Here is a 60,948-nt window from a genome sequence, read left to right on the forward strand (position 1 = left end):
CCATACAACCCCAAGTAAAGGAGTCTCAAGAATTTCTTCTGTACCTTCTCAACCATAAGGCCATACTTCAACTGATGCGGTGCCCAAACAATAGACCCACTCTCAAGTCTGCTTCGAACTAAAGAATTAAATAAAAGATTTAATACTGTAACATCTGAAAAAACCCGGGAAGTACGCATGACGAAGCCCAACATTTTAAGCGCTTTGTTACAAATGGTAACTATATGGCTAATAAATGTCAGTTTACTCTCAAACGTAATGCCAAGATCCCTTACAGATGATATTCGTGACAGAACTCTGCCATGCATCGAGTATTGGAAAAACAACACTTTTGAGGCTCTGGTAAACGATAAAAGATTGCATTTATCAATATTGAATTCTAGTTTGTTACGCATACTCCAAATTAATATATTATCAAGCTGGAGCTGACGACAATTTTCCAAGGTGACAACTTCCAAAAAGAGTTTAAAGTCATCAGCGAACAAGAAAAACATAGCATTTTTTATTACCAATGCCATGTCATTTATAAAAATCGTGAACAGCAACGGCCCTAAGTTTGAGCCCTGGGGGACACCAGAAAATGTGTAAAAGGTCTGTGACTGATAAAGGCCGTACGATACGTATTGTTGACGGTTCCTAAAATAACTCCCGAATAGCTTCAAAAATCGATCCGATAATCCAAGGATGTCATGATCGACTTTGTCAAATGCTTTCGAGAAGTCATTGTAAGAACAGTCAACCTGGTGGCCTCTATCCAGTGCCGATGACACATAATCGGTAAATACCATCAGGTTAGTTTCCGTTGATCGGCCTGCTCTAAATCCATGCTGTTCATTTATTATAAATGACTCATTTTTTTGTGAAATCATGTTGTGCATGATCATCTCAAGAACTTTTTCTGGTGCAGAGAGAACAGCTACCGGCCTGTAATTCTCCACTGATGACTCTGTACCACTCTTATGGATTGGAGTAACCTTCGACATCTTCCACGTTTCCGGAAAGATACCTGTCTCCATTGCGAGATTAAATATATATGATAGCGGGCCTTTGACAAAGTCAATACAACCCTTTAAAAAAAATGTAGGAACATAATCAGGTCCCAAAGAGCGAGTATTCTTTAGTTTTTAATAAACTTAAGTACATCGCCTTCATCAATTGAAAAAATATCGACGGATTGGGCACCACATGACGGTTTTTCTGAAGTTGAGGCAACATCCAGATTTGGAATACTACTTGGGTAGACAGACTTGAAATCACCAGCAAATGCTTCCGCCACTCCATGCCCGGTCACCTCTTCGCCCTTCCAAGTCATCCTATCGGTAAACCCACCATCTCTTCTTAATGATTTTACGTAATTCCAAAACAATTTAGAATTTTCGGTATATATTATAGGTATGCCTACAAAAACTTATGGCGTCACAATGAAAATGACATTGACGTTACTATTTAGGCACACATAATTATATTACTTATTTTTTCAAGATTCAGTTTGATTTTTTAAAAATATTGTGTAGATGTTGTATAGACACGAAACACCTGTTTGCTAAAATTTTCAAGGATAATGAATTAATATTGACAGACCTTGGAATTTCGATTATTGAATGTTTTTTTCCGCTGCGTTAACTTATATATTTTTTGTCACCGTTTATTTTCATAATTTTTTCTATTTTTTAAGTGGTCGAATTTTCTGCTTTTCGATATTAAGACGGTAGTTCAGTGAAACGGCAAATAATTTTCAACTATAGGTGCGACGAAATTAAAAAAAAAAAAAAACTCGCTGGCAATCGGAGAGCGAACGTCGAGCTGTGAACACGTCAATTTGTTTCGTGATGGCGACGGGGGTATTAATTCTTAAATCGTGTAAAGATGACTAAAAACGTTTAACCATTTACTTGAAAAAGAAAACATGTCAATGAATATATTATTATTGTTACTAATAGAACATTAAACAGAACATTAAATGGACGCATGTTGGATTTATATGACAAATTATATTTCGTTCGGCACTCGTCATTTGCATAATCCGCGCATCGCCTTGCCACGATCGTTTTAGACCATGCCTCATCTGAGGTATTTATAGCCTTAAGGTGAATTATACTTCACTTACCAGAAGCAACTAGCGGAAAATACGAAACATACAATTTTCGGCTTACCTTTATTTTTGTTGATAATATTATTTACATTTTAAAGTGTTTTAATAAATTAACGAATACCTACGTATTCACATACAAAAATATTGGGGGGGGGTTATCGATTTCGACAAAAATATCCATAAGAGGTATTTATTTTTAATACCTACTTTTCATGTCAGCTTTAGTATGGGATTTAGTATGACTTTCACATTTATCCCACCTACTACTTTTTTTTTTTTTTTTTTGTGATTTTACCGAGGCTTTGACTGCGACTCGCTGTCATATCGCCTCTTCTCTTCTAGAAGGGGATCCGTCGATCAGGTCCTCACTCCTATTCTGTTAAATAACTTTATAATTTTGCCTAACTCTTCCGTCTTACCCACCGCCAGGACACCCTTCAATTCGTCGACATTCTCATAGATATCTGCAATTCGCAGCTGTACTCTGTGAACTTCATATTTGGGGCATTGCAGTGCTATATGTACAATGTCCTCTAAAACATGACATTCATCGCAGAGCTGCGATTCGCTTCTTCCCATGAGGACATCAAATCTTTTGCCCATGGTGTGCCCTGTTCTTAGCCTCAGTATTAACTTAAGCTCATTCCTCGTCAAAGAAGACTCTACAAACCAGGGCACCTCTCGTGGTGTTGGTAGAATCGACTTACTCCATTTCCCCTTTTCTAATGATGCCCTATGGTGAAAATCTATCCACATACTATGGCACATTTTCTTTATAGCCTCATTCCAGTCCAGGTTTTCTGGTATCCACTGATATGGTACCCCTGAATGGCCGGCTACCTTTGCCAGCTCATCTGCCCTTTCATTTCCCTCAATGCCCATGTGCGATGGGATCCATTGAAGGCATAGATCTCCTCCTCTATTTTTCTTGGCGTCGATCTGGTCAAGGATGTGGTATGCTATGGTTTTACTGTTATGTGAGCGAGTTGCTGCGGCAAGATGTTGTAAAGCGCTTTTAGAGTCTGTTAAAATGACAGCGGATTGCGCCGAGAAATCATCGCTTAAAGTGTATTTAATTGCTTCGTTTATCGCGATGAGTTCCGCCGTCATTATTGGTATTGCTGGTTTAGCTTCCAGCTCTTGTTTATACCTACTTCTGGTATCACAAGAGCTGCTCCTGCTCTATTCTGATCTTTGGATCCATCTGTATAAAGGTGGCTCCATCCTGCGTACCTCTCTGTCAGCATTTTTTCGACACGCTCTCTTCCTTTATCGGATACTATGCTCCGTTTTGGTTTGTCTATTCCTTTGACCTCTAGTTGGATAACAGAGCTGAGGTCGTAGGTACCAACTGGCCTCCTCAGCGAATACATACCTAGGCATTTTGTATTTAATACCTCCCAACTTTCTGTGGCTTTTAGGATTCCTACCAGTAGAGGGAGCTTTCTTTTCTCATAGTATGTATTGCTTTCAACAAGCTCGTATAGGAGTTTCACCTTTGCCAATATGGGGTTATCTATTATAGATTTCCACTTCATCCATGTCTTGGTAGCCAGTGCCCATCTCCTGACATTCAGTGGAGGTACGCTGAGTTCCGCTTGAAGCACGTGAATGGGTGTTGTCCTGATAAATCCTCCACATATTCTTAATGCTTTGGACTGGATGCGGTCTAGCCTCACCGAATTAGTTTCGGCGGCGGAGTGGTAAAACATGCTCCCGTAATCTAATCGGCTTCTAATGAGTGCCGTGTATAACCTTCTCATATGAATGGGGTGTACGCCCCACCCACCTCCCGCGAGTACTTTGAGTATGTTCAGAGGTTGTGTCAGGCTATTCGCGCAATGACTAATATGATGCTTCCACGTTAGTCTATAGTCCAGGTTCATACCTAAAAATTTATAAGTGTCTACTCTTTCTATTATAGTGCCGTCGATTTTTAAGTTAAGCTGGTTTTGTCTCTTGCCTCTGGCAAAAAGAACCACCTTAGTTTTGCTGCGAGCTACTTTGAGGCCTCGCGTTTCCAATAATAATTTCATTTCGTCAAGACTCTTCTGCATTAACCTTTGACATTCATCTACTCTTTTTCCCGAACAAAAAAGTGCGAAATAATCTGCATATTGTACAATGTTGACCCTCGTCATTAACTTTAATATGTCAGTTGTAAGAATGTTGAATAGTAATGGGGACAGGGGGTCTCCTTGCGGAAGGCCTCTTGAGCATACCGTACTCTTCTTTTCATTATTAATGCACATGGTGATTTTTCTTTCATTTAAATACTGCTTAAGATATTTAGTGATCTTCCCACCGATTCCCCATTCATTCAACACCCTTGACACTTCTTTCACATGCACATTATTATACGCATCCTGGATGTCCAGGAATGTTGTCAGGGTTACTTCGTTCACCTACTACTTATAAATTCTAGTCGCTTTAACCGTGGGCCATAGCACTTTTTCGGACACATTCTCCATAGCCACATACTACGCACTTTGGGTGTAGAGATGAAGACTTGGCCTGAAGCTATAACTAAGAGTGCTCACCTACGAGTTATTAGGAAGTGAATTATGTAAATATATCTTATGAAATTATGATTTTTAATTGAGATTTCGACGAATCCGAATACCGTTAAAAAATCGCTTAGGCACATGTTAAAACACGCGCGTTAACATCATTTTACTCCCTAATTCAATTATAAGTTGTCAATTTATGGCTACGGCCGTATGTTATAGCTTAACCACTAGAGAATGCCAAAAGAAATGGCGTATTTCAAAAAAACACTACCTTATTCTTAGGTCAATAATTATTATAAAGCAATCATTATTCGTAGGATGTTAATCACACTTGAATGGTCAAAGACATAGCTTATAATGAGTATCTTTAGAATTATCCTCAAATGTGTCAATCTTGCCCATTTTTTGAATAATAAAATGCCTAATTATTGTCTAATTTGGGATCACAGAGATTATCAATATAATTTTTTATCATAAATATTTCACTATAATAATGTCAACATAAATTATACTAATGGTTTTATAAATGCGTTTAAAAATTAATAACTATAAAAAATCTTAACACCACTGCCCATGGATGTACTGAAATATGACTTTATTCTAAAACATCAGAGCGAGAGGTTTAAAAGAATATTATTTTATGTAATAAAAATACTTTATGCAGTCATCGACTGTTTAAAATAAATATAAAGGATAATAAGGCTTCAAAATTATATAAATAGATTATCTACAACATTTAAGGAATGTCCAGGATCATGCTTTGAAAATGCAATAATAGCTCCATTTTGACCTACGCTGAGCATGTCCCCCCTTACACTGCGGATAAAGTATCGCAAACAAAATTTGATATATTATCAAAATGGTAACACGCTTTCCGTGTTTATTCACAATTTCTCGATCGATTGTTCCGCAAAATCAACAAGATCGCCAATGTACAAAACATTTTTTTTATTCGTGTTTGCTTAGATAATCAATTAAACATTCTAATATAGACACTAGTCGGTACTAATACTTAAATGATAATGTTAAATTCTAGGTAATCTTTATACATACCTCCTGTCGGCTCTATCGCTGATCCGGCAGGGATAGTTATCATCATCACCGCTATTCCACAAAGGATAATATGGAATAATTGTTTACCCATTGTTGACGACCTCCGATATAAAGTAATACAATTTAGTAGGTAATTCACAGATTTGCTAGAGTGGCCTTCTTTGTTCGTCACTTGTATCTAGAAAATAATGTTGTTCACAGTGTATTTGATTCAGAATTATAATTTAATAGATTACGCATATTTTTATAAAATAATAATATATAACCTCTACTCTTCCAGGGGAGGTTTTCCATGGTATAAAAAGTTAGTCATTTCCTCAGAAAGTACCAAAATCTTAAAATTATGCATCTGTTGATAATCTGCAGGTCTATTCTTAACGGTTATCACTTTAGCACTTTTCCGTTAATTTCATTGGTTCATTTCATTAATACGGAAGGCGTTCCATACACTAAACAATTATCTGTGGCTATCTAGAATTCGTAATACGGCAAAAAATTAGGTTGGTAGACATGTTGATCAAATTCGGATATATTCGTGTTGCCAGTTACAGCCGAACCCAAGCGGATAAAGTTGAACCAGCGCCATCTAGTCAGTAATGAGCCGAATACAAGAACTTTGTATTGACACGTCAGACATATCAACATAACCTAAAATTTTATTAGTCATGTCATTGCGTTTGCAGTAAAACAAATATTATTTTACTACATACTAGCTGCTACTAGAAATAGATACTCGATATTTGGTAGGTCGCGGGGAACTGTAAATTAATAAGATAATCATATTTAAAAACAGTCGGATCTTGCATCTCAATTCTCATTATGTAAAATTGACATACTCTGTCTCGTTCTCAAAGTTAACACGGCCAAAATAGGGGCTGTTAAAAGATATCACCTTTTGACAGTTCAGACGGTTAACTTTTTTACATAATCAACCGCCAGAATACGTAAAGAATACGTTAAGTAATACGGTTATTGTGGATAAAAGACTTGTTTTAATTTTGAACAAATGGCTTTAATGATTTATTGCAGAAATATTGTATAAAATAAAATATTAAATCTCATTAAAATTAAAAGGTATTTAAATAATTAGGAAACTTTTAATAATGACTATTTTGTAAGACTTACCGAATTAAAGGTGTGACACCATGTAGGAAAACATAAAAACTATACCTATTAATTCATTTGTAAATCTCAGACATAACCATACATTTACATTTTTGTAAAAAAGTTACTTTTTTAAAAGTATTAGTTATGGCCCAGTGGTAATCAAAGTGTGCGCTAACTCACAGGGGTGGTGCAAGCTTTTATGAATAATATCAATTTATACTGAACATACATAACTTGGAAACACCTCAGATATTATACCCACTAGAAAAAATCATATTAATTGAAAAAAATACGATGCTCTTCGGCATTTGAACCCGTATGTTGTGCCATAACCAGTTATGCTACTGCGGACCAGTTAATTAATATTTAATTACCACATTTAAATAAAATGCTAATTATATCTAATGACAATCTAATGCCGGCATGCCAGCCGTGTCGTCAGCACTGTATGAGTTAAACTGGTAGGTCATTCGCGAATAATAAATATATTGAATAATAAATTAATAATAAATTGCGTTATTAGTATTAGTAGAGTAGTAAAGTCCTTCTTGTAATATGGTAAGTACCTATTATTTTAAAAATAGTGTATGTATTGTCATCAAATATATCCTCCCCCTCAAAGAAGTATGCCCCAAATCACGCATCAGAACTCCATATCAAGTTAGAACTCTAACCAAAAACATCACTAGGATACCCCTGACGAAAGTTAACTAGGCCTGCCTTCCAAAATAATATTATTGCAACACGCATTTCGGAAGCCGGATGACGCGCAGCCGAAAACAGGGCAGTATTATACCTGGCCCGGCGGATACCGAAGCCGCGAATCCCAAGTGAAAGTACCGTTAGTCAGCCACCAAACCTTCCCTTTGCCCTCCCGCCTGGATCTTACGAAGGGTAGACGGAAATAATTGAGCAGTGATAATTTCGCCCCAATAGCAGCAAGTCAAGTCGATTACATAGAAGTTGCGGCAACATTTTCAATACGCAAGGCGCGTTGTCTTGGCCAACCGTCTGTATAAAATGTCTGCGTTCCCGCGCCTAATTCATTGCATTGCAGTCCAAATAAAACTTCTCGATTAATAAATAACAAGTGCCCGTGAAACTTAATAAATAATGTGTAAACGCGGCTACGTGGCAATAATTTAAAGTGTAGTGCAAACCAGTTTAATGTCACGTGCCCTCAAGAAACCGACATGCCCCGCCAATTCGGTGTATTTTATCTCAGTTATGCTGAACCTATGTATACCAAGCTTGTATAATTTAGTGTAAATAAAATTGTAACTCCGCGCGGAGCCTTCAAATTGAATTATCCTGTTTTAAACTAATTGTATCCCATGACGTCCACACTTCCCACACCTGAAGTAATGCTCGATGAAGAATCTTACCAGCCTACATGTGAGTCTTCTTCATCTTAGGTATTAGTATGCATGAAAATGTGTCACCTAAATAAAACGCGCGTCCTATATTAGGATACAATATATAAGGACACTTGTCGCACTTTGTATCTCATTTGGTTACATGGCTTGACTGTTATAAAGTAATATTCTGGCTTCAAAGCTTTGGGCCATGGCGACTGGCATTCACATTTCTTTCTGCTATTAGGACATCCAAAAATCTATTGAATCCAAAAAATATATAATCTGATCTTGAATAAACAAAATTTCTATTTGCTGCAAAGATTTCTTTGGGACGTGCTGAAATGAAAAAGTTTGGAAATCACTGGGTCATATTGACATAAATATGTGATATTAAATTAGTATTCGGCAAATGTTCCATATGCTTATTACAGGTGTCTGGCATACGAATGTAAATATTAATATTATACTAATTAGTAATTTGCAAAAAAAAGACAGGAAGTGTTTTTAAACCTTGAGTAACCTTGTAATGGTGATACGGTAGATTGTACTACTCTGAAACCGAGTTCCAGAAACCGGGTTCGATTTGCATATTATCTGATATCGACACGACAACAACTGGTATGCGCCTAAATCTCTTTTTGCACGGAAGCATCGCTTGGTCTCAGGATCGCTGACTCGTGGAACTTCGAAATTTTTGTTAAAATATCATCCTCCGGCAGGATACAGACACTCCTCCCGAAGAAAACGACAGTGATTCCGATAACCCGAAACGGAGAACGATGATCCGGTCAACTTGGATGACTGAACGGAACCCATATTTATCCGTTATTTATTTATTTAAGAATACAAAACATTGTGGACATAACATATCTAAATTCAAGACGTTCGCAACATGAGATTTATTATAAAAATAACTTTTTATATACAACGTTTTTAAATTTTCTGTTGAATTATAATGGTCAATATGCTCAAACTTGTACTTGATACGAAGTAAATAAAAAACAAACAAATATAGAATACTGAAATGTCATTTGACATTTCATTTTGTTTTCCATAGTAACTCACGTATATATTAATAATTTAGTTGCTAGGACCACCCCCTTAGTAACCAACAATAGTCTTTTACTTTTTATGATTTTTTCTGAAATAACTTTCCATACAAAACAGAATTAACTGAAAATGAAATCAATTCTGATAAAAGATGGCTAAAAGTATTAAAAGAATGCATTGGGATCGTGTTCCTCTAAAAGTTTCAAATGTCTAGCTAGTCGGAAAGTTAGTTAAAAATCGATTGCAAGATTTGTACTGGACAAACAACCAGCGGACAAACAAGAATACGAGCTAATAAAAACTTGTAAAATATTATCCTCACAAGAGAGAAGAGAATAATATATATTATATGTGGGGTTCGATGTGGGTTACCACTGTGGGAATCATCGGGGTGTCGTAGGTCATGGTGTTGAGGATGATGACGAAGAAGTCAAAGATGGATGCAGGAGGGAGTTTTATTTGCGGCGCAAACAGTCGGTAGAATAGTATGTTACAGTAGTTATGTTACAATACTTAGAATACTTATTATAAAGTTCCGAGGTCCGAATCTCAGTACAATGAGATGTTGTGCAAAGCGATATAGAGACTGAGATTCTTACAGGCCGGGAACTTATATTCGAGTGGCATTTCGATGAATTATTATTCGCTATTTATACATCAAAATAATATCTACCCCTTATAATTTAGGACATAACTAAGTATATTCATTAATCGAGTCAGTATTATGCAATTATTATGTATAAGTGCAGTATTATGCGCGTCGGCTTTAGGCTCTGCGATAGAAGCCTACCATATTTCATACAATTCAATAGACTGACTGAGAAATAATTCGACATTTATTGACTTCAAGACAGATGACGCGCTGTAATATATTTTTTCAAGCCTTTGTAGATTGTTTTGTAATTTGTATAATACATTACTACATATACGACTAGGGAATCCAATCGCGAGTCAAAATTTTGATCCCGGGATTTCGGGATTACAATTCGACGATCCCGGGATTGGCATTTTTTCTATAGTTATTATTATTTTTTTATATTATACGATTAACATTGGTAAAATCGGTCAAAAATAAATCTAGTATAATTTACTCTAGTTAAGCGTCAATTACATTGAGTTACTTTACGAGCTGTTTGTTGGAAAATTTACAATCTGCCTGTAAAGTCGCCCAGTGTAATCATCGAACAAGCTAACAAGCAGATTGTAAACACTCTACCGAGAAAAGTTGAAAGCCGGTCAACTTTACACGCTACACGCCGGCGTGTGGGTCTACTGCGTCTGCGCAGTAGCAACCTCCTGGTAAAAAAACGAACTACGTTCTGTCAAAATAGTCGCTGGATTGTGGCTTCTCAGCGAATGAAAAGTTTTGTGTGTCATCATCATCATCGCAGTAGCTGAATCGCCCGCTTTTAAATTCGCCAACAAATAGCTCTTAAAGAAGCTCAATGTAATTGACGCTTTAGCTCTACTTTTTACTCTTTACTCTCCTACTAACTTAATTTGTTCTATTTAATATTTTTCGTCCTCTGAATTTATTTAAATAAACGGATTTATTATTTTTCTGTTACGATTGCGTAAGGCAGCAAAAAACGGTTATTTATTATCCGGTGATTCCACCTGGACCAGTGGGTCTCCAGAATAGCATTTTCTGGTAGTGCGCAATGGCTTACATTTTATAAAAAGAAGACAGCTTAGGTGTAGGTATATGGCTGAAACGTCTTAACTAAATATTTCTTGATTTATTTATTCTATTTTTCAAATTCACTTCGTGGATGTTACCTTCATCGTACATAATATGTAGATTTTGTTAAACTGTTTACAAATTCTAAACGATTTTCATTTATTTTCGTAGAATTAGTATTCTGTTTAGCGTTTACATATTATATTATATGAAATTGCTGCTACTGATAGTAAAGACTTAATGAATGGGTTAGCGAGATTTAAAATAGTAAAGTAAATCATGGTGTATGGCCTTTTCGCTTCATAAATTTAAGTCAACCAAATTTGAAACTATCGTAAGACGTATGAGATCATGGTGGAAATGCGAAGCATTTTTTTTTTCCAATCTTTCTCATTTTTATTAATTTAATTAAAAAAATAAAATGAATTGGCAACACATGGGTAATAAATCAAACTTCATTCAAACTCAGTTTATTTCTAATGTAGTTATATGTAATTAAAAGTATTTTTTCTGTTATATTTATTTTATTTTCCATAAAAAATTGATAAAAAATCAATCCCGAAAGTTTCGGGATTATGTTTACCAATCCCGGGATTCATAGGTATCGAAAATAGTTCAAGATCCCGGGATTGGATGTAATATGTAGGTGATCAAGTTTTTTCCTACTTTATTGTGTAGTGGTCAGCATTATTTAGACAGTTTAAGAATAATTAGGAAATCATTTAAACTATCGCACAATAGTCGCATCTACAGTCAGCATATTCTACACGCGTGACATCAAAGTCCAATAATCCAAAGGCCAGCAGATTTCTCAATAGCAAACTTCATCAACAATGACTCGCAATTTACCGAATATTCATGCATATAATTAGCAGGTCATAGTTGATGAGTGGCTCAGTCTAAACACCTATTAGTATCAATTATAATCTCCGAACGATCAGTAAGCTTCGTGTAAGTCGCTCCTGTCCCACGAGTTCGGGCCTCGGGACAATTATAACATAAGTATTGTAACATAACGCTCTTGTAACATACTCTTGTACCAACTGTTTACGCTGCAAATAAAACTCGCTTCTGCATCCATCGGAGCAACCTCCGCCAAATCTCGACTTCTCATCTCTCCTCCTGACGACTCTCCATATACACCTCCTGGTCATACCCAATCACATGGGTCGTGTCCCCCAACAACTAGCCCCGCGAAAATTGTATTTATTTATTATATAAGTTAGAATTAACTGTCACATTGTCAGTGTGTATTTACCTTTTGGTGAGTGCACATAGTGCCTGAAGATGCCGAAAGGCGAAACCTGGTTCCCAAAAAAGACTCAAATGAACTAGTACTAAACTTAAGTCTATCAGAATTTAAATTCAAATTTCATCAAGTACCCTTGGTCGATAGTAATCCTTTCCACGCGGACGGCACACCTGTTGTACACTAATTAATTGGCCATTCGGTACAATTAGCATGTTATTTAAATACGGTAATGAAATAATAATTAAATGTTCCGCGGCCAACAAGTTTTCAGTATGACTGACAAAGTTTAGTGTACACTATTTATGTCGAATCTCAACAGCCTACCTCTACCCCTCACCACTGATACCTACATCATATTGAAAAAAAAATCCGACCATTTCCGATCCTAATAGGATCATATAGGCCTCCACAGAGCGGAGGTTTGTATTGACAGATTTTGTTTTTACGAGAAATGGATGTCAGCCACTTGCTCAACCTATAGGTCCATACTCTGACTCATACACAAATTGAAAAACAATGTAGGTACTTGCCAGACCCAGGGTTCGAACCTGGGACCCACGACGCAATAGGCCAACGCTTAAGGCTATACATCAGCTGAGGCATAGTCTAAAAAGATCGTGACTAGGCGATGCGCGGATTGTGCAAATGACGCGAGCCGAACGAAATATAATTTGTCATAAAAACAACATACGTCCTTTTAATGTTATGTTTATTGTTATATTCGTAACAATAATAGTATATATGTTGATATGTTTTCTTTTTTAAATACATGCGGAACGTTTTTTAGTTATCTTTCCACGATTTAAGAATATATTCCTCCGACGCCATCACAAAAAAATTGACGTGCTCACACCTCGACCTTCAGTCTCCGATTGGCGACGACTGCGAAATTTCGTTCCACCTACTGTTGAAAATTATTTGCCCTTTCACTTATGTATGCTCTTAAGCTTAAGGTTAGCACACAATATTGAAATTTAATTTTAAATAATTTATATTTTTTTATGCTTATCTTTATTCGTATGTTTTTTTTTTAAATTGTGGATCTAAAATATAATATTATGTAAAAATTAAAATTGTCTCATTTCTAAATTGTTTTGGCGGCAATGTCTGGGCGGTCATGTCCGGCTGGTTTTGGTTCGGGTGGTTTTGTCGGGACCCCGGTAAATTCTCATATTGTTTTTTTCAGTTGTTCAAAGATTGAGCAAGTAGCTAACATGCATTTATCTTTTAAAAAATCTATCTGTGATGCGGCCCAGGTCCCAGGTTGGATTGTAGAGTGAATGAAAACAAATATTTTTTTTTTATTGCTTTTATTACTTATAACAACATGCATTAAAATATATAAAAAAGTGAAAATATGCGGCTTCGTTTGTTGGACCTCTTGTCCGGTAGGCCACCCGGAGTTTTCCTACTGTACGAAAAATAGCATCGAAAATTCACAAAGGTCTACCTGCGTTATCGTGAAAGCATTGCCCGTTCTTTTCAAGGAAGAAGACCGGATTCAGATCTCAAGGACAGATACCATCATAGTTTACACATATATGTGAAAGTTATGTTCAACTGCTTTGCGGGCCAAAAAGAGATTCTCATCAATGCCACTTAGCTCGTACAGGTGAAAAACTACACCTATCAGGGACAACAGCTGTCTATAGATGGATGTATATTTGATGAAATTGTTCGCAGAGTAAAGCTTGGCTGGAGTGCTTTTGGTCGCCTGAATAATGTCTTCAAAAGTGACCTTCCACTGTGCCCAAAGCGCAAAGTGTTCAACCAGTGTGTGCTCCCCGTAATCACATATGCGTGTGAGACATTGACCCTAAGTAAAAGAGATCCAGAAACTTAGAGTAGTACAACATGGTATGGAGAGTGCTGGGCATAACGCGAAAGGACAAAAAGAGAAATGAGTGGATAAGGAAGCAGACAAGGGTTTGCGATAAGTTAGTTTATTAAAAGCCTTAAATGGATATGGGCTGCACATATAGATCGAAGAAGAGACAATCGTTGGACAAATCTAGTCATCCAGTGGTATCCAAGAAGTACAAAACGACCGCAAGGTAGACCTAGAGGCCGCTGGATCGATGAAATGATAAAGTTCTGCGGAAGTACGTGGAAACGCAATTCACAGGACCGAGAGAAGTGGAAGCAGCTTTGTCCAGCAGTTAATAGATGCAGGCTGACGACGATGATGATAATGATGATTACTTATATTTTTTTGTACATTTTTTTCATGTTTTTTACATTCCCTTTCGGTTTACCCACTGAAGTCAAAGATTGGCCTACATTTCAAAACTAAATATTAGATTTTCTATAAAACAGTTGGAAAGCGTTTATCGAGTTATTTCCGAATCCATAAGGTGGGGTACTAGCTGTTGCCAAGTAAAAGATACCCCGTGTCGAATGAGATAAGTCATGTCCCATGTATACCCTAGGATGAAAGTTGCAGTTGATAAATAAAAAAAATATTGTCCACCAGGGGCAAGTTGTCGGGAAGCTGAAACGGTCTTCAATGCTCTCGACGTAGTATTTCCAGGATCGGCTGTGGCCTTCTGGTATAATCCATGCGCCGGGCTGAAACATTCCCAAGTTGGGGTAGAAGTCTGCGTGTCCTGAAAAACAGATTTGTTTATGAGCTTTGATATTAATATAGAAGTCGTTTGGAAGGAAGTTTTTTTGAGTTGCTCTGCTCTAGCTCTGATCCGGAACCTAATACTTGCTCCAGCTCCGCTCTAGGGTTTCCTCCGCTCCGGTAAGAAAATTGTAATAAGTTTAGTATCGTATGTATACAAATGTTAAAAAATAAAAAAAATTAGTAGTTAAAAATTCATTAAAAAAAAAGTCATTTTCATTATTAAACAAAGTCCGACACAAAATCGTCTCTCATTATTCACCTCTTCTGTAAAAAAGTAAGGTTATTTATTAATCGTTTGCCGTATTTCAAATAATTCCAGTGTTGCAAAGTGTCAAAATATACTATTTTCGTTGGATTTTGAGGACGAAAATTTAACAATAAAAAAAACATTCGGAGCAGTGGAGCACTACAAATTTTCGGTGCTCCGGGTAGAACCCCATTGCTCCACTGATGCGTGCTTCTACTCCAAGCTCCGCTTCAACGCTCTGACTTTAACTACACATCTCCTCCAATTCTAAGCTCGTCACGTCTGTAACATGTCAAATACGGCGATGTGAAGTAATCGTTATTTACAAAACACACGTTATCATATGGATCTCCGCACACTGATTTAAATTCAAATTCCATCAAGTACCTTTAGTCGATAGTATTAATATTATAAATCATAAACAGACACCACGATGGCCGCGCGGCTTAAGCGTCGGTCTAAGGCGTCGTGGGTCCCAGGTTCGAATTCTGAGTCTGGCAAGTATACATATTGTTTATCAATTTGTGTATGAGTCAGAGTATGGATCGAAAGGTTGAACAAGTGGGTGACATCCATTTCTCGTAAAACAAAATCTGTTAATACAAACCTCCACTCGGTGGAGGCCCATATGATCTTATTGGGATCGGACATGGTCGGAAAAATCATAAAATAATATGTATTAATGAGATGGAATCAATTAACGAATTAACAATTTTCAAGTTTTTTTTACAACTTTAACGAATATTATTATACAATTTTACAACAAGTTCATGTTTTATTAAAAAAAGTGATAATTTCTTCTTTTACGTGTTCATTAATTAAACCACTTATCATAGTATCAATAAAAATTATCTCAAATTGAAAACTTCATATTTTTCGTATAGATCACAGGTTCTCAAACTTATTTCGACCACCGCCCACTTTGACATTAAAAAAAAATCGGTACTGTTCGGTTAAAGCGGATACAGCGGAAAACGCATTTTGAAAATAGCCGATAAACTGGATTATTTGTTAGTTTGGGTTAGTTTAGGTTAGGTTAGGTTAGGTTAGGTTGGGTTAGGTTAGATTAGGTTAGGTTTGGTTAGGTTAACCTAACAAATAATCCAGTTTATCGGCTATTTTCAAAATGCGTTTTCCGCTGTATCCGCTTTAACCGAACAGTACCAATTAATCTGTTGCCCCCATATTTTTAACCTACCTTTTTACATTACCATCAATGTTCCCTCTAAGGCAGGGGCGGGCAAACTTTTTGGATGGAGGGCCAAATTCAAGAATTTAAAATGAGCGGCGGGCCGCAAGTAAAATACCATTTTTAGATATACACTATTTATTATCATGACAAATAAACATTACCAAAAAACTAATGAGAAGAATAAAAGTGTTGTACATTTTTTCAAATGTAGGTGTTAATTTTGTAGTTGATATTTTCAAAACTGCTTGTAAATGGGCATCGGAGATATTTGATTGCAAATAATTCTTATTGAGGTTCATGATCGAAAATGTTTGTTCACATATATAGGTTGATCTAAAAAACATTTTTCTTGCATAATCTTTAAGTTGGTCGAATTTGTCTGAATTAAAGGCATTGTAAAATTTGGAGATTTCTTCATGACGATATAATTCTCTTAAATCAGTGTCACACTGCAGATCAATAATCTCAAGTTGTAGCTCTGTTAGTACACTATCAATATCTATTGAAAATGGATCGCGTACTATTGCTAAACTTGTCTCAATTTTTCTGAAGTCACCAAATCTTTGTGAAATATCGTCATTCAGAGCTTTAATTATTTTACCATATTCTTCAAATTTATATTCTGGTATATTCAGCAACTTCAAAGTTGGAAAGTGGTCCACGTTGTTATTTTATATTTGTCGAAGGAATAACTTGAGTTTTAATTGAAATCCATTCAAACTTTTTACCATATCATGGGCATATATTTTTTTCCTTGCAACGCAGAGTTAAAAGTATTTAAATGTGTCACGATGTTCAACATAGAAAATATTGGTTGCATAGTACGAGACGAGACGCAAGGAAGACGTACTGAGATAATATATTTAAACAACAAATTCTTCAAATTTTAATCTATTGTCAATATTTTTTAAAAAATATATAAAAAAGTTATTCGTAATCAGAAGTACAATTAATGATGGTGGGCCGCAAAAAAATACTCGGCGGGCCACATGCGGCCCGCGGGCCGCAGTTTGCCCTCCCCTGCTCTAAGGTGTGCGCGTGTGCGCGCGCATACCTACCAAAATATGTCCGCACACATGTTTTCATCCCCCGCACAGTCCTCACACAAAAATATTGTAAAAGAAAGTTTCAAGAAGGGATCACCATATCCGTTCCGTTATATTGCATGCCAAAGTATACGAAAAAAAGATACGTATTTTAGTGTTTAGCAATGACCACCTATGTGCCGAGTCCTCTTCATTTTCTTTGACATGTTTCAACTTGCAAGAAACATTGTCAGTACAGTCTTATAGTAGTCCTTATTGTGAAAACATCACAGTTCTTACAATATTTTTTAAACGGTAAAAGTGTTCGTGTCAAAAAGCAGTGTTTTTTACTTAACATATTTATAATATAAAACTAACAATCAATTTTTGTAATAAATAACTACAGTTGTGTTCAGTGTACGTCACAAACAATTCAAATGAACAATACAATTGCTTGAACAGTTACATAATATATAGTACAATTATTATACTTATTAATTATTATAGAAAACTTATCCGCTAAAAATATGAGAAAAAATATCGGAAATCACAGACAATTTTATTTAGTTAATTTAACCATGGACTACGTACATGACATATAAAGCTGCGTCCACATTATTACATTTGTAAGAGACTCTAATTTAACCGTCTATACGGGACTCCAAGCATACGAGTAGTAAATCGCATCTCAGGTGGTGTCGTGTCTAAATTCCGTCAGATTTTTATAGATGGAATTTATTTGTCTGCCGTCGCCCTTCTAGATTTCTTGAACGCCCCCTTTTTTTTGAGCCTTCTACTGCCCCCCTGAAAGCCTCCAGGGCCCACAAGGAGGCGTTATCGCCCACTTTGAGAAAGACTGGTCTAGATGCTTTTGTTAGGTGGAGCATTCACCTCGATTTTACCAATAGGTATACATACAAAAAGTTAAAACTACGTAGTTCTTTTTGAATTTTGCAAAAAAACGGACTCTCGACCTTTACTTCTGACGTCTGTATGGATAATTTTTTTTTTTGCTAAAAACTATATCCAAAGTAAACCATTTCTTTTATTCAACGAATAATTCACAAGATTTTGAGAATGTAATATTCCATATAATGTGCATACATAACTTAAAAATACCTCAGAAAACACAAAGAATTGGTTCAAGTACCTATAGGTTATAACTAAAATATTTGGCGAGAGCTGGCCGTCGGTTAGTAGTAATTAAGGTAATTAATATTCCTTGACTTAATACACAGAAACCGATAGTCAATAATAACGCGATTTGATAAGCATTTCATTTAGGTCATACTAGTTTAAATTGTCGCAATTAGATATGAGGCTCGTAGCATAATTGATTAATGCACAGTTGCGCGATACCATTGATTATACGGGATCAAATCCCGTCGAGTATCGTATTTTTTTTCAAATATGATTTTTTTCTCTCGTGGGTATATATTATTTGAGATGTTTTCAAGTTATGTATATTATACAAAGTAATTTTGAAATCCCAATATTTCCAATAACCGATTTTCGGGACCAAGAAATTGAGTGGAAACCCGGTAACTCCTGTTAGGTAGAAAATTGAAAGCATAACCCAAATAGCTAAACCAAACAAAAGCTAGGAAACCGTTGACTACAATCATAGGAGGTTAGCTGGAACCCGATTTTTGAACGAAGCACTACAAAATCCGCTGCGCGGGTACTTCGATTAAATTTTTAGTTTTATAGGACATATTGTGCGTATACAGCTTCAAATGGTATCGAAGCATGAATGAAAATGAAACATAAGTGCAAGTGCACGCTTATACCTCCTCCGCTCTATGAGTTAGAGTCTTCTTCTTATTGTGCTATCTCCTAGCGGAGGTCGGCCACCATCAAGGCGACCTTATCTTTGTCGTCTGCTGCCCGGAACAGTTTGGTGGAGCTGCACTCGTACCAATCACGGAGGTTCTTAAGCCACGAAATGCGGTGCCGTCCTCTACTACGCTTTCCATTGATCTTTCCTTGAATGACAAGTTGGAGAATGCTGTATTTTTGTCCTCTCATAATGTGGCCGAGGTATTGTAGTTTCCTGGTTTTGATACTACGTAGAACTTCTCGGTCCTTCCCCATTCGATTGAGAACTTCAACATTTGTCACCCGGTCAGTCCAAGGAATTTTGAGGATGCGTCTGTACAGCCACATCTCGAAAGCTTCAAGTCTCCGTGACATCTCTTGGTTTAGCGTCCATACTTCCATACCACAGAAAAGAATTGAGAGCACATAACATCGTACCATACGCAGTCTCAGACCTAGGTTAAGATCTCGATTGCTAAGGAGGCGTCTCATTTTGAGAAAGGCGCTCCTTGCGATCTCAATTCTAGTTTTTATTTCCTGAGACTGGTCCCATTTCTCATTGACCCATGTAGTTAGAGTAAGATAGAATTTTTACGGAAGAATTAAAAAAAACATGTCAACACGGAATTTAAATAACATTTTTATCCATTTTGGTAATGACTTCATATTTAATCAGTACTTGCCCGTTAACGTTGCATTATTAAACGATTGGTTGTTAAATTACGTAGCTAATTGATCGTTAGAAGCTAACTACGTCTAAAATGTTACAACATTCAATACAAGAATCTGAACGGAATTTCCGATGAATTGATCCGAATCCGAATGATTCTGTATTTAAAAATGACAATAAATACTTAAATGAGAATTTAAACACAAAATAATACATTTAACGGCAATAGTTATGTGAAAGACATGTAATAGATAAACAGCCTTTTACAATATTGCGTAGGTACATTAAAAATCTGACGTTTACCATATGTCAAACCGACAATTGCGAGCGCCTCTACCGTCAAAACATATGTACTTAAATTCCATCTGCACTCGTCAGTACCGGTTGAGAAAATATAAAATTTCGGGTACTTTAACTGAAGTAGGTTTGCGCAATGGATCTGTAGTAATTCCATTATGACTAGAGTAAATAGTAAAATATACCTATGGTCTGAATGATTCCAAGGACTAAACCATCAGTATGAATAACGTCCACAAATTTAGCATCCTCCTTCGACAGTTTGAATATTGGTATTAATTCATATAAAACACCAGCTGGATCTAAGGCAGTTATACGATCGAGATAATGTCCAGGTAGACGTGCCGTGAAGGTGGCACCTGCAGATCCGGCTGTATGGGACCCAAGACTATGACCGATCAAATGAATAGTCTTGTTCACACCATCTGTAAGAATTCACGAAGAAATATAGAAAATCTATTATGCAATACCCAGTGTTTCCCAAAATTCCGACGTCTGTGTACCCCAGTGTTTCCCAAGCTTATTTGTGCCATGTCCCACTTCAACGCTTCAAAAATCTCCATGCTCCCCGATCAAAATTTCATAGATAACTAACAAATTCTGGAAAAAAATGAATTGTTTCAAATAAAAAATGCGCATAGGCCATACTATTTTACCACGTTTTTATTAGCTCGTATTCTTGTTTGTCCAGTACAAATTTTTTCTTGGTTCCCGACTAGCTAGACATTGAAAATTTTAGAATATATCATAACACGATGACAATGCATTCTTTTAATACTTTTAGCCATCTTTAAGTAGAATTAAATTCATTTTCGGTTAATTCTGTTTTGTATGGAAAGTTATTTCGGAAAAAAAATCGTTAAAAGTAAAACACTATTATTGGTTGCTGAGGGAGTCCTAGCTACTAAATTATTAATATATACGTGCGTTACTATGGAAATCAATATGACATGTTAAAGTGACATTTCAGTATTTCTATCAAGCACAAAAAAAGTATTTATTAATACATAGGATTGTCAAGTTTATATGATTCAACAGAAAATTTATAAACGTGGTATACAAAAAGATATTTTTATCTTGTAATTATTTAATTTAACTTTCATCAGTAAGTTTAGTAACTATATGTATTATATTAGATGTACAACTCAGAAGAAAATTAGTGCGATCCTTGTGCTTGATGTGAGCTGCAGAGAGTTTTTATGTGAGGTACTAATTTTACTTACTTAATCAATTTTAATCTTAAATCTCCACAGTATGTGATCTCAAAACGATTTCTTTTTTTCAGTAACAAATTATTTAACATTCAAGCATTCATGATGCGAATGGCAACAGCATTTTTTTTGAAAAATCATGTTTGCAATATCAAAAAAAATATTTTCGAAAATGCGTTTTTTAACAAAAAAAATGTACCAAATATAAATGATTTGCACATTGCCCCCCAAAACATTAAAATTGCCCACCGGTGGGGCGCACGCCTCACATTGGGAAACACTGTTGTACCATTTCTATATTTTTTTCAAATTCAAATTCAAATTTATTTATTTTACATAATATAGTGAAGATAACAAATTATAAATTCAAAGCGTTCATGTCATGACATAAGACAAGTGAGAAATGTGATTTAATAATACAATAAGTAATAAAATAAGAAATAGAATAAGAAAAGAAATAACATAAAATATCAAAAATAACACGCGACACATAGCGACGGGTAAAACATCGAGAGCGTTAACAGCTTTAAATATATGGGGGTACAATCACGGAAGATGCCATTTTACAAAGAAAACTTCTATCCGAATGGAAATGGCTGGAGCAACATTCAATTTGATGCGGGATGTCTGGAACTCACAATTGTTGTACTCGGTCAAAACTAAATACCGTCTATTCGACGCTTGCATTCTGACGGTGCTGCTTTACGGTAGTGAATAATGGTTACGAAGGCTCAGAGTAGAACAGGGACTAAACCAAATGCCGTAAACTAAGGAGTGGATATTCAAATTTATTTATTTTACATATAATGAACATAACAAATTATAAATTCAAAGTGTTCACAACATGACATAATGTAAGTGTTAACAATTTTTCAAATAAAAATACAGGGTAATGTGAGTAAATAATACAATAAGAAATACAATAAGAAAAATAAAAGTACATGGAAGCACACAGAGTGAACTAGGTTGATAGACCGTATCTTAAAAACTTATAAACAACGTCCACCTAAATTCACCCTCACGTAAGTGAAATATATCAATATTCGAATCGATTTCATTAAACATGGTTATTGATCTCCCAATTGGTATCACTAATGGCTGGCTAGTTCTGCACCTTGGGAGAACAAACAACGGATGCCTTCGATTCCTAAGACACAGATCCTAAGATCAGAGACACTGAGGCCAATACCACTAAGAATGGCAGAGTTCACATTGGGATCGGAAACTATACCACGTGAGAGCAGGGAAAAATGCTTTAAGAGCAGAAGTGACCTACGAGCTTCAAGAGAATGAAAGGCGAGCATGCCTTGAAGAGAGTTAGTCGGAAAATACTCGTTTGAGAAGCTGTCAACAGGAAAATAATTATAAACATTAAAATAAAGATGTCGAAGAATTTTTTTCTGAACACGCTTATAGGATTTTGGATCATGAAAAATAATGGAAATGTTTTACCGTGTTAGCGATTTAGAATTAATAGCACTCTGCTGGTCGCTAAAATATTGTATATTACCTGCTTGATAATAGTCAGCGAGCCATTCTCCTTCCAGTTCTCCAAGTATTACAGAATTTTTAATTGCACTTCCATAATGACCATTTAGATATTCTGCCGAATCAAAGACAAACACGTTTGCTTCTCCGCGTTTCATCAGGGCAGTTGTAATTGCAACCGTTGCTTCGTCACATGGAGTGGTTCGGAATCCACTATTGAATATTATTATTGGAAGCCGGGGATTAAACTTACTGGATTTCAACAATAAGTCAATTGATTCTGATAATCTGAAGGCTTTCTGAAAGAATAATAGTAATACAACTTTTTAATAGATATTATCTGATCAAATTTATTATTATAACAGTGGCACCTATGAATAAATCCTATAGCTTATTTTAAGCACACTTCATCTAATACAGAGAACTGTAACCTTTTAAATAAAAACTTATTCACACAAAATATATTATAATGAATAATTTGTTGCAAAAATTCAATACTATGAATTTAATAATATTGCTTATATACATCATCACTTGTATGCTATTGATTTTCAGGAATAATTATTAATCCCTTAGAGCAGTGGTCGGCAAACTCATTAGTCAATAGAGCCAAATATCAACATCACAACGATTGAGATTTCTTTTGCGAGCCAAATTTCTTAAACTTAAAATATGTGTGTAGGTACACTGTTTATTAACTTTGTAAACTTTAATTAAAGTTTTGAGTCTTAATTAAACTATAGGTACCTTTACTGAATAAAACTTGATATCATACTTAATAATGATCTTATTTATTGATAAAAATTAAATTGTAAGTAAGATATCCATAAAATTAAATCACGACAATGACTGACAAACACATCTCCTTGAAAAGTTTGGGTTAGTCATGTTTGTGTTGTTTTTAATTTTAGACACGATTCCAGGTTCTTATCACTAAGACGACTTCTCAATTTACTCTTGAAAAATTCATGCTTGAAAAAGATTTTTCGCATTCACAATTGTATAGAGCGGAATATGATGTTTTTCCATGCACTTAATTACACCATTTGCAATATCCTCTCCTCATGTTTGACCTTTGAGTGGCAATAATCCAAAAAGTTCTTCTTTAGGACATGTAGATGAAATAAATCGTACAAAAAGTGAAACATGTGCTGTATCGTTTATGTCACAAGACTCGTCAACTGCTATTGATAAAGCTGAAATTAATTTAAGATCTTCGACTTGCTGGTTGGTTATATTTGAAGACATTCTATTTTTTACTGTTTTAGAACGTACACGGTCATTTGTGGCAGAGCCGCACTCAAGACGTTAAAGAGCCGCATGTGGCTCACGAGCCGCGGTTTGCCGACCACTGCCCTAGGGCCTAGAGCGTAAGTTCTCAAAGTGAAGGGTGTTATGTTCTGGGGATATTGTAACTTCAAACAGGTCGCCATGAGATATTTCAGTATTTAAAAAAATATTTATAAGATAATATTAAAAAGTCTTACTTAATTATACCGCAAAATTAAATAAAAAAACTTTCTCTGCTTTTTCATAAATACATAATGCTACTCCGATGAAGAATCTCTAGCGTATGAATTCTCTTCAGGTCATTCATTTTTGTGTGTGACGAGAGACATTGCGGGGATTTATGTTATTGATATTATCGTATCCGGAAATTTGTACGTAAACAGTTCACCGCAGGACACTTATTCGTGCGCCGCAGTACGTGAAACATGAGTTCGTGTAACATTTAATCAAATGACGAGTTCTTCGTTATAGATTTCACCGTGGACTATATTTGTACGTATGCTACAACATGTGGTGAATTTTATGAGTCTTTACTAGGTTAGGGTTAATCCGAACAGTACTATTTTCAAACTATCGCCGCATTTTGTAAGATACGTACAAATGTATTCCACGGTGAAATGTTCAACGAAGAACTCGTCATTTGATAAAATGTTATACGATCGCATGTTTCACGTACTGCGGCGCACGAATAAGTGTCACACGATGAACTGCATGCGTACAACTTACATGTAACCTGATATTATGATATTGGCAAAAGTATAAAATGAATAACACAGAAATTAAGTTGGAAAATGGTCTACGCAGGCTCGTTTATTCATTGAAAAACACAGTTCCACAAGGGAGATAAACATAGATTCAATATAGCTGAGGTAAACTATAATTATTATAGGACACATTTTTGTGCTAAAAAGCATTTGATTGTCGTGAGTTATGGAGGTTGATTAACTATGGGCCGCGCGGCTTAAGAATTGGCTTATTATAGTGTCGTGGATCCCAGGTTTGAATCCTGGGTCTGACAAATACACGTCATATTGTTTTTCAATTTGTGTTTGAGTCAGAGTATGGACCTAATTGGTTGTACATAAGTAAACACACGCCGTTTTTTTTACAACTGCGACAATATTTATCTTTTTTAATCCAATCTAGTATTGTTTTACTATTAATTTTTGTACTGTCATAACAATTGTTAATTAATGGGTGAATAAAAGGATATTTCTCGACCACAAGCAATCCTCATTGAGTCTTGTCCTACCCGCTTCCTCCTCTCCTACACACTACCTTATTCAATTCCCATATATATATACAAAATATATACATATACAAAACAAGGAATCCATGGGCGTTATATAAACATTTTAAATAATATATACAGTAGCGCAACAGCATCTGTCAATCTCCATAAACCATTGAAAAGATTTCCTATCAGCAAAGGAGTCCAACAAGGTGTTACAATCTCACCTAAACTATTTACAGCTACCCTTGAATACTTATTCAGGCAACTTGACTGGAATGACGAAGCGATCCCCATAAATGGAGAATACCGTCATCTGCGCTTTGCTGATGACATAGTAATTTTCTCACAAGACTCAAGAAGATGAGCATGAGCTAGCTGAAGTAAGCAACAAAGTAGGTTTGAAAATAAATGTAACAAAGACGAAAGTCATGTTCAACTGCTTTGCGGACAAAAAGAGATCCTCATCAATGGCACTCAGCTCGAACAGGTGAAGAGCTACATCTATCTGGGACAACAAGTGTCTATAGATGGATGTATATTTGATGAAATTGTTCGCAGAGTAAAACTAGGCTGGAGTGCTTTTGGCCACCTGAATAATGTCTTCAAAAGTGACCTTCCACTGTGCCTAACGCGCAAAGTGTTCAACCAGTGTGTGCTTCCCCATATCACATATGCACGTGAAACATGGACCCTAAGTAAAAGAGAGATCTAGAAACTTAGTAGCACAACATGGTATGGAGAGGTGCATGCTGGGCACAACGCAAAAGGACAAAAAGAGAAATGAGAGGATAAGGAAGCAGACAAGGATTTGCGATGTAATAGAGTTTATTAAAAGCCTTAAATATTGATGGGCTGGACACATAGCTCGAAGAAGAGACAATCGTTGGACAAATCTAGTCATATAGTGGTATCCAAGAAGTACAAAATGTCCGCAAGGTAGACCTAGAGGTCGCTGGATCGATGAAATGATAAAGTTCTGCGGAAGTAAGTGGCATCGCAATGCACAGGATCGAGATAATTGGAAGCAGTTTAAAGAGGCCTTCATCCAGCAGTGGATAGATTCAGGCTGATGATGATATATATATATACAAATATGTTCAAATAAAAATTTTTGAATACCTTTTCGTGTGGGTTTTTAGTGTATAGAGTCATAAATACATCGTTGGCGGTTGGTTCCGTAGAAAAAAACGTCGGAGAGGATGGTCCATCAACAGTTAGAGGATGACACACAGCTGAAATATAAACACAATTATATAAATTACAGTACTTTTTCAGTAATCCGCCACCTTAAAAACCAGACAAATGTCCAATTAGTGAAAGCGGCGGATTATAGTGCATACATACAAAATATGGTGAAAATTAAAACAAGCATTTCGTAAAAGTAGTTTTTTTTGAGAAATTTGTTCTAGCAAATTACAGTTTTATCTATAATCAAAATCAAGTATTTATTAAATTATACATATTTATATACTAAGTTTATAAATATGTACTAAACTAAATTTAAACAGTAAATCACTTGACACAACCAGTTTTTCAGTGAGGCAGATATTCTTAAATGGCTTAGGATTCCTGGCACAGAATAAATAATAAATAGAATACCGATAGGCTATATTCAATACGTCGCATGTTGATGAAGGGTTTTTGAATGTGTGAGTGTCCTACGAAAATGAAGCATGCATTATGCACGCGCAATAGTGTGTGTAATACACCAACATTAAATGAGCGTAAATGCACACCCACGGTGGCTGCGTGGCTTAAGCGTTGGACTATCACGCCGTGGGTCTCAGGCATAGGCTGAGCAAGTGGCTGACATCCATTTCTCGTAAAAACAAAATCTGTTAATACAAACCTCTACTCTGTGGAGGCCCATATGATCCTATTAGGATCGGACATGGTCGGAAAAAAAAAAAAAAAAAAATGCATAAGCCGAGAGCAGTTTTCAGTATTCGACGTACAACGTATTCTTGACACGTGTGTAAGTTTAACCCGGATTCTTCCTTACTCGAGTTGGTAACCTGCTATCGCCTTACCCGTTGTGTATTTCAGTTCCCATTATTTATGAGTTCCCTGTGTATGACATTCACGGGGGTCGCTAACGAAAATGAAGCATGCATTATGCACGCGCAATAGTGTGTGTAATACACCAACATTAAATGAGCGTAAATGCATAAACCGAGAGCAGTTGTCAGTATTCGATGTACAACGTATTCTTGACACGTGTGTAAGTTTAACCTGGATTCTTCCTTACTCGAGTCGGTTACCTGCTAACGCCTTACCTGTTAGGTATTTCAGTTCCAATTATTTTTGAGTTCCTTGATTCCTGGCTTTCCCTTTGACCAAAAGCTTCAGTTTGTGTATCCCGGTTGCATTGGAGCACGGCATAATAATTGTGATGCGGTCCTTCGGCACTTTCTTCCCTGGCACATTACTTTCTTCGCGATGAACGTGCGTTTTACGAAGGAGAAGTTTTCAAAATAAACTCGTCTCATCTCCGTTGTAGGCCCGTTTCAGACGGGACACCGGTGTCGCGCTCGATATAATAAAGAAAGCCTTTGTATTCGAATAAATGGGCCATTGTTTTATGTTTATGAACGCCCCAGAGCTGATGAGTCCATCGGCCGCTACATTCTCAAGCCGCCGATACGCATAATTTCTAACGCGAAATTATGCGTTGACTCATTAGCTCTGGGACGTTCATAAACATAATATAAAGGCCCCTTTATTCGAATACAAAAGCCTCCTATACTATATCGAGCGCGACACCGGTGTCCCGTCTGAAACGGGCCGTATTAACCGAATCGAATCGAATCGAATACCAGCGAATTATAGAGCTTTTGTGCTTTTAACTAGTAAAAATAACGGCGGATTATAGTAGTTGTCGGATAATAGAGCGGCGGATTACTGAGAGTGTTCTGTGAATTTAATTTTATTTAAAGATTTTTGTTGCATTTGTGTGATAATAAAATGGGTAGTATACCAAACCTACCCTGCTCTGTGGATACCTCATACAAAAATGCCTTAATTCCCCATCAAAATCTAAATACCAAAATAGTTTTTACAAAACAAAACCGTAATATTTTAGTGTCACTTCAAGCTATCACAGGCGGGGATGAAACAAAATATACCTGAGCCGCTGATTATCATGCATTTAGAGCCCTATGCACAATCGTCTGTCATAATTACAACAAAATTACAACAAAACACTATCCAGAAAGCCTTTCATAGTTATGATCGAGTTGTCTATGGTCCACCAAATCTGCAATAGCTTCGTTCTGTTTTTCTATTGAAAATATAACCATATATAAAAATTCTCTTTTTCATAATTTAGGTAAATTATTTTGTAATTGTTAAACGATGACAAAAATATGAAAAATATACAAAATAAATTCAATAACTATAAATACACAATTAATATTTAATAAAAATGATTAAATGTCTCCGCAATTAGTGAATAATATAAGTTATTTTTTGACCATGTTTTTCCCGATACGGTAACACTTGCCGTTGAAATGTCAGATTTTGTCATTTACAATTATTACAAATATATGCCATGATGTGAATAATTATATAGAGTGATTAAAACTATTATTACCATGTTGGTGTGTAGGTAACTAAGTACTTATATATTTCAACTACCTATCTATTGGTTTAATCTCTATATATATAAAAATCTCGTGTCACGATGTTTGTGGTCAAACTCCTCCGAAATGGCTCGACCGATTTTTATGAATTTTTTTATATATATTTGTTAGGTATGAGAATAGGTCAACAAGTATATTTCATACCGCTAGGTAATTAGGGTATCTCTATCCAGAAAAATTTTCTTTTATTTTTTTGACAAATTTTTTTTTTGTATTTTTTTTATTATTTATTATTTATTATTTATAAAATTTTCATTTTCCTACCCCCATCCTCCCATTTTTTAATCGCGATTTTATTATTTTTGTATGAACAAATTTAACCGTCGTTCGTATTTCAAACAGAACGAAATTATTTATGTTGTTGAATGACAGATGGCTCTACGTCCAAGAATAATTCAAGAGAAGCGTCGCGTCATTTTGACATTTCATTCGGCAAATCACAACGCAGTGCGTGCAAAATTTTGTACGATTTATTTTAATTTATCTATTTTTATGTGCGTGTATTACAGTGCACAATGCCAGCAAGACGCAAGGGGGGCCATTTGGGCCGTCGAACGAATAAAGCAACAAACACGCAAAATAGTAGAGTAGAAAGAACAGACGAACAAATCCAACAAGATAACAAAAACGTGCGTGTAAGCATGTCGCAATTGCGTGCATCTCAATCACAAGAGGCACGAGCTGAACGAAATCAACAACGACAATTGGAACGGAGCCAAGCGCGTTGGTTCGTAGTTAACACACGCAGAGCAAATGACCGACAACGCCAACAAGTACATCGAACATTTACATCCGCTTCGTTCCTTCATCTCGCATTCGAGTACGAGCCAGATATTGAATATTCCGCTCATCCGAAAGTGCTGATTGGTGCTATGGACAAAGAATGTCCCCATTGTCATGCGCTCAAATTCAAACATGAGTCAGCCGGGATGTGTTGCGCATCAGGAAAAGTGCAACTACCAGAAATTGAGATACCACCAGAACCATTGAACAGCTTGCTCATTGGCACGGTTCCAGATTCAAACCTGTTCCTGAAGTCCATTCGCACATTCAATTCATGCTTCCAAATGACTTCGTCCGGAGCAACAGAAATAGTTCACAATACTGCGGCAAATGGTCAACAATTCCATTCTACGTTCAAAATCAAAGGTCAAGTATACCACACAGTAGGCTCATTGCTGCCAATGCCAAACGAACCAAATATTTTTTTACAAATCTACTTTATGGGCGGTGAGGACATCAATCATGTGGATGCATGTTGCGGCTACAATAGCCTCAATTTGCCTAATGCCAGGCGCATCGTCGGCGAACTGGACGCCCTGTTGAATGAGCACAATGAATTATTGAAATTCTTCAAAGCACACATGCACGAATTGCAAAGTGACAATCACGCTATTGTCATCAATCCTGATAAAACACCAGCTGGAGAGCACGTACGTCGATTCAATGCAATTGTTGTTGACGACATTGCTGGAATCATGGTTGGTGACCGCACATCGACGCGAGAAATCGTGATTCGAAGAAGAAACAATAATCTGGAGTTCATCGCTGACACACACCGTTCATACGACACTCTCCAATATCCGCTAATTTTCTGGAAGGGACAAGACGGATATTGCATAAACATTAAACAACGAGATCCTGTCACAGATAATTCATTCATTATGAACATCATTACTCATTTTGAATTGAGAAAATGAATGGTTGATGTTTTTTTGTTTTTATCGGCGGTCATCGTCTACAGTGCTCTATTCCTCTTTCTGTCATAGATCTCATCCCCACACACTTACGATACATTCGTTACTTTTTATTTAACAACCAAAATATTCACTAGAAATAATTTATATGGCAGAACATCGTTTGCCTGGTCAGCTAGTATTACATAAATATCTAAATCTGAATAAGAAAAGTTAATTCATAATTCATTGACACTGACATTTCAATTCGATAATCGGTTTTACTAAATTAAGACATGTAGAGAATCAAGAAAGTAAAGGAAAATATGTCGTATTAAATGTCACGGATATTTAATAGTTGTTCAATTCCCATATTGAGATCAATTGTTAAATGAATTTGAGTGTATTGGCCGTTTTAAAGACACGTCAATTTATTTTGACAGCAGCTGTCAGTGGTAAATGGCAATACAGAAGGGGGCAAGGGGGCGAGTTCATAACAAAATCTATGGTTAAGGATTCCTTATCTCTATAATCTATAGTTAACAGATGGATTTCGGCTACTTACAATTGTTACTGTTATTTTATGGTAAGTACGAATTGAGCATCGCGCTCTTAGAAATCAAGACGCTCGGCCCGGATACCAATTCCCGAATGAAGCACTACGACCGGTTGTGCAACGGAAGCGCAAGCCTACTTCAACGTAGTATATTAAAACTCAACCGGTAGTGTCGACTGCAGTATGGAATTGAAGTACACATGCTTTGGCGGTAGAGGCGCTTGCAACTCTCCGTTTGACATATTATTAAACGTCAGAAATTCGTACGTAGTATGTATATCTATTTTTTTCTATCTTTTACATAACTATTACCGCTGAAAGTATTATTTTGTGTTTAAATTCTCATTTAAATATTTATTGTGATTTTGTAATACAGAAACACACATGTTTGTTTGCAAAATACAACGGAAATTCCGTGTTGTAATATTGTTATATTGGAGACATAACTAGCTTGTTAAAAGATTAATTGGCTATGTACTTCAACAATGAATGGTTTAATAATGCAATGTTAATGGTAAGTACTGATTGAATATGAAGTCATTACCGAAATGGATAAAAATGTTATTTAATTTCCATGAAATTGACAAGAGTTCCGTCATGACATGTTTATTTTCTATCTTACTCTAACGCATGGACATGAAGTATAAGCATGCTGAATGCTTTCTCACTCGCACTTATATTTCGTGTGTCGAGTAACAGGCAACCGACCTCGAGTGTGGAAGAATATGCGATAAACCTAATAAACACGTATCAAGAATACGTCATTCTACGCTTGTACTTCATTCTGACAACTACTCTCGGTTTATGTAATGACGCTCATTCAATATTGGTGTATTTGAAGGTTGAAACATACACTTTGCACGTCTATAATTTGTGTTTAACTTTTTTTGGACACACATATTCAAAACCCTGCTTAAAATGTAGTGTATTAGGGTATAGCCAATCTGAACTCTATTTACGATATTAATCTGTTCTGTGCGCTCGACCCTGAACGGCACTCAAAGATTCAACGGAACTTCATTCACTTTCGAAGATCATTTGATGAATGTGCGTTTACATGGATCACTGGGGTGATTCCTCCGCGATGATTGTCAAAAGTGAATCATGTAAACGGGGCTTCAGTTTGCCTGGCAACGTCACTGAATCTCTTTATCGATTAATACGCTAAATCTTTAAGTGTGTGATTTGTAAAAATACTTGTGAATACATATTTTATTTTTTAATTGGTGTTTGCATAGATAATCGAAAAAGTTTGAAAAAATATGATATAGACACTAACCGGGGATGACGGTGATGTTTTCTTATCCCCGATGTTATGTTTAAAGTTCAGAAGGTTGCTTGATGTGTAATAAACTTCGGATAAACACGGCACTAAGAAATGACTATCAAATTAATTTTAGTTTGAGTTGAAAGTTTTACATTAATTTGGAATTTAGTTACGGTGAGAGACACATGGGGGCGTGTCGACTACATTATAGAAGGGCCGAAAGATAACTGTTATATTTCCGTTTGCGTTATTGTCTATGGTCTATAAATGACCATAGACAACAAGTCGGTTGTAGGGTTATACGACATCACTACGACTAATACTGAACTAATACGGTCGGCCGGGATGTATGTAAATGAAATGTTATATACATACTTGTCGGGTGTGTGACTGTTCTGGCAGGGACAATCATCACCATCACCGCTATTCCACCAAGGATGATACAGAATAATTGTTTACCCATCGTTGAGAACCTATGCCATAAATTTAAGTAATTTAGTTATGTATTGCGCAAATTAAAACAAGTTTAACACTACAACATGCATTGAAATCCTATTACATGAGTAGAGTAATAGTATATTAGTAAAACAATCACGGAAACACCCAGGCTTTAAAAAATCAGAAAAGTATATAACAGGAGTGGCCAAAGCATCGACCGCGTAACTATTCCTAGTCGCCCGCTTGTCTGTACACATCTCTGATGCCCATCCCATACAGCGTGTGAGACAAGCCGTGCGACAGAGACAACGCGCTACAATATCGAAGTTAGCCGATTATCGACGACAGGCTCTTTCTAAAACCTGACGGGTAAAACAAGAGTTGACTTGTAGGAAAAGCCTCAATTACATTGAGCTTTTTTACGAGCTGTTTGTTGGCGAATTTATAATCTGCTTGTAAAGTCGCCCAGTGTAATCATCGAACATGTTAGCTTGTTCGATGATTACACTGGGCGACTTTACAGGCAGATTATAAATTCGCCAACACACAGCTCGTAAAGAAGCTCAATGTAATTGAGGCTTAACTCACGTGGCGACCGTAGCGCATATCAGACGTATGTGTGGCCGTTAAGTGACATTACGCTATAATCGGCTATCTTCGGCTCTGCAGGAAGTGTTTGAGCATATTGCTTGCGATAATAAAAGTAAAGTAAAAGAACATCTTGTTTTATTTACTTACATACTATTTTTATATTTGTCTGACGTCATCATTAATTAATTGCTATTATTAAAATAACTTGATATTGAATTGATATTGACATTATCTATGTTTATTTTTAATTTATACTATTTTTGGCTTTAAATTACTACTTTTAATGTTAGTAGACCACCGTCAATAATTTCAAAAGCAGGTCGCCCGTTGCGGTTAAAAGTTTGGCCACCCCTGGAATATATTTGAATCTCAAATTGGAATTTTTTTATATAACTGGAGATTCTAATGAGATGCATTTGGAATCAAGTAAGAACTGCGTCCATGCTCTGTAACTTCAGTGAGGTATGTTTGAGGCCTAAGGTGGTTGGTTCCTAACAAACTATCAGAATCTTAAAAAATATGTGCATTTCTGACAATCTGAGAGTAAAAGATTTTTTAAACCCAGAAATATAACTAAGTATTTATATATTTTAATACACAATGTCGGTTTACCGTAAGGGTACAATTTTCCGTAAAATAATGAAAATTCAAAATAGAAATTGACAAAAAAGGTTATTTAAACAAGCAAACTCTGTATTTTTTATATGAGGCGACAAGTCCACAATTCAAAACAACGTTTTTATGTTTCAAGCTTTAATTATTTGTTTTAACGTGAGATTATTTTTTCCATTGTATTCTATGTGTAATAAATATAGGAAAAATAAAATTGGACGTAACGCTACTTGTACCTCACTTTTTAATTTATTCCGCATAAGGCACATATTTCCGTGGCACTGTCATGAGTTTACCAGATGCTACAGCATGGGAGACGCCCTTTTAAATATTGAACTTTCCCTTATTGGTTGCAAGCTTTAAATAATATGAAATACGGACTTGGCGTTTTTTGTAATAGATCGAGACATTTTTTTTCGTAGGGTTATGTCGCGTTTTGGAATTACAAAGAATACGTGCATATTTTTTCTCGATTTTGACCAAATGTGGACTTATCGCTTTTTGGAATGAGACGCCTCGTATGTACGCCCCCTCAGTTGGGGCCTAGTAGAGAAAGGAAATCAAACAAACATAAAATTGTCTTTTATATGCATTATTCAATGAAATTAATATGGACGAATCATCTGGAAAAGAAAATGACGCTCACTTTATTGTCGGGTCTGCCGAATGGCATAATCTGTTCTAACGCCATTACAATAAAGGTGATATTGCTATAAAATCCTGATGCTTTTTATTGGGTCTGCCGAATGGTTCGTTTCGAACGGGTTCGCTCAAATGAACATTGACATTAGAAACACTGCTCTAACGCCATTACAATAAAGGTCATTTTGCTATAAATTTCCGATGCGTGATATCGTATAATGGAAATTGTGTGACGTCTACCTATACATGCGAATGCGCGAATTTACTTGCTAGCTACTGCATTGAGTGCGTCGTCCATTAATAATGTCATTGGCACCATTGAATTAAACCTCTATTGTGAATGCTACATTAAAACACCATTGTATGAAGAATGATTCTAATTCAGATACCAAACTCATTAGGTCCTTGCTTCGGATCAAATACACAGTGCGAAAATAATTTATAACTTTTGCCAGACGCGAGATTAAAACATGCACATGTGCGACTTTAGTGACGAACGCTCCACTAATTAATAGCTCTACTGTAACGTATAGCAATAATCAATAGGGTAATGAGTTGTTTTAATTTTGATTAAATTAACAGTAATTTATTATTAAACTTATATATTAAACCTGATTAAAACATAGTACTTATATATTTTTAATATTGATTTTGTACCACTAACCAAATTAAAGGTATAGCAGCGTATATGAATCGAGGAAAACTAAAATGGAATTTATTGTTCTATTTTAAAATCTTTGACATACATGTAGATTGATTCAATTGTTAAAATATAATATTTTTTTGTAAGTATTGGTGTCAATCAGAGGTATTCAAAGTATTCGTCAACTCAGAAAGGCTTCGCAGGCTTTTTAAAATAATCTTAATTCAATATGCTGTTGCCATGGCCCCCACATCCTGAAACGGGCCCCCAGACTAGGACCTTTGGCGGGCCCCCCTACCTATTGCTAAGGATAAAGGCAGTGGGACGCTTTACAGTAGCGTTTTCCAAATGGTGTACTAAATTAATTAATGTGCATATTTTTAGTGTTTTTCAATATTTTAATACATCCATTTGAAATATGGAATTGTCGAATATCGATACACAAATAAAAATTGTTTTGTACAAACACATAATTTTAAATAATAATATTATTTATTGAAGGAAAATAGCGCCGCAGGCGACTTTTTCTACTATTAGATAGAATATGTGATGTGCATTTACATCACTTATCTGGTCGATTCACCACGCCGGGCCCTTCCTGAGCCCGGGTCTCCAGGCTAGAGCCCTGTCAGCCCCCCCTTTGTGGGGCCATGGCTGTTGCACAAACACAATTAGATCCTGTTGATTTTTGAAGTTGTACTTCTTTTGGGGCATTTGGTAGAGAGTGAAATTGTGAGCTGCGCGCGGACACCGTTATGAAAGTGCGTGACAATATGAAGTTAGCTGCGAATCAGTCAGCTATATACAAACGCAAGTTTGATAGTAGAATTTTTCCGTTGCCTAGGAAACGTATTTATTATTGACGGCCATTTGCATTTCCTTACTTAAACAAACGATTAAACGCCAGAGTGACAGTTGTCACTTTAAAAATAAAGACATCGAGAAATAATTATGTAATTTAGTAATATAATTAAAGTGTATAGAAATAAACCAACGGCGCTCCAATAAGCGGCCCTTTTATTGAGTGTGTAATTTAACAAGATAATTAAGAGCTTGTCGAAGAATATAGGTTATCACAAGTTTTGTTTTTGTTAATAACGCCAAAGAAGTATAACTTCCAACGCGTGTACAATAGTACACTAACTACATAAAAACATTATTAATGCTCGAGACTTGAGAATTTTCGATATGAAGAGAATTCGATTATCGATACCGGCGCGAATCCAACAGATACAGGTTCAGATCCCGTCGGGTGTCGTATTTTTTCTACAAACTGATTTTTTTAGTGTGTATATGCATGATATGTTTTCAAAATATGTCTGTTAATTATATAGAATGTAACATTCTCAAATTTTTTGTTTTATTCGTTGAATAAAAGAAATAGTTTATTGAATGTTTTAATGGTCGATCTCAAATATACAAACTCGTTCACTGATTCCAGGTTTTGTAGTATACTTGCTGCTTATAGAAAGTTAGCCCGATCGACTTTCTGGAATTTTTGTTGGAAAGTTTGAAAACGACTGCGTTATGTTATAAATACTTATATATGATAATGCTGCGAGTATTTGTAAACCCTTGCGTTGTTGAGGTTTTGGGTTACATGGCTCAGAAACCGTAGATTCGCGTATTTAACTAAATATAATATAATATAATTATATAACTTTGTAATATCCATGTTGATTTAAAAACTGATAATGCACTTAATTTTTCTTTTATTCAATCGATAGCAGCTTCCAGTGACTAACGTGCAAAACATTAAGAGCGCACTTCAGTGAAACAGCAAATAATTTTTAACTATAGATGCGACGAAATTTCGGATTCGCTGCCAATCGGAGAGCGAAAGTTTAGCTTTGAACACGTCAATTTGTTTTGTGATGGCGTCGGAGGAATTAATTCTTACATCGTCTAAAATAACTAAAAAACGTCACCCATTTACTCGAAAAAGAAAACATGTCATTGAATATATTATTATTACTAATCGAACAATAAACATAACATTAAATGGACGCATGTTGAATTTTTATGATAAATTATGTTTTGTTCTGCACGCGTCGTTTGCACAATCTTCGCATCGCGTAGTCACGATCGTTTTAGACCGTGCCCCAGCTGAAGTATAGCCTTAAACGTTTACAAAAAGATAAAGTGAACAAAATGGTGGATAGATTATTTAAAATCAAAATAAAGCTATGTAGCAAATATGTATATCGTATAGCAATAGTGTATAACAAATATGTGGAAAATGAAGAGTAGGTACTTATGTCATTATAATGCAATATTCTTTCTAATTTCAGAAATTAACATAAATCATTAATTTATTTTATTGTGTTAACTGTCAACTTTCATGGGGGAGCTGCATTGTATTATTGATTAATTTAATAAAACGCAAATTTTTTAAAGTACTTATTCCACTTTTAATAAATAAATCTGGACCGGTTTCGTCCGTTTATTAAAAAAAGTTAAAACAATATAATTGAGTTCTTGAGTATTGTTGTATTACTTAGTTTGGTTCTTTAAACACAAGCTGACACCAGAATTGCTCCAATCAGATAAGTGGTGAGTCTAGAGTGGTCTCAGCATTGTAAAATGATTGCAAATCGATCAAAATCAGAGGTTCGCGCGCGGCTTCCCCCGCCGCCTGATGAGGTCAGTCCGATAATATTATGTGTGACGCATATAACCTAAGGAGTGATCTATGCAATTTAAATTGAACGTGATGTTTATTCTTGAAAAGTATCTGCCTATTTTTATACAATGCGATTTTTCATTTAAGCATGAGTTTCGTCGTTTCCGTTTCCGCATCGATAGGCAAAACTATTATTAAAAACCGAAAAAATACACGTGGCTAAGTCGTCATTATTTTACAACGTCTTTATTAGCTCGTATTCTTGTTTGTCCGGTAATTATTTCTTCAGTACAAATCTTGCAATCGATTTTTTAAATAACTTCCCGACTAGCTAGACATTTGAAACTTTTAGAATATATCAGAACACGATGCCAATGCATTCTTTTAATACTTTTATCCATCTTTAAGCAGAATTGAATTCATTTTCAGTTAATTCTTTTTTATATGGAAAGTTATTTCAGAAAAATCCGTAAAAAGTAAAAGACTATTATTGGTTGCTAAGAGGGTGGTCCTAGCAACTAAATTATTAATATATTCGTGCGTTACTATGGAAATCAAAATGAAATTTCAGTATTATATTTTAGTTTGTTTGTTTTTTATTTACTTCATATCAAGTACAAGTTTGAGCATATTGAGCATAATAATTCAACAGAAAATTTTAAACGTTGTATATAAAAAGTTCTTTTTATCTTGTTATTATTTTTATATACTATTTAATATATATTGATTTGTAAAACTTTGTTGTTTTAAAAAATGTATAAGTAGTATAATATATAATTTGTTTTCTCTTGAACATTCGCGTTCTATAGGTTCGCCATCACTGGTAACAGAATTGAATTAATATTATACCTAGCTCAATTCTAGGTAACATGGTAGGGAAATTATTTTTAAATAATACTAGAAAAAAAATCAACAGTCAGAAAGGAATAAATATTACATATTGTGTGTTTTATAAAAAAAAAATATTGAGATTTCCTTATCAGGAAAGCATTATTGTAATTGTAAACATTGAGATATTGAGTATTTAAATTTCCAACGTCGCAATGGTTTATCTTGTGGTTTAGTGGCCTTCCAGAACTAGAGGTGGGAAAACTGGTCGATTTTGAAGACTAAGTATACTTACTAAGAGTATAAAAAAAAACTTAGTATCGAAACTTGTTCCATAATACTTACTAGTATTTAAAATACTATATAGAGCGTTTGGCGTGCGTATGCAACGTAAGTCTCATACTCAACTGAAACTAAAACTAACTCCATATTAGTATTTTGAATATCGGCTTCAATAGAATAGCTAAAAATACTCTGAGCTCTGCTTTTCAAAATTTCCCGTTTATAATAAAATTTTAAACACATTTAAAATTTATGAGTTGTTTTTCTGTTAGGTTATAATATTCTTCTTCATAAAATGAATAACAATGATTATTTTTAAATTTTAAACAATATGTTTTGAGCGGTCATAACACTCATTACAAGCCTGTGCGTCATTTCACCATAAGGTAATATGCTGCGACACAAAATTTATGACCTATTGTTCAACTGGCGATGGATATCATCACAAGTTTTTTGGAACTAGTTTATTGGGCCACACATACTGAGTATGGGTAGTTTCATCCGAGGCTTGAGTACACAAACTGGTGACAGTATTTACAACTCACCTCTATCCAGAACACTGGAATTAGGTTGGATTGAAGAACAGAGAAGACAGGTTGAAGTTGCCTTCAGGGGTTCGCAGCACGTGGCCGAGCCAAGTCCAATGTTTCCTATTCACTCTCAGCGTGATAAGAAGCTGGATGGTTCGCTTATTATCTTTACGTTACGTAAACAGTCAAGCCACTGTATTCCCAATATCCGTCGTAAACGTCTGTTTATAAACCTCAATATACAGTTTCTCTGAAGCCTTTGTAATGTGCCTTGACTTTCTACCGTAAAGCTACACCATCAGAACGCAAGCGTTGACTAGGCGGCATTTGGTGGAACCATTGAAGTTAATCCCTCCAAACCAAAACCCGCCACGCACCACACCCGGTCTTAATCGAGCGTATCACGTGGCCTTACATTGGCGATGTGAAGCATCTAGTTCAGTTTTAGGCCGGGAATGCCCTAGGAGAAGATACCCAGGTCTACGGTTGCTACGCTCAAAGTGAGCTCTGACTGAGTTTAATGTTACTTTCTAATGCAAAGTGCCGGGGAGAGAAGAGTACAGGTAAATTATAAAAATAAAAATGATTCTAGTGTATATATAACAAAAATAATGAAGCTAATCATACGGGTAGCAAAAATTATGTGAAGAGATCTTCACGCCCGCAGTAAGATCCCGCAATTTTTTAAAATGCAAGATTGGCCTTAGTAGCAACCAAGTCGGACGGCCCGATGGGCCCAACAGCTGGTTGGACCGACCTGAGCATCTCCTCCCGTTTGGAGCACATTCTAAGACATCCCCAGAAGATGTGGTTGGCATCCTGAATTTCCCTTCTAAGCTATTTATCGAACTGGAAACTTTGAGGAGACCATCTTTTCAGATCTAACAAATAAAATTGAAGTAAAATGCGTCACTCTCGCTGATCCCTCCTTCCTTGAATGGCTTTCCGTCACCGTAGATGATTGTTGATGTAGAGTGGTGATTCAATTCAGTGTTTCCCAAACTTTCGACATCTGTGTACCCCTTCTATAATCTTCATAACAATGAGTACCCCTCGTCAAACAAATTGGATATACTTTAATAACGATCAAAATATATTTTTTTTCCCCTTTTTAGTTCATAAACAAGATAATATTAAACGAAAAATAAAATTCATTCATAATAAAATATAAATAGAATAAATAAAAGTTATAATATTATAAATAACATTCATTATAAACAATGAGAATGATGCAATTGCTTATGTTTGTTTGAGACGAGAGACCATCGCAATCTGGTTACTAATTTTGATCTGAGATGCGGTTCCACATCCAAAAGTCTGTTCCCTTTTTTGACTTAATGACTATAAATGCTGAAAAAGCAACTTCACATAGATATGAAGTTAGAAAAGGACTTTTCCTTTTCAGGTCTTTCTTTGTTAAAACTGGATACACATGTTGCATTTCGTCGTTAAAACTAGAAAATTGTGTAACTCCGTTTTAATCGAAAATTGACTTTGAATGCCATCCAGTGGCCGTTGATAATATCTATCCATCTTGCAAATTTTGTAATTCCAGAAAAATTGTAACATTGTTAAATCATGGATGATTTAACTCCAAAACCATATATTTGTATAGGAAACCTGTAAAGTAGTGTTTTTGGAGTTACACAATTTTCTAGTTTCAATGACGATTTGCAACCAGAATAATATTAAATTACACTCCTTTTATTTATTTTTCAAGAATCCGTCTGAAGCTAATTATTCCAACAATAATAATTGCTCTTCCTCCGCATGCGATAAACCTGCTAGCATGGATGTTGTATTGATGTCGTATTAATACCAGGCGCAGCAAAAACCTGGTGCAGCGCGTACCCCCACCAAACTCTTTCTGTATCCCAGGGGGTACGCGTTCCACAGTTTGGGAAACACTGCAATAGAACATAACTGAAACCTGGGTTGTGTTCCAATAGATTTTCTGTGTCATGTTACGATGTATGAGAAAAAGGCCTTTGCTCTATGTCAGTTTGTGCGATCTCAAATAAGGAGAAAATTATACAGATTTGTATTTTTATTCTGGATGTCTATTTATGATTTTTGCTACAACTTATTTAATTTAATATTGCCAGATTGCAAGCATGATTTATGTTAGTCATTTCAGTCAACACATTTAAATGGTTTTTCATTAAAATGGGTCATTTTGTACAGTTTCAACCGAGATCTTGTACATGAATAATTATACCCTAAATATTTCCGCGGCTTTTTGCCAGAATGAGTCATTTTCATATTCATATTCAATATGCATATGGAACACAGCAGTTCCTGAGTCATTGATAGTGACGTATCTTAAGCTTCCGGGTGTCCACATTTTCATTACCTTATTCAATATACTCACAAGTGTTTATTATTATTATAACGCGTAATTAAACATTACGTATGGTTACTCCCAAACGTCAGTAAGTTCACATTTTAGGGTTACATGTAAATCGTACGTATTACATTTCGCCGTGGCATGGTTCACCATGAGCTATCTTAAAACATGGTTCTTGTCGGTTTACAGGAAACCAGCGGCAAACATTTTTTTTAAATAGCCGATATACTGGATTATTTGTTAGGTTAAGTTTTTATTCTTGAATTCATAAATTTTGCAAAAATCGGATTGAATCGGATGGAAATTGAATTAATGCTCATATTGAATCTAATAAAATTGGAGACCGTATACGATCACCTTTTTCCGATAAGAAAGCTCACGGTGAACTGTGCTACGGTGAAATGTAAAACGTACAATTTACATGTTACCATATTTTTATAAATAACCATTGGCAACACTGGTTGGCACGCCGACAAAAATATATTAGTTTCACAAAATTTTTCGTCAAAAGCCAAATTTTGAAATCAAAAATATTTGGCGGGGCCCTCCTTTCTTTTGTTAATATTTTCTGTTTTTAAAAAACATAAGGCAAAAAAATTAAAAGATTATTTCATTGTGTTAACTTATATTTTGAACTAAATTTGTATACATTGTTAATATAATATAAATATACTAAAAAACAATATTATTTTTTTTTTACCATGTGATTTAATCAATTGTGTGTTTGAAACTAAATCCTGCAATCTAGGCTCAAATTTTCTGACCATTCAGGATATTTAATTTTTAAATATAATTTTTAATATTCGATTTGAAGAATAAAAAATAATACAGATTTAACATAAATCTCGCGTGGTGACACATCACGTGGTACATACTTTGTGAACCCCTGCTTTAGATCATGTTAATCATCATATTTTCTTATAAAATTATTGTTTTTTGTGGAGAGTCCTCCATCGGGATAAGTTTACTTTAGATTCTTAATGTCTAATTTATTTTAATAATTTATTACAGTTTGACTTATAGTACCTATATCCCCAACCCATAAGGCGATTGACCAGCTGTCAGCAAACAATAAATACCCTCATTCGTTCTACTTACGTAATATCCCATGTAAATTTTATTAGTGAGAGGAAACAAGTTGGCGCAAAGGAGTGCTGGGAAGTGTGTACGATAATATACACTCTCGGCGAAGTATTTCCAAGCACGTCTATGATTTTCTAGAAGATCTAATGGGTTTTCTGTGTTTAACTGGATTGTTCCTCCATTGGGATAGAAGTCAACATGTCCTGGAAAACAATGTAATAATTGTCATTGTAATACAGTCGAACTTGGTTATTACGAGTAAGATGGGACCGACTGAATTTGCTCGTTATAAGCATTACTAATTATATCGCTATATAAGGTTTTTCGCGCCACGTTCTATTTAAGCATATAACATAAAAAAATCGTAACAATCCCCGAAACGATAATGGCATTCATAAATATCGTAGTATATTCTTGGGTTTTCACCGTGCCTCCTTCTTCCTTCTTTACTCGACGTTTCGGGCTCGTTGCAGAGGCCATTATCAAGAGATATGTTTTATGATGAAATGTAGTGTATGTATGTGAATGTAAACGTTGCTCTAAGAATGTCAAAATGAATCCAATTATCTAAGAGCAAACGTTGCTCAGAGTAATCTGTCAATCATTACGACCGGGGATACTGGCTCGAATATTAGATTTTGCTGATAGTGCCGGAAGCCATGACGTTTTTAACCGTAATCCATCATCTCTATTGATATTTTAAGGGTTTCTGTAGATTTCAATGGCCTCCTTTACCAATCGTGCGAAATATCCTTTATTCCGACCCAATATCCTGGTCTCAAAGTCAAATTTGTGCCCTGTATCCATCGAGTGCTCGGCAATTGCCGACATCGTGTAATGTTTAAGTCGGTATGCTCTCTCGTGTTCACTCACACGCTTCTTTGCCGTTCTAGAAGTCTGGCCTATATACTTTTTTGGGCATCCACGACAGCTTAGCTGGTATACACCTGCCGAGTCCAAAGGTTGTGAGTCCTTTACTGGTCTTAACATATTTCGGACCTTTGTCGACGTTGAGAATATTGTTTCAATATTATGTTTCCGAAGTATCCTGGAGCTAGTATCGGTGGTGTTTTTGATATAAGGCAACGAGCCCGAAACGTCGAGTAAAGAAGGAAGAAGGAGACACGGTGAAAACCCAAGAATATACTACGATAAAAAACAACCGTGAAAGCCTCAAACATTATATGGCATTCATAAACTACAAAAGAAAAAAGAAGTTGTTTATTGTAATGAAGTTTTGAGCCGCCGGCGCTTGTAGGTACCTACTGACTTCACAAAGCTTGAATTTTTTACATGCAATTTCAACCATATGCGTGGATACTTTTTCAATGTTGTCGGTGAAAACACCAATTAGGTACTTAGTGTCATTGCTTAGGGTCGAAAATGTTGTTTTTAAACGATCGACACATTAACAGGTTTGCTCAGTATACCCGAGAGTAGCTCGTTATAAAAGTGAATAAATGTATGGAGAAAATCATAAACTAAAATGTCAACAAATGCTTCCTCATTACACCCAAGAGCTCTCTATTTCCGTGATGGTAATAACCAAGTTCGACTGTATTAATATTATCGAACGAAGGCACTTGATTGAATTTGAATATAGACAATAGTAGCTCAATTTGGAAAGCGCTTCAGTGAGTATTAAAAGCTATTAGCTAAAATTTGTCACAATTAAGTATGACTTCTTTAGCATAATTGTCTATGTACGTGGGCGCGATACCCGTAAGATGCAAGTTCGATTCCTGATTAGTTGCATCTAAATGATTTTAGCGGTTTTAATTGAATGTACAAGTCACTATTAACATTTTAGGTATATAAAATCATGTATTTAATCGCACATTAATGTATTTAGTCGCACATCGCGTTAGTCAAAATTCACGTCAACAAAAAATATTCAAACTTCTTCTTCATCTTAGGCCATATCCGCCCCTTATAGGAGCATATGGACACCACGCGGCGCCTCCAAGAATTCCTGTCGCTCGCCAGTCTTCTTGCTTCATTCCAGGTCAAACGAGCATCCCGTAGCTCCACCGTATACACTCTATAGATAGTATTTAGCGGCCTTCCAGGACACCGGAATCCGGTCGGATTGAAGAACAGGCAAGCCAGGTTGAGGTTCTCTTCTGGCATCCGCAGCACGTGGCTGATCTAGGTCTAACGTCGCCTCTTTACTTGCAGCGTGATGAGAGGCTGCTTGGTGCGTTCTCTTATCTCCTCGTTGCTCATAAAGTCATACCACCTCACACCCAGTGCTCGTCGCAAACATCTGTTTTCGAAGCCCAGTATACGGTTGCTCTGAGCCTTTGTAAGGTGCCATGATTCGCTACCGTAAAGCAGCACCGTCCGAATGCAAGCATCGAATAGGCGGCATTTGGTTTTGACCGAGTACAATCGTGAGTCCCAGACATTCCGCATCGAGTTGAATGTTGCTCCAGCCATTCCCATTCGGATAGCGAGCTCTTTCTGCAAAATTTCATCTCCCGTGATGTGTACTCCCAGGTACTTGGAGCTGTCGACGCTCTCGATGTTTTGTCCGTCGCTAATCAGAAGGAAATTATCTGGATCAGGACAGGTGCTATTACACAAGACGTTGGTTTTCTTCGCGTTGATTTTCAAACCAACGCGAGATGAGTTATTATGCGAGCTGTCGATTGTCTCTGAATGCCCTCGATTGAGTTGTCGAATAGGACAGCGTCATTCCAGGTCGCATAGCTTCACCGTGGGGGTAACAGGTATGCCTCAGTCGAGTGGTATTGACTTGCGTAGTATGAAATCAAAGAGGATGATGAAGAGAAACGGTGTAAGGACACAACCCTGTCTGACTCCGGTTGTAACCCCGAACCATTTCGTGACAATGTCTCCAATTCTGACACAGCATTATCTATTCTCGTGCAGGCTTTTGATTATGGCAATGATATTGGGAGGGATCCCAATTCAAACATTTAGACAATATTAATACCATCGACCGAAGGTACTTGATGAAATTCAAATTTAACTTCTAATGGATTTAAGTTTTGTACTATTCCATTTGAATCGTTTTTGCGACCCAGGTTTAGCCTTTCGGCATCTTCAGGCACTATGTGCACTCATCAAAAGTGCTGTCCATATAATATTGATAATGACGAGATATACCTAGCTTGCCGGCAACACCGAGTTGAGTCCCGTTTCATTAAGGCTTTTCAGCGATTAGGAATGCAGAAATTATAAAATTTAATTTTTTACGGCGTATTGAAAACCTGTGTTTTAAAAATTTGTACAACATAATAGAGATACAATAATTTCAATATTAATTTTTGTTATATTTTTTCCTGAAATGTCATAGTTCTATTTATCGGTGTTTTGTTTTGTCACTTCTGTTTCTTCATGTTCAATCACTGCTAACCTTTTAATTACCACATTTAAATAATACGTTAATTATATCTAATGGCCAACGACTCCAATTGCGCCAGTCGCAGTGTTAGCACTAAATGAGTTAAGTGAATTGATTAAATTGGGCTTATAGTGGTAAGCTGTCACTAAAAATAAAATAAAAAGAAATGATGAAACTTACCTAATGGCTGACTAATTCCTTGAACTCCAGCATTAGTATGAATTATGTCCACAAAGCTAGCATCATCTTTCCACAATTTATTGGCTGTTGATATTAGTATTCCTTCGAATAATGGACCAGCTGGATCCAACCCAGTGATTCTATCAATTTTATTTCTCGGACAAGCCAATGAAAAAAAGATTTTTCCTATAAAACCTGATAAATGGGCTCCAAGACTGTGGCCAATCAAATGGATTTTTCTGTTAACCAGCCGACCTACAAGAAATCAAGTAAAGACATAAAGCTTTTTTTTTTTTTTTTAAATTAAAACAAGTTTTCTTGAAAAAAAAAATATTTTTTGGATTTAAAAATCATAAAGATTTTGAACATACATAATTCTGAAAACACCACAAAACACAGAAAATATAGCCAATAGAAAAAATCTTTTTCAAAAAAAAACACTCGGCAAGAATCGAACCTACGTCTCCTGGGTTTTGCGCCCTGTGCATTACCACTATGCTACGATTGCCATGAGTTACCATAACACAATTTAGAGAGCACTTATGGGCAGGTATTAATAAGGCATATAGTTAAGCAATTAAGCATATCACAGGAATTTGGACGTACGGTCGTTTATTTGAACAGTATAAAATTTCTTACCTGTGCAAGAATAATCAGCGAGCCATTGGGCTACCAATTTTGCAATAGATTTAAGGTAACTAACGACCTTATCGTAAGGGCCACTCATATATTTCAATTCGTCAAGCACTAATACATTAGCGTCATTGGCGTAGAGTAGGGCATCAGGGAGTTCTCTCATGATTGGAAGACACGACGTGGTTCGGAATCCAGGAAGGATGATTACTAGAGGAAGACTGGACACAAACCCGGGGAAAGTCAATACGTTTGCTATTGGTTCTGATAAACTGAAAGTCTTAAAAAACACAATTATGTAAGAATGATATATATATTTTTTTTTATTAAGCTTAGAAGTCTCAATTGAGTCTTATTTAGCTTTACTTTTTAACATACACTATTTATACATATTATTACAAATTTACAGGAGAGGAAAATAAAAAGAAAGAAAAAGAACAAAAACAGTTTAAACTTGTAGGCCACACTCACTCAGAAACATTTGGACACACTTGAACGCCTTGATATCCGGCCGAGCCAAAAATATCGTAAGGTCCAGTGGTAATTGGTGCTTTTGTTTACTTAAATCTTTAAGAAGCCGCTGTCTCTGGGTATCATACAGAGAACATTGCCAAAAAACGTGGTTAACATCTTCTGTCTCACTTCCTCACCGGCACCTAGGGTCATTTATTATACCCAAGCGAGCCAGGGATGAGGCAAGATTATAATGGTCCGCTCTGCAGCGATTGATTGTGACGATTGTTTCCCTATTTAGCATTTTATTGGTATACCATGGCTTGGTTTCAGAATTGTAATAACTTTGAAAGTACTTTTTCCCTTTTGTTAGACCTTTTTTTTTTTAATAAATTATCTGTTTCAGTTTTGGCTATTTTCTTGAATGTTTCAAAAAAGTCTGTATACGGTATGGGGAGTTTATCAATGCTCTTCTCAAGAGTTGCTGTTTTTGCAAGGCTATCTGCGTTCTCGTTCCCCAGAATTCCAATGTGTGAAGGGATCCAGTAGAATGCAATTGTGCTGTTATTTGAAGTTGTTTGTATAAATTTGTTAAACCTTTTTTTAATCTCAGGTATATATAAATTGGTTGTTACGCCAAATTTTGGAAAAAGTAGACATTGGAGAGCACTGAGTGAGTCCGTAAAAATGATTATATTTTTGTTGACGTGTTTGAGCGCTATGTCAAGTGCATCGTTCAAAGCGAAACATTCCGCAGTAAATACAGATGCATTTTGATTAATGCTTCTTTTTATTTGAATATCCAATTCCGGACAAATGCATGCAGTTCCAACTGAAAGGGAATCTTGTTCTTTACTGCCATCTGCACAAATTGCACACAGACTACCCCAAGAAATGATATTGTTTATTTCTAAATTTGGATTATTGGAACTTTTAAGACTCTTGCCTAGCTCGGTATTGATCTCAATCGAAGTAAATGTTGTTTTGTATTCATGGCAGTAAGGTGTATAGTTATTTTGAATATTTATCTGCTCACTAATATCCATTATATTTTCGATACAACAACGTAAGACCCTTTTTATTTTTCTTTTGTGCTTTTTCTTTTTAAATATATTATGACTATTGCGAATTTTATCATACGTTTGTGAGCCGCTGTTTGATAGTGTTTTACTCAAGTAGCAATTACACAGAAATTTTGTACGCTCTAGAATCAGGTGAGCTCAATGGGTTGGCCCAGCGCCATCTTTAGATTAATAAAGCCTGAGCATAACTTTTTGCACAAGCAACGAGTGTTCCACTGTTCAGCTGTCAAAATCGAATCCCAGATTGCTTGACGTATTGATTCGCTCTTTCTCGTTTCAAATTGAATTATAAAAAAAATCTCAAATCAAATATATTGACTATTAGTATAATTAATTATAAATAATATACATTTCTGTTATTCATCAGCTGTCAAAGTCAGACTAGTGCTATACACAAAAACCGGTGGTAATATCGATTTCCAAAAAATATGTAGCATTGATTTATGCATTACATTTGTAGAAGGTGTGTTAATGCTAGTGTATTATTTACATGTAACTCCAAATCAAACCATTACCTGTGTGAACACGACATGTGCACACAACAGTGAGATTATAATCCACACAGCAGATATAGGTAAATCATTCTACAGTGACACCATAGGCGATTCCCGCGTGTGTTGAATTGCTTGCGACAATGCCTGTTTCAATGCTAGCAAACAATACCACTACAACTCCAAGCCGCATTTGCCGTACCCATGGTGCCACTGTAAAACGATTTACCTATACCTCTGACGAAGACGATACGGATACGCACACAGACAGTGACTCAAATGGATGATATTGACGTTCACCTTCAATAAATTATGTTCTTCCTATTATTTATTTTACTTTAACAGCGTATCATTTTGTGTACTTATAGTAGAAAATGCCATTTGTAATAATTGTTCTCCAAAGTCCTAATGATTATATGTCTAATTAAATGACATTGCCAACGAAATTATGTATTTCCGGTATTATAATTGTCTTTAATTTTGTAGTTCTCTATAAATTTATAACTAATCTGTTAAATAACGATAATGATATCGTTAAGGCTAATTCATAAATTCCAAAAAATTGTATATTCCCAATCCCAACTAAATAAATAATAATACACGATGTTTTCATTCAATTGTAACTGTAATGTAATGTATAATGTAATATAAATAAATACTATATAGGTACCTATATTCTAATGTACGCATTTTTATTCCATATTTTATTAAAACAATAAGTCATAAAAATATGCTTATTTACCGTAATACTTCATGCATACCCTGTGTCAATGCTACCAAAGAACACCAACACAACTGCAAATCATTTTTAGCGTACAACACTGTCCCTGTTGAGTGCATGGACTATACCTATGTATAAGTGCGAATTAGAAAGCATTCGGCAAGCTTATATCTCCGCAAGATGCATTGGAGTAAGATAGAATTTCTACGGCTGAATTAAATATTTTTTGGAAACGTCTCCGGTAAATATTGATTTGAAGCATTCATTTAAAAAATGCCAGCACGTGTTGTCGAAATTTATGGTTTTTGTAATAATATAAAGTTAATGGTAGTTATTTTTAGTAAACATGTTAGCCATACTGAGAAGCAACATGATGGTATAACGTTTCATAGTTAAGTTAAAAATAATAAAATTGAGGTACTACTGTGTGTTATACGCGACTTCATTTTGCCGAACAATATCCACTCTCTTTATATTATTACTCTGAGACTCGGAATAAAATATATTATTATAATGGCATTGTGGTGGTACAATGGTAAGTAAATATTATAAAACATGCATACCTTTTCTGGTGCAGTAGAAGTGTACAGAATAAAAGATAAATCCGATAAATATTTTGGTGGCTCCGATGGAAAATCTGCAGAACCTTGTAGATCAAGGAAATTAGGTGCAGGGCAGTTATCTTCAAATCAAATAAAAGTGTATTATTAGTAGGGAGTGAATTCATATACAACAAAAACATGAATATATGCATGCACGTGCACTTAAAATCATCAAAATATGCACTACAAACGAAAAAAATGTGCAGTTAAAAATTGAGTTTTATATGGAAAAAAATTGTAGATAGGCACTTCGCCCAATTTTAATGATAGAAATCGGAAAACGGATTATCAATTTTAATCATTATAACACAATAACAAAAGAAAACACAAATTAAAATGATCAATATAAAGTTACATTACTATATTCAAAATTATTAAAATAATTAAATAAGAAATACAATATAAACTTAACACAACTTTAAAAAACAAAAACGACACAATTAACTTTTAAAAAATACTATTTACTATTTTTTTGTTCGAAACAAAAAGTTACAATATTTTTTTAAATGTGTTTTGGCATTAAAATTTTCCGCGTATCTGCCAGTATTTGTTTATATGTGGTAAACGACATATCGACGTCCACAGAGATGGTTGGGCAAAATTTAATTAAAGGTGCCCAAATTTTCACTTTTCTGATAAATTCATAACTGTTGAGCTATGTAAACAATTTTTTTTTTTAAATTATTCTCTTAATCTGGATGTCTGGATATATTATTGGCGAATTGTTCGTATTTGTCTCTCATCACACCTGGAATGGAAGACAATATTTTTTTAACATCTTCCACCATGTCCAGTGACTACTATACGAAATCCTCATGTATCCTCCAGTTTTTTTGAATACTTCGGGTTGAAAAAAAATGAGACTCGATCACAGCTATCGTCGGGCGATCTACGATGGTTTATAAATACGTGCGAAAGCCCATAAATATGCGTTTATTTATGTAATATGCACTAATGTCTCAAATATGCACTTATAAGCACAATAAAATTCAATTTTTTGATTCTACGTGTACATGCACTAACATATAAATCCGGTCCCTAATTATTAAATACTAGCAAAATATAACCAGCTAGAAGTACATTATCATAAGTTTTCTACCTGTGAAACTCTCTCTCATAAGTTTACATGTATTTTCTTTCTTACTGTATTTTTGTTCTGACGTTTCAGACACAATGATTTGTCTATATGCTATTGCATCAGCCTGGCGGAGTCTTTGTAGTCTCCTGACTTTGACGAACATGCGGGACTTGTTAATTTACCAAGTGGCAACGCTTAACTCATGGTTCTTCATCATTCATAACGTCATAACAAAATAATTTACCATTTCAAAAATAATTTACCATTTCAAAAGCAAACGTTCAACAATGATCGTCATTATAATGAATAACAATAAATCGTTGTTTATATTCAAAGGGTTAAAAAATTACGTGGGGTTGTTGCACATAAGTTAGTAAGTCGATAATTTAGGTATTTAGAGTTAACAACGGATTATGTATCTATCGATGGCCGCGCGGCTTAAGCGTCGGCCTATTGCGTCGTGGGCCCCAGGTTCGAATACTGGGTCTGGCAAGTACACACATTGTTTTTTAAATTTGTGTATGAGTCAGAGTAAAGACCTAATAGGTTGAGCAAGTGGCTGACATCCATTTTTCTTAAAAAAAATAAATCTCTTAATACAAACCTCCACTCTGTGGAGGCCCATATGATCTTATTAGGATCGGAAATGGTCGAAAAAAAAATATAAATATGTTTGCTAGAAAAAAATCAAGGTTATCCGCTATAGAACATCCACATAAAGCACAAATAAATTATCATTGTGCCTGATTTTAAAGGGTATGTCAAAATTCAAATTGTAATTACTCCATAACAAGAGCTGTATTTATTAAGGCGCTAAGTACCAAAAAAATAAAAACTGACATTTTTATAGAAGAATGATCTACATACCAACGCCAATAATGTGAATTATGGTCTAAGTGCCTCAAGCAAGTCAAAAAATACAGCAAAATATTTAAATCTGGCAACGTTGTAAGTCCGTTGGCGTGTTTTATTTATAATGGCGTTTTAATAGTACCACTGCAGTGGTCAACGGCATTCAATATAAAATGGCCGACGACGATGTGTTGACACTCGCGATTTCTTAATTCCTAAAATTATGGAAGCTGCCGAGATTGCTTCACAATGTGAAAACACATTTTTCAAAAGGTCTGCTTCATGCAATTTTACTGCAATGACTCAGTATTTTGTAACCACAGGCAATACTACTTTTTGGTACTTAGAGTCTTAATTAATACACGCATTCACATGATTTCGAGACCTTACTTAACTTTTGGCAGTAACCCCACGGTGGGTCAATTGGTTCTGAAAATAGGGCCAACAAATTGGTAAATAGGGCCCTGTACAAGGTATTCATTATTCACGGCTACCAATTCCACCAGGACGCAAAGAATTTTATACGAATCCTTCTAGTTTTAATTAAAATTCAAAGTCTAAAATTTATTTAATATGATTTAAATAATATTTGATTGGGATTGTAGACCCAATAATCAATTATACAGGCACTGAATTGGTACGGAAGTAATACGCACCCACTGCTGCTGATTCCAATGGGATAATTATCATCACCAGCAATGCTACTCCACCAAGAATAACATGTAGTCTCATCGCTGAAGAGCTTTGGGATAAATTTTGACAGTTTAGTAATCTATAATAATTAATACATACTTATACATTTCGATAACGAAATTTCATATATATATAATATTAACATGGAACATGTTTTACTCATGATCTCCGACGCAAAAGCAGAAACGTAGAATATCTATAGACGCGCAGCCCACCCGCGGCCCGATTATTTTCATTTAACGTTCAGTAGCCTACATTCTGTGCGACGTATTGTTCGTCTGTAATTATTATTTCTTTAGTTTTATTATTGCAATTAAATAATTTTCAGAAAAATAAAATAGTTTGAATCCTTTGGATTCAGTTACTTTGACAAATAAATTTTCTTTCGAATTTGGACAACCAGCATTCAGAGAATCAGTAGGCAAAGCATGTTCCATGTTTAATAATTTTAGCCGTCAGGGTTCAAGTAACCATCATCTGAGGGGTCCAGGGGGGCGGAACCTCTTTCTAATAAAAACTTCTTTTTATTATCATATATTATGTTTTTAAAAAGTTGCAGTTAAAAGAAGTCATTATAATATTGTAACTACTTTTCTTCTTCTTAGTCGTCCTGATCCGTCATGACTGAGGATCGTGATATACGGATGATATTCACATAATAATTAACTAAATTGTAGTCTTACTTCAATAAAACAAATACTTATGACTGTCAAAGTTTGGTCTGTACTATCTATGGTGGATCTTAACAGCCTATCTCTACCCTTCGCCAATGTACTCTACTAACAGTGTAAAACAAGTCAACTTTAAGAACCTTTTCAGGAGATCAATTTTAAATTATTTTATAAACTGTGATAATTTTTATATGGTTATTTAATAATAATTAAAAAAATGTTTTTTTTTCAATAATTACATTATACATACCTATTTAATTATTGGAATGAAAAAAATAAACTTAGATTTTTCTATTGATCTCCATCTGATTCGTTAATTGTAAACTGACGAAATTAAGAAATTGACAATGGGTTTTATTTGGTTGTAAGCAATAATATGCTTACCTATGTAGAGATTGAGACAAGCTTTGTAGGACTTTCTTACTTGAATATGTTGTAAAAACTGACAGCACTTAAAGGAGCTGCTCCAATTTATATTAATCAAAATCTGAAATAATAATATATTATGGACACGTCATTTACATTTTAAATGTATTTTTTTCAGCAAATAGTGGCTTTTCGGTTATGAAAAATACTTACAACAAATAAATTAAGTTGTAAATTAAGGGCTCACGTGCGGTATAAATTTATAAAATTACTAGCTGACCCGGCAAACGTTGTTCTGCCATATAAACTATTTCTAGTGAATATTTTGGTTGTTAAATAAAAAATAACGAATGTATCGTAAGTGTGTGGGGATGGGATCTATGACAGAAAAAGGAATAGAGCGCTGTAGACGATGACCGCCGATAAAAACTAAAAAAAAACATCAACCATTCATTTTCTCAATTCAAAATGAGTAGTGATGTTCATAATGAATGAATTACCTGTGACAGGATCTCGTTATTTAATGTTTATACAATATCCGTCTTGTCTCTTCCAGAAAATTAGCGGATATTGGAGAGCGCCGTATGAACGGTGTGTGTCAGCGATGAACTCCAGATTATTGTTTCTTCTTCGAATCACAATTTCTCGCGTCGATGTGTGGTCGCCAACCATGATTCCAGCAATGTCGTCAACAACAGGCACATTGAATCAACGCACGTGCTCTCCAGCTGGTGTTTTATCAGTATTGATGACAATAGCGTGATTGTCACTTTGCAATTCGTGCATGTGTGCTTCGAAGAATTTCAATAATTCATTGTGCTCATTCAACAGGGCGTCCAGTTCGCCGACGATGCGCCTGGCATTAGGCGAATTGAGGCTATTGTAGCCGCAACATGCATCCACATGATTGATGTCCTCACCGCCCATGAAGTAGATTTGTAAAAATGTATGTGGTTCGTTTGGCATTGGCAGCAATGAGCCTACTTTGTGGTATCTCAATTTCTGGTAGTTGCACGTTTCCTGATGCGCAACACATCCCGGCTGACTCATGTTTGAATTTGAGCGCATGACAATGGGGACATTCTTTGTTCATAGCATCAATCAGCACTTTCGGAAGAGCGGAATATTCAATATCTGGCTCGTACTCGAATGCGAGACGAAGGAACGAAGCGGATATAAATGTTTGATGTACTTGTTGGCGTTGTCGGTCATTTGCTCTGCGTGTGTTAACTACGAACTGGCGCGCTTGGCTCCGTTCCAATTGTCGGTGTTGATTTCGTTCAGCTCGTGCCTCTTGTGATTGAGATGCACGCAATTGCGACATGCTTACACGCACATTTTTGTTGTCTTGTTGGATTTGTTCGTCTGTTCTTTCTGCTCTACTATTTCGCATGTTTGTTGCTTTATTCGTTCGACGGCCAAATGGCCCCCCTTGCGTCTTGCTGGCATTGTGACTTTGATACACGCACATAAAAATAGATAAATTAAAATAAATCGTACAAAATTTTGCACGCACTGCGTTGTGATATGCCGAATGAAATGTCAAAATAACGCGACGCTTCTCTTGAATTCTTCTCGGACGTAGTGCCATCTGTTATTCAACAACATAAATAATTTCGTTCTGTTTGAAATACGAACGACGGTTAAATTTGTTCATACAAAAATAATATAATCGCGATTAAAAAATCGGAGGGTGGGGGTAGGAGGGTGAAAATTTTGAGTTATAGGTATTTTTCTATGCCAAATAATAAAAAAAATACAAAAAAAAATTGTCAAAAAATAAAAGAATTTTTTTCTGGATAGAGATACTCTAATCACCTAGCGGTATGAAATATACTTGTTGACCTATTCTCATATCTAACAAGTATACATAAAAAAAATCATAAAAATCGGTCGAGCCATTTCGGAGGAGTTCGACCACAGACATCGTGACACGAGATTTTTATATATATAGAGATTAATTTCAAGTATTTTTAGGCACTGACCTGTCAAATCAAATAAATTGACATTAAAAATCATATATAAAATATATTATAACGTAAAAGGTAGCCATGTTCATGTATTTACTAAATGAATAAGATTAATACTATCGACCGGTACTTGATGGAATTTGAATTAAAATTCTAATGGATTTAAAACCACTAAGAATTGTTTTATTCATATTATACTGAAATACGCCTAAGATGGCCGAATGGCTCACGCGTCACCTAAAACCCACTTAACGGAGCGAGTGGGGCTCTCGCGCAAAATTTCACAAGTGGCGTGTAAATCATCGAAAATACAAAGTAATCAAATACGCCAGCGCACACTGGATTTGACGACGCATTGTGCCCGCCTGCTCCATGAGTCACCGTTGTGTGGCTTTTCAGCCGGACGAATTAACGAAAATACAACGTAGTCCATTCATTGAACACGGCAAGCAAAATCACGCTCCTCGAAGCGTCGTCGATAGACGGACGAGAAGCCATTATTTAAGAACAGTGAACTCTTTGTTTAGTTATTGCGTGTCCGATATTAATTACAAGCCCCGAGAAATTTAATAATGTTTTTATTGCTTTGTTATGAGAGACGCTGATAATAATAATTATTTTGTGCTCCTTGAGCCCCTTATTACATAGGTGAAGGGTAATGCGCGGGTGGGAGGGGGCCTACTCAGTAGTGAGCGCACCGAACGCTTTTTTGGTGGGCTTTATGCCTAAGGCCCGTTTCAGACGGGACACCGGTGTCGCGCTCGATATAATATAGGAGGCCTTTGTATTCGAATAAACGGGCCTTTGTATTATGTTTATGAACGCCCCAGAGCTAATTAAAAATAACGTATTGATAAAAAAAAAAATATAACCATAGACATTAATAATTAGGACTGTATTCTTAATTTCAAATGAGAACGTTTATTACGGTTATATAATACCCTTTTAAGGTTATAATTTAATTTATAATTATAATCGTGACAACATATTGTTTTCTAAAACGAGAGAAAGTATAAATAAAGACATAATAAACATCGTCAAGACGAAATTGGTTTCAGACCAGGGAACTCAGACATAATGGGAACTGAAATTTCTAACGGGTAAGGAGAAGTAGAAAACCGATCTCGAGTAAGGAAGAATACGGGATAAATTAAAACAGGCGTCAAGAATACGTCATTTACGTCGAATACTGACAACTGCTCATTGTTTTATGCGTTGACGCTCATTTAATATTGATGTTTATTACACACACTATTGCACGTCTATAATTCGTGGTTCATTTTCGTAGTATACTCACAAATTCAAAACCCTGCGTCAAAATTTACTGTATTGGTATATAGCCTATCGGAATTCTATTTATTATCAGCTGTTCTGTGTCTTATGCGCCAATGAAATTGAGCTAATTTACAAGCTGTTTGTTGGCGAATTTAAAAGCGGGCGATACAGCTACTGCGATTGTGATGATGACACACAAAACTTTCAATTCGCTGAGAAGCGAATAAGCAAACGACTATTTTGACAGAAAGTAGTTCGTTTTTTTACCGGGAGGACGCTACTACGCTCTACTGCGTAGACGCAGTAAGCCCACACGCCGGCGTGTAGCGTGTAAAGTTGACCAGCTTTCAACTTTTCTCGATAGATTTTTCACAATCTGCTTGCTAGCTTGTTCGATGATGACACTGGGCGACTTTACAGACAGATTTTAAATTCGCCAACAAGCAGCTCGTAAAGTAGCTCAATGTCATTGACGCTTAAGACCCAAACTGGCTTTTTGACATTTGAATAGTATTTTCAAAAGTGACCTCCTCTTATAGTATATAAGGGCCATCAGTGACATTCACAATGTAAGAGAAATTTAAATGTAGAATGACATGTAAAAGTGCATGTTGGGATAACGCGGAAAGACCACAAAATAAACTAATAGAAACAGAGGTAAGTAGTAATATTTTTTATATAAGTATTATAGTTTGGTTTAGGAAGGACTAAATGAAATTAAAAGAATGAAACAACAATAATATGTGTAATATGTATTCAAAAAGTGTGCACAATTTTATCGTAACCCCCAAAGTTAATATACGTTTGATTTAGGCAGGGTTTAATCAACTTTTAAAAACTAACCAACACTTTCTGTAAATTGTAGTTTTAGTTCAATAAAAACAAATACGTATGACGAATAAAGTTTAATGTGGAATATTTATGGTAGATTTTAACAGCCTACTTCAACCTTTCGCTACTGGTTTATACACAATATTATATAGTTTAAACGAAGCTACCAAGAATATTTCAAGCGCAGTGACGTCCCTAGACAAAATGCCGCCACTAGGCAGCGGCACAATGCCACCCCATTTTTATCATCATTTCATGACTCCAATATCTAAGAAATGAGTTGTATGGATATCTTACTAAAAAAATATAAACCACTAAAACACAGAAAATTAAATTTAAATAATAAAAGCAAATAAACACAATATTATAAATTAGACATTTATACAAATCATCAGAACTAAGGTCTTATTATTTGGATGATATTTCTGACACATCTGGTTTGTACCATTTAGCAATACAGAGATTTATTATTTCCACACCATTTTTACTTTGCTATAAGGAACGTATGTATGAGATTCGCCAAATTCTTTATAAGCTATTTAACCGATGTTCCATCATATAACATATAACACTGTTTGTGACGTAAGGAATCTGACGTCACGCGACATTCAAAATGGCTGCTTCAATCTGTCACTTTCACGTCAAGCTTTACCGGCAAAAACTGTATGTATTGCCATATGGAAATTTTTACTGGTAATACTGTATCCTTTCGTACAGTAGAATTATAAAATAAATAAGACAAAATAACTGATAAATTATTTAAAGTTCATAATAATTATTCATTTATAATTATTAAATTTATATGGTACCGTTTGCACACTTTCAGACACATTTACAATTTCAAAATTTTGAATTATTTATCGGAAAATGAAATTTTATAAGATTGCCATAATACCAGCGCTCGAAATGGACCGGAACGCACCGGAGCGCCGTTGTGGTTCGTGGAATTCCAAAATATACCGTTCCGGCTCGTGGATTCATTTAAAATTGCGTTGCGGTTCGTTAGATTGACATATTTATGTGTGAATGTATCTTTTAAAGTTTTTCTCAAAATAAAAATTAACGAAGTTATGTTATGCCGGGCGTGCAAGGGTTAAAAATAAAATTTATGACATCCCTAAATTTTTTTCAATTTTCTTTTTTGTGTCGATACATCCGTGTCTAAATGAATTGTCTAAACACTCCAAATAGTTGCATACTTACATGAAAAAAGTAACTGCAGCTGCAAGCTACAAAAGAATTGTACCTTTGCTGACATTGTATGAAAACCTTTTGTTCTTAAATAACTTAAATTCAATAAAACATGAAGTAGGCACCTACATATTTGTATAATAATTTCTAAAGTATGAAACATCTCAGTACAGTCTCGCTTTTACCTTTGACTGGTATGCATTGCGAATTTACTTACCTACTAATTTATTACTTATATTTTATTGTGAGTGATAAAACTTATTTATTTTCATCGCCATCTAATCGCCGTATTAATTTTATACCCACGTCTATTTTTGCGGGCAAAATTTTCGGTGGTAAAATTAATATGATAAAGTTTGGTAATTTAAATCGTACAATTCCGCTAAAATATACTTATTAGTGATAATCGCTTGTTTTTTGAAACATTTTGTATTATTTAAATTTGTTCTCTTAAAATTTGGTTAAACATCTCAGCAGGCGGTACCTTTCTATATATTACATATATATTTTTTTTCGTTGGTATCCAAACTGATTTAACATAATGCTGTTGACCAGTGGCCACAAGCAGAATTTTTTCGTTTTGAAAATGATAAATATGAGTGGATATTTATAAATTTTATGAAGGTTTAATTAAGTAGTAGGTACTTCGTGTAAATCTGCTAAAACATTAAGAATTCACTCCGATAAGCATTTAAGATCGACAATACAGTGGAAACAGGGTTTTCTGATTCAATGTCATTTCAACAATTGACTCGTGTTAAAAAATATTTATGACGTGTCGTAAACCCTTATTTTTACAATGAATAATGAATGAATGCACCATTATGCCATTTTCCTACAAAAATGTTTTTGGTATGAAACTATTGAATAGCCTACCGTAATTAGTTTATTTTTAAAGGACGTTTCTATTGTGTTATAATTACATACGTTGTAACTTGGTACTTTAAAAATAATAGAAATAATAGATACATACTATCTAGAGAACTTTTAGTTAATTTTTTTTTGTAAATTTGTTTTAAAAAAATAGGAGTATCCTCCAATAAAATTTTATTACTATCATAATAATAAATTATTGTTCTGTATTATCATTATTCATCACCGTGGCAATAATAATGAGACTAGGTAAGGACAAACATCACAAATTGAATCGTTTAGTTTAAAATACACTCACAAATTAGGTAGGTACGTGTTCAGTGCGGACATTTAATAATTTTAGATGGTAGTCATATATTAAATAAATACGGTGGTAAGTTCTTTAATCTGAGGTGGTAAGTGTAGGTATATTACAATAATGGTAACCAAAGCATCATCATTGTAACATATAGGTCATGGTCTCCACAACGGAGGGCTGAGAGGGCTCTAGCCCGCGAGCCCGTGCTCAGGAGGAGCCCGGCGAGGCGAATCGACCAGATAAGTGAGATAAACGCACATCACAAATTTGCTTTAATAGTAAAAAAAATAAGTTTCTTACAATAATATTATTTAAAGTTATGTGGTTATACGAAACAATTTTTAATTGTGTATCA

At 35.4% G+C, this 60,948-nt stretch overlaps 3 protein-coding genes across 15 annotated transcripts in view; all 3 read right to left on the bottom strand.

The window, feature by feature from the left end:
• LOC147069245 (phospholipase A1-like) overlaps window positions 1-7,581 on the bottom strand; it is a 19,430-nt gene extending 11,849 nt beyond the window's left edge. The window contains exons 1-2 of one of the 6 annotated variants that reach the window (XR_015071219.1): window positions 6,781-6,819; window positions 5,656-5,833 (exon numbers count right to left, since the gene is read on the bottom strand). Coding sequence is in view for 4 of the 6 variants with exons in the window: in XM_085950949.1 (XP_085807075.1) it covers window positions 5,656-5,746 (91 nt within the window). In the remaining 2 variants the exon portion in view is untranslated. Of the gene's footprint in view, window positions 1-5,655; window positions 5,834-6,491; window positions 6,608-6,750; window positions 6,861-7,558 lie in introns of those variants that run through there. The other 5 variants (XR_015071218.1, XM_085950949.1, XM_085950948.1 and 2 more) reach the window with 5 other exon arrangements.
• A 5,831-nt stretch (window positions 7,582-13,412) lies between these two features.
• On the bottom strand, window positions 13,413-39,851 carry LOC147069246 (hepatic triacylglycerol lipase-like). 6 transcript variants are annotated; one of them, XM_085950954.1, is made up of 6 exons: window positions 39,549-39,851; window positions 32,720-32,817; window positions 26,324-26,436; window positions 22,703-22,979; window positions 20,167-20,406; window positions 13,413-14,709 (listed from the first exon to the last, which is right to left on the bottom strand). In XM_085950954.1, the coding sequence occupies exons 2-6, from the start codon at window positions 32,805-32,807 to the stop codon at window positions 14,393-14,395; spliced, it is 1,035 nt and encodes a 344-aa protein (XP_085807080.1). In that variant the 5' UTR covers window positions 32,808-32,817; window positions 39,549-39,851; the 3' UTR covers window positions 13,413-14,392. The 6 variants fall into 6 exon arrangements, with proteins under 6 accessions (XP_085807080.1, XP_085807078.1, XP_085807079.1 ...); XM_085950952.1 differs by lacking the exon at window positions 39,549-39,851 and adding an exon at window positions 35,292-35,332; XM_085950953.1 differs by lacking the exon at window positions 39,549-39,851 and adding an exon at window positions 35,017-35,332.
• Window positions 39,852-42,485: 2,634 nt separating this feature from the next.
• LOC147069247 (phospholipase A1 member A-like) lies at window positions 42,486-54,239 on the bottom strand. Of its 3 annotated transcripts, none has more exons than XM_085950957.1 (6): window positions 54,174-54,239; window positions 53,082-53,167; window positions 50,457-50,575; window positions 47,153-47,426; window positions 46,514-46,768; window positions 42,486-43,166 (listed from the first exon to the last, which is right to left on the bottom strand). In XM_085950957.1, the coding sequence occupies exons 2-6, from the start codon at window positions 53,155-53,157 to the stop codon at window positions 42,907-42,909; spliced, it is 984 nt and encodes a 327-aa protein (XP_085807083.1). In that variant the 5' UTR covers window positions 53,158-53,167; window positions 54,174-54,239; the 3' UTR covers window positions 42,486-42,906. The 3 variants fall into 3 exon arrangements, with proteins under 3 accessions (XP_085807083.1, XP_085807085.1, XP_085807084.1); XM_085950959.1 differs by having other exon boundaries at window positions 53,082-53,197; XM_085950958.1 differs by having other exon boundaries at window positions 54,040-54,239.
• Window positions 54,240-60,948: the final 6,709 nt, after the last annotated feature.

The sequence above is a fragment of the Rhyacophila brunnea genome, unplaced genomic scaffold, assembly GCF_057557595.1.
Source record: "Rhyacophila brunnea isolate RB1 unplaced genomic scaffold, BYU_Rbru_1.0 scaffold_24, whole genome shotgun sequence".
Taxonomy (NCBI): Eukaryota; Metazoa; Arthropoda; class Insecta; order Trichoptera; family Rhyacophilidae; genus Rhyacophila; species Rhyacophila brunnea.

Excerpts from the sequence above, each read along its gene's own strand:
- LOC147069247 (XM_085950957.1), bottom strand. The coding sequence starts at position 53,157 with ATGAGACTACATGTTATTCTTGGTGGAGTAGCATTGCTGGTGATGATA. Across the intron at positions 47,427-50,456 it reads CTTCTACTGCACCAGAAAAG|ACTTTCAGTTTATCAGAACC; the intron begins GTATGCATGTTT and ends GTGTTTTTTAAG. Across the intron at positions 46,769-47,152 it reads CGCTGATTATTCTTGCACAG|GTCGGCTGGTTAACAGAAAA; the intron begins GTAAGAAATTTT and ends GATTTCTTGTAG.
- LOC147069246 (XM_085950950.1), bottom strand. The coding sequence starts at position 34,946 with ATGGTGCCAATGACATTATTAATGGACGACGCACTCAATGCAGTAGCT. Across the intron at positions 32,818-34,893 it reads CTCAATGCAGTAGCTAGCAA|GTTCTCAACGATGGGTAAAC; the intron begins GTAAATTCGCGC and ends TTTATGGCATAG. Across the intron at positions 20,407-22,702 it reads CGCTGACTATTATCAAGCAG|ATGGTGTGAACAAGACTATT; the intron begins GTAATATACAAT and ends GAATTCTTACAG.